At 46.7% G+C, this 72,089-nt stretch overlaps 1 protein-coding gene across 2 annotated transcripts; it reads right to left on the bottom strand.

The window, feature by feature from the left end:
• Window positions 1–12,290: 12,290 nt before the first annotated feature.
• Window positions 12,291–67,142, bottom strand: VEZF1 (vascular endothelial zinc finger 1). 2 transcript variants are annotated; one of them, XM_066572367.1, is made up of 7 exons: window positions 66,744–67,142; window positions 39,113–39,834; window positions 33,558–33,621; window positions 23,766–23,937; window positions 16,717–16,767; window positions 14,969–15,022; window positions 12,291–14,781 (listed from the first exon to the last, which is right to left on the bottom strand). In XM_066572367.1, the coding sequence occupies exons 1-7, from the start codon at window positions 66,774–66,776 to the stop codon at window positions 14,351–14,353; spliced, it is 1,527 nt and encodes a 508-aa protein (XP_066428464.1). In that variant the 5' UTR covers window positions 66,777–67,142; the 3' UTR covers window positions 12,291–14,350. The 2 variants fall into 2 exon arrangements, with proteins under 2 accessions (XP_066428464.1, XP_066428458.1); XM_066572361.1 differs by having other exon boundaries at window positions 23,751–23,937; window positions 66,744–67,141.
• Window positions 67,143–72,089: the final 4,947 nt, after the last annotated feature.

The raw sequence follows: 72,089 nt of genomic DNA, 5'->3' as shown, positions 1-72,089 counted from the left end.
CTCTGGAGAGATTCGCCCTTCCTCCGGAGAGACTCGCTCGGTTTCTGTAGAGACACGCCCGGCCCCTGGAGAGATTCGCCGGGCCTATGGAGAGACAAGCCCAGCCTCTGGAAAGACTCGCCCGGCCACTGGGGAGACTCGCCCGGCCTCTGGAGAGACTCTCCCGGCCCCTGTAGAGATTCGCCCGGCCTCTGTAGAGACTCGCCCGGCCTCTTTAGAGACTCGCCTGGCCTCTGGAGAGACTCGCCCCGCCTCTGGAAAGACTTGCCCAGCCACTGGGGAGACTCGCCCTGCTTCTGGATAGACCCGCCCGGCCCCTGGAGAGACTCGCCCATCCTCAGGAGAGTTTCGCCTGGCCCCTGGAGAGACTCGCCCGGCCCCTGGAGAGACTCGCCCGGCCCCTGGAGAGACTCGCTCGGCCTCTGGAGAGACTCGTCCGGCCTCTGGAGAGACTCGCCTGGCCCCTGGTGAGACTCGCCCGGCCCCTGGAGAGACTCGCCCGGCCCCTGGAGAGACTCGCCCGGCCCCTGGAGAGACTCGCCCGGCCTCTGGAGAGACTCGCCCGACCTCTGGATTGACTCGCCCGGCCTCAGGAGAGACTCGTCCGGCCTCTGGAGAGATTCGCCCGGCCCCTGGAGAGACTCGCCCGGCTCTGGAGAGACTCGCCTGGCCTCTGGAAAGACTCGACCGGCCACTGGGGAGATTTGCCCGGCCACTGGGGATACTCGCCCAGCCTCTGGAGAGACTCGCCTGTCCTCTTGAGAGACTTGCCCGGCCCCTGGAGAGACTCGCCCGGCCCCTGGTGAGACTCGCCCGGCCCCTGGTGAGACTCGCCCGACCCCTGGTGAGACTCGCCCAGCCCCTGGAGAGATTCGCTCGGCCTATGGAGAGACACGCCCAGCCTCTGGAGAGACTCGTCCGGCCTCTGGATTCACTCGCCCGGCCTCTGGAGAGATTCGCCCTTCCTCCGGAGAGACTCGCTCGGCCTCTGTAGAGACTCGCCCGGCCCCTGGAGAGATTCGCCGGGCCTATGGAGAGACAAGCCCAGCCTCTGGAAAGACTCGCCCGGCCACTGGGGAGACTCGCCCGGCCTCTGGAGAGACTCTCCCGGCCCCTGTAGAGATTCGCCCGGCCTCTGTAGAGACTCGCCCGGCCTCTTTAGAGACTCGCCTGGCCTCTGGAGAGACTCGCCCCGCCTCTGGAAAGACTTGCCCAGCCACTGGGGAGACTCGCCCTGCTTCTGGATAGACCCGCCCGGCCCCTGGAGAGACTCGCCCGTCCTCAGTAGAGTTTCGCCTGGCCCCTGGAGAGACTCGCCCTGCCTCTGGAGAGACTCGCCCGGCCCCTGGAGAGACTCGCTCGGCCTATGGAGAGACACGCCCAGCCTCTGGAGAGACTCGTCTGGCCTCTGGAGAGACTCGCCTGGCCCCTGGTGAGACTCGCCCGGCCCCTGGAGAGACACGCCCGGCCCCTGGTGAGACTCGCCCGGCCTCTGGAGAGATTCGCTCGGCCTATGGAGAGACACGCCCAGCCTCTGGAGAAATTCGCCCTTCCTCCGGAGAGACTCGCTCGGCCTCTGTAGAGACTCGCCCAGCCCCTGGGGAGACTCGCCCGGTCTCTGGAAAGACTCTCCCTTCCCCTGGAGAGACTCGCCCGGCCTCTGTAGAGACTCGCCCGGCCTCTTTAGAGACTCGCCCCGCCTCTGGAAAGACTCGCCAGGCCACTGGGGAGACTCGCCGTGCCTCTGGATAGACCCGCCCGGCCCCTGGAGAGACTCGCCCGTCCTCAGGAGAGTTTCGCCTGGCCCCTGGAGAGACTCGCCCTGCCTCTGCAGAGACTCGCCTGGCCCGTGTAGAGACTCGCCCGGCCCCTGGAGACACTCGCCCGGCCTCTGGAAAGACTCGCCCGGCCTCTGGATTGACTCGCCTGGCCTCTGGATTGACTCGCCCGGCCTCTGGATTGACTCGCCCGGCCTCTGGAGAGACTCGCCCGGCCCCTGGAGAGAGTCGCCCGGCCACTGGAGAGACTCGCCCGGCCCCTGGAGAGACTCGCCCGGCCTCTGGAGAGACTCGACCGACCTCTGGAGAGACTCACCCAGGCTGTGGAGAGACTCGCTCGGCCTCTGTAGAGACTGGCCCGGCCTCTGGAGAGACTCGCCCGGCCTCTGGATTGACTCGCCCGGCCTCTGGATTGACTCGTCCGGCCTCTGGATTGACTCGTCCGGCCTCTGGATTGACTCGTCCGGCCTCTGGAGAGATTCGCCCGGCCCCTGGAGAGATTCGCCCGGCCCCTGGAGAGACTCGCCCGGCCTCTGGAGAGATTCGCCCTGCCTCTGGAGAGACTCGCCCGACCTCTGTAGAGACTCACCCAGGCTGTGGAGAGACTCGCCCGGCCTCTGTAGAGACTCGCCCGGCCCCTGGCGAGAATCGCCCAGCCTCTGTAGAGATTCGCCCGGCCTCTGGAGAGACTCGCCCGGCCTCCGAAGAGACTCGCCCGGCCCCTGAAGAGACTCGCCTGGCCCCTGGTGACACTCGCCCGGCCTCTTTAGACACTCGCCAGGCCTCTGCAGAGACTCGCCTGGCCTCTGGAGAGACTCGCCTGGCCTCTGAAAAGACTCGACCGGCCACTGGGGAGATTTGCCCGGCCACTGGGGATACTCGCCCGGCCTCTGGAAAGACTCGTCCGGCCTCTAGAGAGATTCGCCCGTCCTCTTGAGAGACTTGCCCGGCCTCTGAAGAGACTCGCCTGGCCCCTGGAGAGACTCGCCTGGCCCCTGGAGAGACTCGCCTGGCCCCTGGAGAGACTCGCCCGGCCCCTGGTGAGACTCGCCCGGCCCCTGGAGAGACTCGCCCGACCTCTGGATTGACTCGCCCGGCCTCTGGAGAGACTCGTCCGGCCTCTGGAGAGACTCGTCCGGCCTCTGGAGAGATTCGCCCGGCCCCTGGAGAGACTCGCCCGGCTCTGGAGAGACTCGCCTGGCCTCTGGAAAGACTCGACCGGCCACTGGGGAGATTTGCCCGGCCACTGGGGATACTCGCCCAGCCTCTGGAGAAACTCGCCTGTCCTCTTGAGAGACTCGCCCGGCCTCTGAAGAGACTCGCCCGGCCCCTGGAGAGACTCACCTGGCCCCTGGAGAGACTCGGCCAGCCCCTGGTGAGACTCGCCCGACCCCTGGTGAGACTCGCCCGACCCCTGGAGAGATTCGCTCGGCCTATGGAGAGACACGCCCCGCCTCTGGAGAGACTCGTCCGGCCTCTGGATTCACTCGCCCGGCCTCTGGAGAGATTCGCCCTTCCTCCGGAGAGACTCGCTCGGTTTCTGTAGAGACACGCCCGGCCCCTGGAGAGATTCGCCTGGCCTATGGAGAGACAAGCCCAGCCTCTGGAAAGACTCGCCCGGCCACTGGGGAGACTCGCCCGGCCTCTGGAGAGACTCTCCCGGCCCTTGTAGAGATTCGCCCGGCCTCTGTAGAGACTCGCCCGGCCTCTTTAGAGACTCGCCTGGCCTCTGGAGAGACTCGCCCCGTCTCTGGAAAGACTTGCCCAGCCACTGGGGAGACTCGCCCTGCTTCTGGATAGACCCGCCCGGCCCCTGGAGAGACTCGCCCATCCTCAGGAGAGTTTCGCCTGGCCCCTGGAGAGACTCGCCCGGCCCCTGGAGAGACTCGCTCGGCCTATGGAGAGACACGCCCAGCCTCAGGAGAGTTTCGTCCGGCCTCTGGAGAGACTCGCCTGGCCCCTGGTGAGACTCGCCCGGCCCCTGGAGAGACTCGCCCGGCCCCTGGTGAGACTCGCCCGGCCTCTGGAGAGATTCGCTCGGCCTATGGAGAGACACGCCCAGCCTCTGGAGAAATTCGCCCGTCCTCTTGAGAGACTCGCCCGGCTCCTGGACAGACTCGCCTGGCCCCTGGTGAGACTCTACAGAGGCCGAGCGAGTCTCTCCGGAGTAAGGGCGAATTTGTTTCCTTGGTGTCTTTTTCTAGACATGCATCTTCAACTGATTAACTAAACATGCAGGGTTTTGGCTACACAAGTGGCTGCAACACCGGTTCTAAGCAGACCAGAAGCCTACTCCCAAGTCTTTTTAAGAAGGCTTTCAGCCTTATGATCCATCGGATCTTTTAGGTGTGCCACATCCTCAAATGGAAGGGCCACCTTGGCCACCTGTACATCAACTTTTGGAACAGTATCCTAATCTGTACAAATCTCATCAGTAAAGCGATAACACACCTCTTAATGCCCCTATAGCTGGCTCAAGCATCAGGCTTTTTCCACTCCTCCCTGATCATTTTTTGTATATTATGAACAGAGAAGGTGGATCTCTGCTGCTCCCCATGGCCCCTGCAAACCTCATCCTGAATGGGCCTGGGCTTCTCCATATTAAGTGTGTCGCTAATGCCCTTAATAAGTTAGTCTATGTCCTCTGAACTAAATAAGAACTTTCTATATTCCTCCTCATCTGAAAAATCCCTAGTCGCACCCTCCTGATCGACCTCTGACACTATTTAAAAAAAAAAAAAAAAAAAAAAAAAAAACTTTCCTCAGAGTTAGAATCTACCCCTCTGCTACAAGGTCTCTTAGCTGCCCGGGTAGAAGGTGTAGAGGAGGGAGCTGCGCCATGAGAGGCCAAAGCAGAGCGGACTTCATCCCTCACCAACATCTTAATAGCCTCAATAAAGACTGCTGATTCCTCTTTAACCAGCTGAGCTATACAGATTTTGCAGACTCTACAGGGGCTTCAGACACTGGAGCACTCATCCTAGGTAAAGTAGTACTGCAGTCTTACAAGGATTGAACAAACTGCAGCAATCCTGAGGTGCTTCTGACTTCTCTTGGTTCCTTTTTGAATTTGCCGGCATGCAGAGCCTGAAAAATCTTCTCAAAATTCGGGGGTCGTGTTCTAGGGCAGATGCTGAAATTTTCGAGCCAGGCTAGAAAATCTTTGGTCACCGCATACGGTGGGGGGAGCTCAAAAACGTCTGCATCCCCTCTGTATGCGGCGACCGTATGAAAGCAGCAAGGGTGGCGCTAAGGCTCGGGGGAGGGGGGAGTCTATACTCACCTCCCGTGGCGTGACATCATTGAATGGGTGCGATTGGTTAACGCAGTGCTGACTTTCATTGGCTGACACCGCGCTGAGTTAGCCGATCAAAAAAAAAACACGGGTTCAGCGTGAGAATTATTCGGTCACCCAGGGCTGAGAAGTAAAGTGGAACGACTTAAAAAGGCTTGGATTTCATAACCACCTGGCTGTAGTAACTGCTAGAAGGAAAGCTACTTTGAGCGCAAGACATCTCAGGGACATCTCATTGAGGGCTTCAAAAGCCTGCCAAGACTAAATTAAAATCCCAGAGTAGAAAAAGTGAATAGACTCTCTGCCGACTCTTAAATAAGGCTAAAAAAAATATTTGGACCAAAAAAGCCGCAAGTGGCCACAACCTGAAACTTTAGTGCACTGACCCTCAAACCTTTTTTCCAAAACTGACTGGAGGAAGTTTAATAGTGCATTCCATTTGGCCTGTTGTGAAAGATCCTGATTTAACTCCTAAATGTAAACTTAATGCAACAGGACGTAAACCTACATCCTGTGAATGGTATAAGATTAGAAGTGACCCCATGTCATCACGCAGTGGGAGCCATCTGTAAATGATAGCTGGCCTCTTGCTGCAACGGCAGTGATCGATGTTCTCTTCAATTCTCGCTCTTAACCCCTTACATGTCGGAATAAAATGTACATCACTGAATGTAAATGATTTCACAAAGGGAGCGCACTCCCTCTGTGACACCATCTGCACTCCGCAATATAATCACAGAGGGCCAGTGGGTTACAATGGCAAAAAGACGCTGGAGACTGGTGTCCAGGCCTGCATTGCCTATGATCGCTATTGTGAGCGATAAGGTTATGTCCTACATAAGTGCTGCAATGCATTACCATAGTAATTAGAGCTTACAGGGATAAAATTAGTGTAATAAAACAACCCCCCTTTCTTTGCACATTTCCTGGTTTGTATAAAAAAAAAAATTTAAACTCCTCGCATATATGGCATTATCGTATTTGTAATGACGTGTAAAATAAATTAAAACACACCAATTGTCCTGCACGGCTTATTTTTTTTTATTTTGCCTACCAAAAAATGCAATAAAAATTATGAAAAAAGCTGTGTGCACCCCAAAATGGTACCATAAAAATCAAGCCATCACAGAGCTTCGTCCCATTCTCATACAGGATCCAGTTTGACAGCCATTTCAACTACCTCATTTTGCTGCCTAAAGGTTGAGTGAAAGATCCGAAAACAAAAGGGATTATCAGACCCAGTGATTTGGACTTTAACAGCTATAAGCAGACTATGGCAAAAGTTTATGCAAGAATATGTATTACCTTTCTTTTCCTTTCTAAATACAGATGGGATCTTTCTGATTGGCCTGGCATTCCCACAATCCTGGAATTTTGGCAGTTTGGTCTACAGAAAGCCTAAAAGGAAAAAAAAAACCAAAACACTACTCTAAAGATCCAGCTGCCAGCCCTCTGTGCTCTAGGGACATGGATTTAAACTTTGATTTAAGCCTGGTCAGTTTATTTAACCCCTTAAGGACCAGGTTGTTTTGTACCTTAAGGACCAGACACTTTTTAGGGATTTTACCCATGTGGCGATTTTACTGCTCCATTTTTTTTCCTTTAGCTACCAAAATTATTTTTGCTGCGTTTTTTTTCCCGTGACATATTGGACTATTTTTTTTATATCTTTTTCACTGACTTTTTTTTCCGTTTTTTAGTTTTATTGGGGGTAAAATGCTAAAAAAAATGATTTTTTTAACATTTATAGTTTTTTAAAAAATTATTTTTATATTTACACTAAAATAAAGTAAGGAAATGGGTTCCTCTATTTATTTCGGACGTTTTGATATATAGTATGTATGGTTTTGGTTTACAGGGCGCATACGGCGACGGTTTTTGTTGGCGTCTGCTTTGTGTTATTCTCTTTCTTATGTATGTATTGTTGTTTTATTCTGTTATTTTGTTTTACTGATGTATGTAATTGTGTTTTTTACTATCTGTGTCCCCCATGACGTCATATAAGACCTCTGGGGGACACTCACTTTTTTTTTTTTTTTTAATTTATTTGACATTTTCCCACTGTAGCTGGGCAGTCCATAGGACCCTCAGTTACAGGGGAAAGCAACCCCTGTGGTGACATTAGTCACCTGCAGAGCTGCCAGGGTCTAAGTCTGACCCTCCAGCTCTGCAGTAGCAGGGAATCCCGGGAGGTCACATGACCCCCCGAGGCTCCCGTAGTGAAAGAACTTCTTACTTTCACTTTGCCCCGACAGTGCTCATTGAGCACTGTACATCGGGGAAGCAGAAGGCAGGAAGGGTTAAAAACCCCTCCTGCCTTCTGCTCCAGGGTATCAGCTGTCACTAACAGCTGATAACCTGTTCCTGCCTCTGACTGATTGCAGAGGCAGGAGACTTAGAGCACCGCTGTATTTTTACGATCGGTGGTCCTCAAAGCCCAGCACCAGCCGCCGTATATATACAGTGGCTGGTCCTTAATGGGTTAAAGAATCCAGCAAGTTGGCAGCATCTTACCATTCTACTGTGCCATCTCGGTCTTCTCTGCCCCATTTGAGCCCATCTCGGAGATCCCTCTCAAGACTACTCACCAAACTACATTTTTTGCAGTGGCTATGGTTGGAAGAGTTGAAGAGCTTCAGGCCCTCTCATACAAGGTGCCTTATCTCACAATCTATGAGGACACAATTAACCAGTTTTTCTCCCTAAAGTGGTGTCAAAAGTTCCACTGCCAGCAAGAACTCGTTACCTTCTTTCTTTTATATAAGGAAAAGAAAATCCATAATCTTCATGTCCATAGATGTGTTTTGTTCCGCAGTGAAAACTATATCCTGGGTGGACATACCCCAATACCTCATTTCTAGCTCAACATATACTATAAATATCAAACCAACAGCTTCTTTGGTAATCAGGTGCGAAGGGAACTTGTCACATTGAACATGCAGACTCAACTGCTAGTAACATTTTATACAGCAGGAGAAGCAGAGTAGATTAATAGCTTTGTGGAAAAGACCCAGGTAGAGATGAGCGAACGTACTCGGATAAGCACTACTCGTCCGAGTAATGTGCCTTATCCGAGTACCGCTGTACTCGTCTTGAAAGATTCGGGACGCGCTGCGGAGCGGGGAGCTGCAGGGCAGAGCGGGGAGGAACGGAGGGGAGATCTTTCTCTCCTTCTCTCCCGCCCGCTCTGCCCCGCTCCCCGCTGCGACTCACCTGTCAGCAGCGGAGCGCCCCGAATCTTTCAAGACGAGTACAGCGGTACTCGGATAAGGCACATTACTCGGACGAGTAGTGCTTATCCGAGTACGTTCGCTCATCTCTAGACCCAGGATAACTTGTCATTTAATTAATTTAAAAAGGGATTTTGTCAGCTCAAACAAGCTGTTCATACTGCAGGCATCATGTTGGAGTAGGAGGAGCTGAGCAGATATATAGTTTTATAGGGAAAGATTTAGTAAAACTTGTGTTTTGTTTATATCTCTGCTTACTCTGCGCTTAACAGTCCAGTGGCAGTCCTATCAGTGACTGGCAGCTACCCCTCTATGTACAGTCATTCACAGTTAGCTGTCAAGCACTAATAGGACCGCCCATTGGACTGTTCAGCTCAGAGTAAGCAGAGATATAAACAAAACATAAGTTTTACTGAAGCTTTCCCCATAAAACTATTTATCAATCTGCTCACCTCAGCCTGCTCTATAACATCATGCCTGCAGTGTGGACAGCATGTTTGTTTGACCTGACAGATTCCCTTTAAATCCCTGCTCACTGTGGGTTAAAGTCTTCTGTGGGTGTTGTTTTCCCCTCAGTGACTGACAGGTAAGTCTGTATTAAAAGGATTAAAATCACACAAAGGGAATCAAACAGAAAAAACATGCAGTGCGGGCGTTGACTGTTAGGGAAGCCCAGGGTGTCAGTGCCATTGTGGTGTACCTTTGGGGCTCAGGGCAGCCTGCTGGTTTCAAATATGGCGACAATAGCAGCTTACAGTCTTTCATGGTGCACTACACGTTTTATGTGGTCTGACATCTTGTGTTTGACATTCTTGTGTAGGAATTAACACTAAGCAACCACTCCCCTAAAGAGGGTCGTGAGTGGTTGTCTCATCAGCGTCCTCACATGTGTACTCTGCATGTTTCAGGGATATCTGTTATATGCCTGGCCTCCTGTATCAGTGAGTATGTGGCCACTTTCTGTGATTTTTTTTTTTGTATACAAACCATTAAAGCAAGACCCCCCACTTAACTATTAAATCTAGAATAATCAGTAGTTTAAATAAGGGTGTATTCACATAGTAACCTACATTAAGAGACAACATTACACTTACATGTAACTCTCATGGAATGCGATAGTGATGCGTATTTTTAATGCTCCCATAGAAACTAATGAGAGATTCTTCAAAGATCACCCAAAAATTGCAGCGATTTTTCTGACTCGGGCTATCGGTGTAAATTAACTCATTCAAAAACTTGGATTCTTTTTCCATGGGAGTTCTGACCATCACAGAATTAGGCAGAACTTTAAATAAAAATAACTTGTGTGAATACACCCTAGAACACTATCGTTTCCAAGAAAGAAAAATAAATTCAACTTGCTCAGATCCTAACATACTGTTCAAACTGGATAGCATTTTCAAGGCAACAGGCTAACTTAAGCTTTAACCCCTTCCTGCTCCAGGGCGTAAGTTTATGTCCTGGCAGCAGGGTACTTCCCGCAACAGGGCATAAACTTACGTCCAGGGGATAGCACTATCCCAGCGCGCTCCCTCTGTGACGTCACCGGGCTCTCGCGATATAATCGCAGAGAGCCCGGCTGGTTGCCATGGCAACAGGACGCCAGACACTGGCGTCCTGTATTGCCATAGCCTGTGATCGCTGTGTAAGCGATAAGGCATGGCAGGGCAGTAGCAAGTGCCCCAGAGGGACACAACTTGTGTAAAAAAAGAAAAATGTAAAAAAAAGTTAAAAAACCCCTTTTTTTCTCATTTTGCCTCCCTAAAAACGAAATAAAAGTGATCAAAAAAGGGTATGCACCCCAAAAAACAAGCCCTCACAGAGCTCCATACACAGAAAAATAAAAAAAGTTACAGGACTTTGCAGATTTCCAAAAAAGGGTTTTTATTGCAGAAAAGTGGAAAAACCTAAAAAAAGAGAATTTTGGTATCGTTGTAACCGTACCCCCCCCCCCCCCCCCCCCCCCGCAGAAAAAAATGGATTGTGATATTTATGCTGCATGATTAACACTGTAAAAAAAAAATCTATGGCAGAATTGATGTGTTTTCTCTCCCTGCTATCATAAAAAAAAAAAAAAAAAAAAAAGTTTTACAATATAGTCTATGTACCCAAAAATGGCACCATCAAAAACTACAGTTCGCCACGCAAAAAACAAGCCCTTATACGGCCGCGTTGACGGAAAAATAAAAAAGTTATGACTTTGGAGAAGAAAACCCGCCAAAAATCGTTGCATCCTTAAGTCCGAAATATGCCATGTCTTTAAGGGGTTAAAGGGAACCTGTTGTGTCGGTACGCCACCATAAACTAATATAAGGTGCTGTTCCTCTAGGTGACAGGAAGCAGGGAGGAATGTAATTTTTACACTCGCCTGCTCCCAGCTGGTAAAGATCTCATTAGGCACGAAGGTATGACTCTCCTCTCAGTGATGTGCATGCTCTCCCATACAAGCCTTTAGGAAAGCGCACGTATGTCAGAATAATCATACCTTTGTGCCAATCTTCACCAGTGGGCACGGTGGGAAGTGAGGAGTGGGCGAGTATAAAAATTACATCCCTTGACTTCTCGCCACCTACAGGACAGTACCACAATTCATTTTGCTGTTTCGATGAGACAGGTTCCCTTTAAAACTTCTGATATAATCTATGGCCATTTTTAACTTCTACCTTTATTAGTAGAAAGTGGCATCTTCACTTCCAGGAGCCTGTACGCTCTCTGTAAGGGCCTGTTCCCACATGACATAAAAGATGCAGATTTAAATTCCATACAGAAAATTTGCAGTATTCACAGTACAAGCTAAGGGGATGTGATTTTTAACATTTCATACACGTAGGGGGGAAAAAACACATCCGTAGTAGAATCTATATATGTGTCATATTTCAAATATGCAGCCTATCAATTGTTTTCTGAGGATTTCAACCTTAAGGCCGCCTGCACACGAGCGGGTCGGATCCGGCAGCGAGAATTCTCGCCGCGGGACCCGACCCGAGAGCCTGCAGTGACGAGCGCGTACTCTCCCGCACCTGGCGGCCCCAGCTCTTTCATGTGCCGGCTGCCGCGCAGCCGGCGCATGCGCAGACCGGAGCCAGCGGACGGTTGAGTGCGTGCCCCGCACAAAAATAGGACATGTCGCGGTTTGTTTGCCGCGCGAGATTTCGCGCGGCCAAACCGCGGCCGTCTGCATAGGAGTGCGTATGGAATGCACTCCTATGCAAACTTTCAGTGGCGGAAATCCCGCCGCGGGATTTCCGCCCGTGTGCAGGCGGCCTTACTATGCAAAAACTGAAAGATGTGGCAAATCTGCAGCATATCTGCACTGAAAACCACAGGAAAAACTGAACGCTTTAGTAAGGTTTTTGCAGCTGCAGATTTGACATGTGGTAACATACCTTGAATGTTCAAAAATGTCACCTGCAATAATACTGTTAGTAAGAAGGACAATGTTGTTGCTTGTGTCCGTGAAGCTGCATGACATGCAGTGAGAGACGACTTATTAACTCAATGCAAAGAGAGCAGCATTATGAGCTGTTTGGGTAGAAAGAAACATTGAAATATGGAAAAACCTTACACCAGAAATAAGCTGGCCACGTGTAAAGGAAAATAATACATTTAGGCACACCATTGCAAGTTTTACTGTATTTTTTGCATTGACTGCAATGGGCAATTAGTGTAATTCATTATTTTCCATTTCCCTGCGCAAATAGGAAAATAGAGCATTTTGGGTTTTTTTGCGCAAATGAAAAATACACACAAAATACGTGCAAGAGAACAAACCCATTAAAATCAATGGGTTCTATTCACTGCGTATTGCGCGTACAACAACGCCCGTGTGACACAGGCCTTAATGCAGTAATCTATGAAAGGGGATGAGAAAAAAAGTCCCATGTCAATCTAAGGAGGGATGACAACGTTTTCTTAAAATATATTTTTCATCACGTTTTTTTTTTTTAAACAAGGAATTCAGTACCATAAAGATTGCTGAAGAGAACATTCTCTACATTTTGTTTATTGAGACAAACTAATTAAAAAGGCACAAACATGGGGCATATGTTTACATGGACGATATAACAAACATATACATTAAAAGTGTAGGAATGTGGCTGCTTTCTGCTAAACAGAAAGTACCTAAGCTTTCGTATATACAAAAGATGTACAGTTTATGTCCTACAGTACAAAAGATCAGTTATAAAATATTTTACACTGAATTCTATATATTGTATATGTCAAGCCCCTACACTGTCTGCATTTTTCTATCCAAAGTCTTCTCATGTGAGAAGTGTCCTCTTTTAAAGCATGCCATTTTTCTACTGCAATGGCTGAATAGGCCTTTATTTTTAGAATACTTGATCTACTTAATCCATTGATCCTATTATCTGCTAGCAAACTAACTTATGCTGCAGAAAATAGGTTGAAATGTATAAATAAAAGCTGCTCTCAATCTGATAAAAAAGTAAATGTAGAGTTTTGTTTTTTTAAGTATTGCTAAACTGAATGGCTGAAACAGTCTGCAACGCATTGCTTATAAAATGTGTTTGCTAGTATCTACAGCAATTTAAAGAATTTAATGCATATCTATAATGAAAAAAAAATTTGGTTCACAATGATGCTCTAAAAGCAGAATTCTTGTATTTGTTTGGTTTACTACAGTACAGGTAACATTTTGAATGAAAAATAAAGTAAAAAATAAACAATACAGCTGAGTAATGAATGGGGTGTCCGTTAAGTGTGTAATCTGACCAAAAAGCAAGTGCTACTGGGGACAAGCCTAAATAGGCAACATCCCACTGCTGCTTAAAGAATAGGAATACTAGCAAGAGCAAGGATTTGAATAATAAAAAAAAGCTAACATATTTACACATTGAGCACAGATTTCTACAACACACAAATTTCATAAAAGGAAGAGGGGGCGGGAGGGAGGCATGAAACAAAACAAAAACCACAAAATATATCTTGGCTTGTCTTTAGGGCTCACTACCTAGTTAGTGGTTAGAAAACAAACTGTATACAATTTTAATAGTAGACGACAGTTCTTTATCAACTTTCTGACCCATCAGCAATCCAAATATGCAAAGAACACCACATTCAGCTCTTGTGCTTCTATACCCATCAAGATTTCTTTTTTTTGAAAGGCATTCCCTTTGTTTGTTTCATGCTGGTTAATGTGCCGTTTACTGCCATTAATGACACAGTTTAAATCAGCAAGGCATGGTAATAATGCTTCAGAGGAGAACATCCTGAGGGAATATGATGTAACAGCCAGCTTCATGAAGTATACCAACTTAACCTTTTCATACTGTCTTTGCAAGTTGTAGACTGTGTTCTCTGCCAAAAATCTTGGTTTAAAGTAAATGAAATACTCCCCTCAGGATATACATTTAAACAATAATTTACATTCCAAATGCTGAAGATCCAGAAAGCAAAAAAAGGACAAGCTTTGTGATATTTTTTTCCCCGTTTTCTTAAGTGTTTGTGAATAATCCCACGCATTAGTATGCAGTCACTCAATGCAAGACAGACCAGATTTCTGTGTGCGAATTTCCATCTTCCTATGGAACACCATTTAAAAGCTTGATTCATCATTGTGAAATGCAGATTGACATGAAGATACTTAGCAGTTTTTTTTTTCATTTACGTGGAATATTGGCAGTTAAGAAACACGAAAATGCCTGAACGGACATCACAAAAAATGGTAGTGATTTAAAAAAATAAAATATAATAATAATAATAATAATGTATCCAATTAATTGGCATACGAATGAAGAAAATGAAATACCTTGCTAGTGTTATTAAAATCATTAATAATCAGGTAAAATGCTAATACCATTTTATTAAAATATGTCAAAAAACAGTCTTCTAGGCTATATTCAGTCTTCAATTATGGTTTATCCCTCTCCTCCATTAGTGGATGTGGTCCAGAACAAAATTCTCAAATACTAAAAATGACCAATGAAACTGTATCTTCTCCTTTTCTCAAAAATAAGTTGCTTGTAGAGAACTACAAAACAACTCCATAATACTGTTGTAAACTCGTGTATAAATCCATTTTTCCTTTACCAAGGGGATGTAGAAGGTAGAGCTTGGGACAAGAATGGCATACTCTCCACTGGTCTCATAGCTATATTTAGTGGGGCAGCTAAAGTCATAGGTGTTGGGAGATTCATAGGGCTTGTTATAGTGACTGGGTGTGCTATATTAACTGGAGCAGTGACTGACGTAGGCAAATTAACTGGTGATGTCAAGGATAAAGGCGAAGTCATTGAAATTGGTGTAGTTATGGTCACTGGATGACCCAAATTCATTGATGACGTGATGTTAACAGGACTCGAGACATTGACAGGACTCCTCATACTCATGGCTGCAGCCACGGTTACTGGGTTGGTCAGGGTTCCTGATGCTGCCATAGAAGATGTAATATTGAAGGGAGAAGTGAGGGTGACAGATGTCTGAGGTGTAGTAGAAGTTTGGCACATGTTACCTGTATCTGGAAGAACAAAATAAAGGTCATCTACAGTTTAGAAGAGGCAAAGACTATCAAGACCAGTAAACAATTAGCTTACTGATTACATGCATTCTATTTTAAGAAAGCAACAAGCCCTTTGACTGTAATATAACTTTACAGTGTCATTTGTATTGCTTCTATATCAACTGGTATGAAGACATAAAATCACCTATTGAAAAGGTCCTATGATTCTGATCCACAGCACAAAAGAGAGAGTCTGAAGCTGAAATAAGAGGAAAAGTAATTTATCAAAGTCCCAACATGAGGCGTCCTTATACATTTAAATGACACAAACTTTTCATAACATAATATTTTAATTTGTGGTACATCAGCACTGTTAGAAGGTTTCTAGAACTTGCAACATATAATGTTAAGCAACACAGTTTAGCAAAACAAAAAAACAGGTCATGCACTATAAGCAGACTATACATGCAAAGACTAAGGCTACCTACACACAGATAAGCTCGGTATCTGGCCGTGAAACTCAATATCGCGCATGCCAACGTGCAATTTACCCACGGATGCAAGGCTTTATTCTGATAAAACCGCCTCCCATCACTTAAATCAAGTAGCGATCTTCTGGCGCGGTTTTCAATGGGAAACCTTGCATCGCATGTTGTTAGACTATACAAGCCTTGTAACAATGACTGGGAATTAAAAGCAGAGCAGGTTTGTATCTAGTCTTAACTTTGGCTTGAAGGAATGCTGCCTTCCAATAGGTGGCACTGTGGAGGTATTATTCCATCTCCCTTATCTGCATTTTACCCAGAGGAGCATGACTCACTGATTGCATTATCAGTCTGTTTTTTCACTTTTGGGATTGTTTGGCAGCTCACCTGACAGATTGATTTGTGTAAATTGAAATTGCAGCGATTTCTGCAACGCATGTGTGAGGGAGGCCTAAGGGTGCTTTTAGACTGGACAATTCTCGTTGGCACAAGCGAGCAAGCCAGCTTGCTCTCGTGTTGCCTATTTAGACACGCAGATTCATCGTTGAGAATCTTTAAGTATCGTTCAGGGTTTCACATTCGCAATGAGAAATCCTGAACGATCAGGGTTTAAACTGACAGGAGGTGAACGAGCTGACGATGGTTTTTATGCCTGCATATAATAGACAAGTGAGAAGCACACGAGTCTCGTTCGCTCGCGGTTAGACTTAATGATTATCATTCACTTTTGCTCATTTGAAGTATTTTTTAAACACTAATTGTTCAGTCTAAGGGTGCGGGCAGACGAGCGCATAAACGGCGCATTTTTGCGACCAAACGTATATACGTGACCATCTGAGGCAATGGTTTCGAATGTATTCGTTCACATGGGCGATTTTACGGCGCGTAAAAACGGCAATTCGAAAAAAAACGGAACATATGCGACCGAAATACGCGCCAACACATATTCGATCGCCGAAAAGACCGTTTGCAAAGTAGGAACAAACGAAAATACGCTTTCTAGCTCTGGTCGTGATCGGTGAAAAACAATCGCTCGGGCGATTATACGTTGCGCTCGTGCGAACGTAAATACGCCTACGCTCGTCTGCCCGCACCCTAAGAGCATCTTAAAACCTAGAATGCCAATTTGTGTTAATTGCTTAATTTAGTCAGCAACTTCAGTGAGCAAAATTACTTCATGAGGCCACCTCTATAGCCACTAAAAGCACATTGGGACCAAGTTATCCTTTTATAGCAAAGGAAAAACATTTTTAAGTAATATATTGTGAATACATTAACATTTCTTTTAGTATGTGCAAAGTCATTTAAAGAGAAATATTTTTTTCTGTTAGATTGTTATTGAATCTCTGTACTCCACTGAAAACTGGCTATATCCCCCTGCGTATGTATGGTCTATGCGGCAGAGTGTTGCCATGTTTCTTATTAAATCAAAATACTTTTGAAACATAAAAGATAAACATTGAAATACCTTCATATTTGATTCTACAATGAACTGGAGTCTGAAGTTCATGAAGTTGTCCTATGAAAAGGAGAAAAATATAACGTTACACTCCTGAGAAGAGACTAAAACAATTAAAATTTCTTAAAATATGCTAAAACAATTCTATGTTGTGCATCCAGCATTTATCAGCTATAAGAGGTTTTCCAGTGAAAAACTATTGATGACCTATCATCAGGATAGCTCATCAATACCCTGTTTCCTTGACAATAAGACAGGGGCTTATATTAATTTTTGTTCCAAAAGATTTTTCTTTCTATTTATAGCTGCCTGGACAGTATTTACATTGACTTTTTTATTAAGTGTAACTAGGGCTTAATTTTACAGTAGGGCTCATATAGTTCAAGCATCCTCAAAATTCCTGAAAAATGCTAGGGCTTATTTTTGGGTGGCTCTTATTTTCAGGGAGGTAATCACGGTTTCCACTCCGATCTCTGTGTATTTCTTTGCGCGGATCTCCTATGTAGTGGCTGGCGCTTGTAACTGCAGGCACAGCTCTCACTAAAATCATTGAGAGTTGTGTTTGCAGTTACAAGTGCCAGCCACTACACAGAGGTCGGCATGGAGACTTCCGCTCCGACCTCTGTATTATTGCGGCGCTGACAGCATGTGCCTGCTCAGCTGATCGGTCGGGGCCCTGAGCAGCAGACTCTGGCCAATCAACTATTGATGACCTATCCTGATGATAAGTCATCAATAGCATTTCACTGAAAAAACCCTTAAGTCAAAAAGCAGAGAGAAATTAGGTATCCAACAGTAGGAACATAAGGTCAAGATTTCACAGTAACTTAGTCTCCTGCAAGTCAAAGCATTACCACAAAAAATTGGGAATAGATTTATGAAACGGTCTTAAAGAAACACTTAGTTGCCCATGGTAACCAATCAGAACTCCGCTTTCATTTTAGCACAGAAGAAAACAAAACAGCTGAGCTCCAATTGGTTGCTAGGGGCAACTAAGGCCCCCCTTTTGTTTTTTTGGACAGTTTCAGAAAACTTTCTAGGCAATTAGAAAATAGCTACAGAAATTCTACCATGCTACACAATCTAAATTACCAATAGCGATCTTTTTCTGAATCTTACATTGAAACCCACTAAAACTTGAATTGCTAGTAAGCTTGATCTTTGCATCATTGTTGAAGACTATATTATTTAATCATCTCATAGACACAGATTCTCTAACATAAATTATGTATTTTGTCCGAGCAGTAACTCGGAGTGTGGAAAGAGTGCTGCTCCTCTCATGGTCAGGATGTCACGTCCTGTCCTGAGCAGGAAGTGTAGAAGCGCAGTGCTCCCATTGATCTCAAAAGGAGTGAAGCCAGCACTACGCCCTGCTTCCTCTGAGCATTGATTACAACGTCTGGCCTGGTGCAAAGTGGTCAACACTCGTCCATCAACTACTGAGGACCTATTCAGGAAATAGTTCAGCAGTTAAAAAAGAGAAATTATTAGACCTCTTTATTCTAGGCTGAAACTATTACGTAAGCCAAAAACCAATTACCTTGTACATATTTGGCATTATTACACTAATGAAAGTTAAATTATAATTTAACGCATTAGATTTGTTTTTTCAATTTTTCCTCAAATATTCATTCTATATTACCAAATCGGAGGAAAAAATATAGCTTAATTTTAATCAAAATTTAGGCACTAATAAAGGCTTTATACCATCAAAAACAAACATTTTTGGAAACTATGGGCCCTTTTACACTGAATGACTGAGTGCCCAACAAATGTCCCAGTGATAATTGATCCTGTGTTTTCCTCCATTAATAAATAAGGGATGCATGTCTACAGTGGCTGATCGTCATTTGATGTTTACACCTGCAGAAACTGAATGACAAAATAATTATTGTTTGCCATTTAATTACTGCAGGCATTTATATGGCTGATCATCGTTGATTCTCACTGGATGATCGGGCCGTGTAAAAGGGCCCTCTGAAACAAACAATATTTATCTAGAATTAGAATGCATTAATTCAAAAACACATTAAAAACCATTGCTGCTCAAAGGGTTAAACTATTACTCAGGCCAGCTAGTTTGTTCCTTAACTGCCTAGGAAAACAAGCAGCCAAGGTTGTAAATTTTCTATATTTGTGCCAGAGAAATGCTGGAATCTGACAGAAAGCAGCTCAAACGGAGACCTTATCGGTCTCAGTTTCAGCAATGAAAGCTTATGATTAGAGATGAGCGAACCTACTCGGCCACGCCCCTTTTTTGCCCGAGCGCCACGATTTTCGAGTACTTCCGTACTCGGGCGAAAAGATTCGGGGGGGCGCCGTGGGTGAGTGGGGGGTTGCAGCGGGGAGTGGGGGGGGGGGGAGAGAGAGGGCTCCCCCCTGTTCCCCGCTGCTACCCCCCGCATCTTTTCACCCAAGTATGGAAGTACTCAAAAAATCACGGTGCTCGATCGAGTAATTACTCGAAACGAGTATATTCGCTCATCTCTACTTATGACGCAGGCTCAGGGATTCAGATTGAACGAAGCGTAAACGGTCTCTTGGATGGTCAACCAATCCTACCAAAATTAGTGTTTTCAGTTTGCTTTAACCCTTTAAGTACATTGCCTATTTTGATCTTAAAGGGGTGGTCTCGCGAAACCAAGTGGGGTTATACACTTCCGTATGGCCATATTAATGCACTTTGTAATGTACATCGTGCATTAAATATGAGCCATACAGAAGTTATTCCACTTACCTGCTCCGTTGCTAGCGTCCTCGTCTCCATGGTTCCGTCTAAATTCGCTGGCGGCTTGCTTTTTTAGACGCGCTTGCGCAGTCTGGTCTTCTGCTCTGAGCACGAGCCGCTTCAGTGTGTTAGCCGCTACAGCTCTTCTGCGCATGCGCAGAAGAGCTGTAACCTCTCGGGAGCGCGCTGGAGCGGCCATTCTGCTACCATCCTCTGTTAGGCCTCATGTCCACGGGGAAAATCGGGCCCGCTACGGATTCTACATGTAGAATCCGTAGCGGGTCCCTCCTGCCCCGCGGACATGAGCGCTGAAAATACGAATAAATAAGAATTTACCTATCCGTAGCGGGTGGCGAAGCTCTGCTCTTCCTCACGGCCGGATCTTCTTTTTCGGCCGGCGGATGAATTCCTGACGCCGGCGGCACGTCGCCGGCACGTCGTCGACGTGCCGCGCGCATGCGCCGGGCACATCCGCCGAGCCGAAGCAAGGGAGATGCGGCCGTGAGGAAGAGAAGAGCTTCCCGGCCCGCTGCGGGTGAGTAAATGCTTTTAATTCCTATTTTAGGTCTCCCGCGGATCCGGACGGCTTCCATAGGCTTCAATAGAAGCCCGCGGGAGCCGTCCCCGCGGGAGACCCGCACGGAAATGGAGCATGGTCCAGATTTTTTCATGCTCCATTTTTTTTAAAATCCCTTTTATTGACGATCCGCGGGTATTTATGTACCCGCGGGTGGTCAATGCATCCCTATGGGGTGCGGATCCGCGTGCAGGTAATCCGCTGCGGATCCTAAATCATATTTTCCCCGTGGACATGAGCCCTTAGAGGAAGGTGCAGAGCCGCCCAGCCGAGAAGCCCAGCCCAGCCGAGCGGAGACGAGAAGCCCAGCCGAGAAGCCCTGCCTAGAAGCCGCCCATGTAAGTGAGGGGTCGGGGGTGATGTGTTAGCCTACCGCCCTGCCCCGTAGCCTACCGCCCTGCCCCGTAGCCTACCGCCCTGCCCCTGAGCCCACCGCCGTGCGCCGTGCCCCGGAGCCCACCGCCGTGCCCCGGAGCCCGCCGCCGTGCCCCGGAGCCCGCCGCCGTGCCCCCGATGCTGCCGCCGTGCTGCCCGAGCCTGCCGCCGTGCTGCCCGAGCCTGCCGCCGTGCCCCCGAGCCTGCCGCCGTGCCCCCGATGCTGCCGCCGTGCTGCCCAAGCCTGCCGCCGTGCCCCCGATGCTGCCGCCGTGCCCCCCGAGCCTGCCGCCGTGCCCCCGAGCCTGCCGCCATGCCCCCGAGCCTGCCATGCCCCCGATGCTGCCGCCGTGCCCCCGATGCTGCCGCCGTGCCCCCGATGCTGCCGCTGTGCCCCCGAGCCTGCCGCCATGCCCCCGCCGCCGTGCCTCCGGAGCCAGCCGCCGGGGCCAATACATACACACACACACACACACACACACACACACACATATACAAACACGTGTGGGTATATATATATATATATATATATATGTGTATATATATATATATAATGTGTGTGTATATATACACTCACGAATACGCGTATGCGTATACTCGTACACACGTATACTATATATATATATATATCTCTATATATCTATATATAGATATATAGAGATATATATATATATAAAAGATGTGTACACGCATATATACACACACACATTTATATATATATATATATATATAATGTGTGTGTGTATATACACTCACGAATACGCGTATGCGTATACTCATACACACGTATACTATATATATCTATCTATATATATATATAGATATATATATATATATATAAAATGTGTACACGCATATATACACACACACATATATATTTAGGTGAAAAAACTATTTCATCTAAAACAGTGGAAAGTGAATTGCAGGGAGGCATTACAGTACCTTCTGCTGAGAATTCAGCACTGGACAGCTCCCTGCTATTACGAAGCCTGGGTTACTTGTGCAGGGGGAAAGGATCAGCACTGGACAGCTCCCTGCTAATACGAAGCGTGACCAGCGTCTCGGGAGCGAGCACGTCGGGCTGAAGCAAGCGCAGGGAGAAGAAGCGGCGGCCATCTTTGGGAAACTTTTTATAAGTTCATGAAACGCCAGAACTGTAAGTAGGAACCGGCTTTAAAAGCCATTTACATTGGCACTTAGTAATGTATGCTGAAGAAGGGGGACTGGGCAAAAAAAATATTTCACTGCTGCCTCGAGACATCTCCTTTAAGGCCATAACGATTTTTGGCGGATTTTCATCTCCATTTTTCAAAAGGTGAGAGATAACGCATCAATTCTAGCATAGATTTTTCAGTTGTTTTTTTTTTTTTTTTTACAGCGTTAATCATGCAGCATAACTGACTCAATACTTTTTTTCTGCCGGTCGGTACGATTACAACGATGCCAAAATTCTTTTTTTTTTTTTTTTTTTTTTAAGGTTTTCCCACAATGAAAACCATTTTTTTGGAAAAAAATTTTTTTCTAAATAGCTGCATTCAAAGTCCTATAACTTTTTTATTTTTCCACACAGAGATCTGTGAGGGCTTTTTTTTAAAGACTAGCTGTAGTTTTTATTGGTACCATTTTGGGGTACATAAGGCTTTTTTTGATCACTTTTATTGCATTTTTTTGGAAGGCAAAATGCTAAAAGTTAGCATTTTAGTTCTTTTTTTCTTAGCGTTTTTTAAACGCCTTTTTGCCGTGCAGGATTAAAAAAGTGTTCAACTTATTGTTCGCATCGTTATAGACATAATGATACCAAATATGCAGAATGCTTTTTTATGCTAATATGAGAAAAATAACACAAAAAAAAGTTTTTCTTTTTTGTTTTTTTTTTAACACCATTTGTGTCCCTGTGGGGGACTTACATCATAGCACCGATGATGGCTCTGATAAGGCATTGTAGGACCTCTCTCCTGCAATGCCTTAGCGCTTGTTACAGCGATGATAGGCACAGGCAATACAGGATGCCGAACTCCGCGGTATCGCGAGTGTCCGATGACGGCACAGAGGGCGCGCTCCCTCTGTGAACCTTTCCCTTACCGTGATCTACATAGATCGTGGCAGGGAAGGGGTTAACAGCGGGGGATCGCTGCTCTGATGCACCCCCGCTGTTACATGGGGAGCCCAGCTATCAGTGACAGCAAGCACCTGCTGCCGGATAGCACTAGATCTCTTATGATCCCGTGCTATCCACAAGACATAAGTGTACGCCCTGTTGTGAGAAGTGCCCTGCTGCCAGGACGTAAACTTACTTCCTGGAGTGGGAAGGGGTTAAAGGGGTATGAAAAGCCAAGATGGGAAAACCCAGCGCTGCATCTCTGACCACCTGCTGAAACTGCTGAATGCTTCAGCCCAGCACCATTTCTGTAGCTCTCATTGAGGTGAATGAGACCTGTGGAAACAGTGTAGTGCAGTGTGCTTTAATGAGAGCTACAGAAATAGTGCTGGACTGAAGCATTTGGCTGTTTTTATAGGCTCTGGCGAATGGGGTCGCATCTCTGCTATGAAAAGATGAGGTCTGAATACCCCTTTAAACTAATGTGTAGATATAGCTTAAAGAGACTGCCACAATCATTTTGCACTCCTCACTGAGGCAGCAAAAGTTAGTGACAGACCCACTGATTTCAGTAATATGTCTGCTGTGTGGATCTGTGCAATAGTTTTGGAGAAAATTGTATTTTATCAGTAGTATCCCATGCATAGAGGACTACTAGAAGTAGTCCTGGATATTCACGAGCTGCAGGCTAGCTGCACCCACCCCACCCTCCAGCCAATAATTGACTGCTGTATACTCACTACTGTGCATAGTGAGAGAGCTGTCAATCACTGGCTGGAGGGCGGGGTGGGTGCAGCTAGCCTGCAGCTCGTGAATATCCAGGACTACTTCTGTGTCTGGCTGCTACTAATAAAAGGCAAGTTTCTGTAAAACTGCCGCATAAATACATACAGAAGACAGATCACTGCAATCAGTGTGACAGACATTGTCTTATGGTGCTCTCAGTGAGGGCTGCAAAATCATGGTGACAGATTCCCTTTAAAGGTTGCTGTTTAAAGGGGCCGAAAATTTTACTAACAATGGCAACATTTATCACAAGTAAATTGCATCATCCATCTGAAAGTGGCTCTGTCGCCTTAAAATGCTGCTGTAAAGTTTCTGCAAAGCAATAGCAGCATTATAGTTGAGCCAGCTTATGATTCCTCCGTATTCATGAGTGATGGCTGCCTCTAAACATTTATGGTGCATAATAAGCCACTTAAATTATTAGAAAACAAATCCAGTAAATTATTATATCCCATGGTATAAATAAAAAAAGTCTTTACCTTGAAACTTTTTACCTTGCTTACAAGTATTACAATTAATACTTTGACTTTGGCCATGTGTCTTTAGGTGACTAGTGATGTAGGCTGGACTAAGCAGCTTGCCACATACATTGCATGAAACCTTTCCTTCATGGCGCACCATGTGTGTCCTCAGCCTGTCCTTTGTGGCAAAGGCAGCAGTACAAGTCTGGAACAAAAACAGATAAAATGCATTTGAAATGTAAAAAAAAAAAAAAGGCAAGAAATATTGTTGCATTAAAAACAGGTTATTGAAATAACCCCTTTCCAGTTGTGTTACGTGCATGTACTTCACACGTCAAGCGAGTGTATGGAGCGGAAACCACACGATCTGTGGCAGGTGTCCGCTGTTTTTTCAGCAGACACTCACATGCAAAAGCTGAAGCTGAAAACATCGATAATGGTTGTTTAAATATAGTTGTCAATAGCAACAGTGATATCTAAGCCATTAGAAGTAAAGGGTTCCCTCTGTAATCCTATAGCACCCCACCCAATCAGACTGGCAAGGTGTTATTACAGCAGCTGGAGACCTAGTGAAGGCCCCAGGTCTGCCATCTTAGTACATCTATTATACCCTGACAAGACACAGGGCAGCGTGCAATATGCTAGTGCTGACAGAGCAATACAGAAGTGCTGCAGTGTATCGATCACACAGTCAAGTCTCCTCGTGTCGTACAAAAAAAAAACAAAAAACTTCAACCTTAATAAAAAGTTTTAAAAATAAATCAAACCCCCACAAATATTAAAAGTTCAAAAAATAAATTTCCCATTAAGCATATTAAAAAAACATCAATGCAAAAGTACAGTAGTAGGTATTGCTGTGACAATACTATTAAATCATCATGTTATTAATAACAAATTATGTGCATTGTAGAAAAATAAGGAATGCCAGAATTGCTGTTTTGGTCAACTCAAAATAAAAATAAATATAAATCAAAAGTGTTGTATGTGCTCCAAAATGGTAGAAATACAAACTACAACTCACCTTGCAAACAAGCAAGCCCTCAAACAGCTCTATCAATTAATATTTACAGTTAAGGACCTGTCACACAGGACAGAATATTCTGCACAGCATTGAGAAATATGCCCTCCTACGGATTTTGGTGCAGAATCCTGCTGGCAATTCCGTATCAAAATCCACAGTTAGTGCAGAGTTTGGTGCGGAATGAAGACCGGCATATTCCACAACACTGTTGCTGAATATTTTGTCCCCTGTGAAAAGTTCCTTATGTGTACTAGAACATGTCTGAGAATTTTTTTTAGTAGCCAAAAGAAAGTTCATTTTATTTTAATATGTAATATATAAAGTATATACTCGAGTATTAACCGACCCTAGTATAAGCCGAGAGAATAAGTTTCACCACAAAAAAACTGGGAAAACTTATTGACTTGCGTATAAGCTGAGCTATACTCGAGTATGTACTAGGTAAAAAAAAACCCTCCATACTCACCTCCCAGCCGGCGTCTGTGTGACAAGCAGCTTGAATTCTCCCCGCTGTCATCCCCCGCCATCCTCTTTGCTTGGCTCTGTCAATGCTGTGTAAGTGTCAGAACCGGCAACTCTCGGGGCCTCCGTGCCCGCACCACCGGTCCGGCCACCCGGGGTACAGGAGCGCGGCGCAGAGGTACCCCGGTTCTTGTGATCTCCCCGGGCCGCTGTAATACTGGTCGCCGCCGGGTTGCTAGGGAGGCAGCTGGTGCTTCTAGTCGCTTGACTACCAGGCTGGCTTCCCTAGTAACTGTCTGTGCAGTGAGACTGGGGGCGTGCCCCCAGCACCGCCCTGATTAGCCCTGCTGCTGTCAGGCTCCCCGCCCCAATCAGCTTCTGGGGCGGGAGCGCTGACAGCATTTAAATAGGTGTGTTTTCCTCTCAGGCCTTGCCAGTGTTAGTTTGGTTCTCCAGCTGCACCCGCGTTTATCCTGACTGCTCTTGTGACCTCGGCTTTTCTGACACCTGCTTTTGGACTTGACTACGTTTTTGCCTGACCCCTCCGTACTGCGTACCCTCTTGTTGCCTACCCGGATTGTCTGACCATTCTACCGTTGCTTGTCTCAGTGTCTGTTTGTCTCCCGTGTCCCGCTTCCCTAGTGAGGGTAGGGACCGTCGCCCAGTTGTCGCCCTGGGGGTTAGCCCAGGGGGGCAAGTAGGCAGGGACAGGGGTTGCGGGATATCTCAGGGAACCCCATATCCCGGACACTGTCCTGACAGTAACACTGGCCGAACTAAGGTCAGACCCTTGCATCCGCCCGGCAACTTTGAGCCCCTCGATGGAGGCCGTGGCGGCTGTAGCGAACCAGGTCCAGGTCCTTACGACCCTTGCCCAGGACCTAACAGCCCGCTTGCAGCCACGGGAACAAGTGGCAGCTGCAGGCCCCATGCAGCCCTCGTCCGCTCCAGGAACGATGTCAGAACCTCGAGCCACGCTTCCGGATTGCTTCTCCGGAGAGAGAGATCAGTTTTTTGCATTTAGAGAGAGCTGCAAGCTCTACTTTGATCTCCGCCCCCACTCCTCTGGTACTGAATACCAGAAAGTGGGAATCGTAATTACCCGCCTGAGGGGAGAGCCCCAAAATTGGGCTTTCTCGCTACCAGCTGGCTCTCCAGCCCGACTATCCCTTGACGCCTTTTTTTCCGCCCTGGGTCAAATTTATGACGAACCCGACCGGGCGGGCTACGCAGTCTCCAAACTTCTGGCCCTGCGCCAGGGTTGTAAGATGGCGGAGGACTACTGTTCCCAATTCCGTCAACATTGTACGGAATCCCGGTGGAACGATGCCGCCCTAAAAGACTTATTTTTGACCGGTCTGTCTGAGGGTCTCAAGGACCTACTTGTGGCCCACCCAGAGCCTAGAACCCTGGAGCAAGCCATGTCGCTGGCTATTCGAGCCGACCGACGTTTGAGGGCCAGACACGCCGCTCGGACCACCCCACTCCCCACGTCTACTTCTTCGACTGACCCGACCTTTTACCCTCCCACCACCGAGGCCATAGAGCTGGGAGCCGTGAACCCCGAGCAACGACGGGAACACCGCCTGAAGAAGAACCTCTGCTTCTACTGTGGGGAGCCGGGTCACCGCATTGCTACCTGCGCTAAGAAGCCACGGCAGGAAGAACTCCCGCTCCTAGGCAGTTGTCGGGGGGACTGTCTAGGAGCCCAGGTACTCCCTGTGTTGTCCAAAATGTTAGTGCCTTGCACCCTAGAATTTCATGCTTTCCACCGTACTGGGCAAGCCTTTGTTGATTCGGGGGCTGCGGCTAATTTCGTTAACTTTAATTTCGTTGCTCAACTGTCCGGGGTTTTGTTACGTTTAGAAACTCCGATTCTGGTTTCAGGAGTGGACTCCACTCCTTTGCAAGCAGGGGTGGTTAATCTGGTGACCCCTGAAGTAAGGTTTACTATAGGAGCCTTACACGTGGAAACCTGCACCTTTCTAGTGATGAGAGATTTGTCTGTGGACGTCGTCCTAGGCCTCCCCTGGCTCCGGGAGCACAACCCGGTAGTAAATTGGGACACGTTGGAACTGGTAAAGTGGGGTCCCCGCTGTGCCAATCACCTTTGTGCGGTGAAGGTGGGAATCTCCACCTGCGAGGGGAGCCCCCTACCAGAATACCTCTCCGAGTTTTCTGACGTGTTCTCCAAACAATTATCTGAAGCTCTGCCCCCTCATAGGGAATGGGACTGTAAAATAGACTTGATTCCTGGGGCCAAACTTCCCAAGGGCCGCATTTATAACGTTACGGTTCCAGAGAGAGAATCCATGAGGGACTACATCCAGGACAGCCTGGCCAAGGGGCACATCCGGCCCTCAGAATCCCCGGTGGGTGCCGGGTTTTTCTTCGTTGAGAAGAAGGATGGGGGTCTCCGGCCCTGTATTGACTATAGAGAGCTAAATAAAATCACAGTCCGAAACCAGTATGCTCTTCCACTCATTCCTGACCTCCTCAACCAGGTCGCTGGTGCCCGATGGTTTTCTAAACTTGATCTCAGGGGAGCATACAACCTCATCCGCATTCGGGAGGGGGATGAGTGGAAAACCGCCTTCAATACGCCCCTCGGGCATTTTGAATACCTAGTTATGCCTTTTGGATTGTGTAACGCCCCCGCCATTTTTCAGGGGTACATGAACTCAGTGTTTCAGGATATCATGGGGGTGTTCGTGGTTGTATATCTAGATGACATTTTGATTTTTTCCTCCGACTTGCCGAGTCACCATACTCACGTTCAGACTGTGCTAGCTCGACTCAGACATAACAAGCTGTTTGCTAAACTCGAGAAATGTGTTTTCGGGGTACAAAAGATATCATTTTTGGGGTATATCATCACGCCATGCGACTTCCAGATGGATCCTGAAAAGGTGAAGGCCATCACGGAGTGGGCCCAGCCAGGGTCGTTGAAAGCCCTTCAACGCTTCCTCGGCTTCGCCAACTACTATCGCAAATTCATTAAAGACTTCTCCGTGGTGGCTAAACCTCTAACGGACCTCACCAGAAAGGGGGCAGATGTGAGGACCTGGTCTTCTGAGGCTCTGAGGGCCTTCAATACCCTAAAGGCGGCGTTCTCGTCTGCACCTGTCCTAGTACAACCGGATCTGTCCAGTCCTTTTGTGGTGGAGGTAGATGCCTCTGAGTTTGGTGTGGGAGCGGTACTGTCCCAAGGTCCCTCCACTCTCACCAACCTTAGACCGTGTGCCTATTTTTCTAGGAAGTTTTCGTCCACCGAACGGAACTATGATATAGGCAACCGGGAATTGCTGGCGATTAAGTGGGCTTTCGAAGAGTGGAGGCATTTTTTGGAAGGAGCCCATCACCAGATTACTGTACTCACTGACCATAAAAACCTCACTTATCTAGATTCCGCTAAGAGGTTAAATGCTCGGCAAGCCCGCTGGGCCTTGTTTTTCTCTCGGTTCAATTTTGTTGTTACCTATAGACCCGGTTCTAAGAATGTCAAGGCTGATGCCCTGTCTAGGAGTTTTGGTTCTCCGGAACCTTCCGAGCCGGAACCTGAGAGCATTCTCTCCCCTGGGGTGGTCCTCGCTGCTGTCTCCTCCGACCTTTCACCTCTCATTCACGCCGCTCAACAATCTGCTCCTGAAGCCCTTCCGGAAGGCAAATTATTTGTCCCGTTGTCACTGAGATTGAAAGTGTTAGAGGAGACACATGCTTCAGTCCTAGCTGGACACCCCGGTATCAGGGGTACTCTGGAGTTAGCGGCCAGACTCTATTGGTGGCCGCACATGGCCAAGGATGTACGGGTATTTGTGTCCGCGTGCCCGGTTTGCGCAAGGGGGAAGAACCTCAGGAGACGTCCTGAGGGGCCTCTTCTGCCCTTGCCCATTCCGTCCAGGCCATGGTCCCATTTGTCCATGGATTTTATTACTGATCTGCCATCCTCGCTGGGGAATACGGTCATTTGGGTAATAGTTGACCGTTTCTCCAAAATGTCTCATTTTGTTCCACTTGGCAAGTTGCCTAACGCCAAACTTTTGTCTGAGATGTTCATCAAGGAGATTGTTCGGTTACATGGGATCCCCGAGGATATTGTGTCTGATAGAGGGGTTCAGTTCGTCGCTCGCTTCTGGCGAGCCTTCTGTAAAAATCTAAACGTTAATTTGTCCTTTTCCTCCGCTTTCCATCCCGAGAGTAACGGACAAACGGAACGGATGAACCAAGAACTTATCCAGTATCTGCGACTGTTTGTCTCTGATAACCAGCATCAGTGGGCCAACTACTTACCTCTCGCCGAATTTGCTATTAACAACCATGGTAACTCGTCGACCCAACTGTCACCTTTTTTTTGTAACTATGGGTTCCATCCCCGGTTCTCGCTTTCTACTCCTTTGGTCTCGAACAATCCGGCCGCCGACATATCCGCCGAAGAACTGTGCACAGTTTGGGCCCAGGTTCGTAAGAACCTTCAGGGTTCCCAAGAGAAACTGCGTAAATACGCAAATAAAAGACGTACTATCTCTGCACCTTTTGTGGTCGGGGAGCAGGTTTTATTATCATCTAAGAACCTGAGACTTAAGGTTCCCTCCCTGAAACTTGCTCCTCGGTTCATTGGCCCATTTACGGTTTCTCAGGTTATCAACCCGGTGTCATATAAGTTGGCACTTCCTGACCCCTGGAAGGTCCACAAGGTTTTTCACAAGAACTTGCTTAAGAAGTATGTGACTCCAGTTCTCCCCACCCAGAACCCGCCTCCTCCCTCTCTGGTACAGGGGGAACTGGAGTATGAAGTAGAAAGGCTTGTGGATGCCCGACGGGTTAGAGGTGGGCTGCAGTACCTGGTCCACTGGAGAGGATTTGGCCCTGAGGATAGGACGTGGGTCCCTGCCAGGGACGTTCATGCGCCACGCCTAGTCCAGGCATTCCACAGGGCTTTCCCGCTTAAGCCCGCACCTGGCCATGGGGGTCCGGTGTACCCCCGTAGAAGGGGGGGTACTGTCAGAACCGGCAACTCTCGGGGCCTCCGTGCCCGCACCACCGGTCCGGCCACCCGGGGTACAGGAGCGCGGCGCAGAGGTACCCCGGTTCTTGTGATCTCCCCGGGCCGCTGTAATACTGGTCGCCGCCGGGTTGCTAGGGAGGCAGCTGGTGCTTCTAGTCGCTTGACTACCAGGCTGGCTTCCCTAGTAACTGTCTGTGCAGTGAGACTGGGGGCGTGCCCCCAGCACCGCCCTGATTAGCCCTGCTGCTGTCAGGCTCCCCGCCCCAATCAGCTTCTGGGGCGGGAGCGCTGACAGCATTTAAATAGGTGTGTTTTCCTCTCAGGCCTTGCCAGTGTTAGTTTGGTTCTCCAGCTGCACCCGCGTTTATCCTGACTGCTCTTGTGACCTCGGCTTTTCTGACACCTGCTTTTGGACTTGACTACGTTTTTGCCTGACCCCTCCGTACTGCGTACCCTCTTGTTGCCTACCCGGATTGTCTGACCATTCTACCGTTGCTTGTCTCAGTGTCTGTTTGTCTCCCGTGTCCCGCTTCCCTAGTGAGGGTAGGGACCGTCGCCCAGTTGTCGCCCTGGGGGTTAGCCCAGGGGGGCAAGTAGGCAGGGACAGGGGTTGCGGGATATCTCAGGGAACCCCATATCCCGGACACTGTCCTGACAGTAAGTAAGTGCTGTGATTGGATTGAGCGCCAGCCAATCACAGCTGGCGCTCGATCCAATCACAGCACTTACTTACACAGCATTGACGGCAGGGGATTTGAAAGCCGAGCAGGGAGATGACAGCGGGGAGAATTCTAAAGCAGCTTGATTGGCTATGAATGATCAAGCACCGGCTGTGATTGACTGACGCCCAAACCAATCAGAGCTCTTACTTACATAGCGCTGACGGCGGGGGATGACAAAGCCGAGCAAAGAGGACGGCGGGGAATGACCATGGAGAGAATTCAAGCAGCCTGCCACACCACCGCCGAAGACAGACGCTGGCTGGGAGGGGAGTATGAAGCGTTTTTTTTTTAAGCCTTCCCTGACTCGAGTATAAGCCGAGAGGGGCTTTTTCGGCACAAAAAAAATGTGCTGAAAAACTAGGCTTATACTCGAGTATATACAGTATATAAGAAATCCCTCACAAACTGACTGGTGTCGCAGAAGCGTGAAATTCGGCACGAGCATTCTTTAGGGTCCTGAATAGGAAAAGTAAGGGGGGGTCACAACTCAATTATTCAATGCTAATTGCAAAAGTAAGTGCACTCCTATGTAATGTAACTTCCTGCTATCGTACAAGCATGAAATTTGGCAAAACAATCTAACTGACCTCGGTGTAGATATATTGAGGAGAATCTACCTCACCTCTATGTGTTTTTATACTGAGAACAATTTAACTGACCTCTATGTGCATACACTGAAAGGCTGGATTCACACAAACGTATATCGGCTCGGTTTTCACGCCGAGCCGATATACTGTGTCCTCCTCTGCAGGGGGGGGGGGGGGGGGGATGGAAGAGCCAGAAGCAGGAACTGAGGTCCCGCCCTCTCTCTGTCTCCTCTCCACCCCCTCTGCACTATTTGCAAGGAAAGAAGGTGGGACGGGGGCGGGGCTAAGTTTCGAGAATTAGCCCCCGCCCCACCTCTCCCCATTGCAAATAGTGCAGAGGGGCAGAGAGGGGGCCGGAGCTCAGAGCACTGCTCCTGGCTCTTCCAGGCTCCCCCCCTGCAGAGAGAGACGACGTATATCGGCTGGGCGTGAAAACCCAGCCGATATACGTTCGTCTGAATCCAGCCAAAGACTGTAAAGTACAAAAGGGAAGGCCATGGACTTCAGGGATGCAGCATGCCTTTAGGGCAAAGAAAGGGCTCCAACCTTCAGCCTGGGGTTAAGTTTGAATAAACGGGGTCTTACCTTTAAGGGTAAAAAGTGAGGAGAATGGGAGGGGCGGCACATTCTGCAGTGGGACATCAGTACATGCACTCTGAGGAGAATCTAACGCTCCTCAATGTTTATAATATTTTATTCCTTGGTTCTTCTGAAGTAACCATGACTTCCTGAAAATTTTGCGTACGAACAACAGGTAAACACCTGTACCAAATTAACTTAGGCAAAGCTGAGTATATCATCTAGTCCAACATAAATTGATAGAAGAAAGAAGGGTGGAACGACTTCTGCAAAAGGGTTTTGTTGTTTCCATGTAGAGAACAAACATAAGCCGCTGTCGGCCCTCTGCTTACCAGCTGTATAAACAGGGCAGTATTTTCACTTAAAGAAATAGAAAACTGTGGGTTTAGGGTACAACACTTCTAGCTAAGAAAGTTATTACAAACTAGGGAATTACTCGATTCTCCTTTATTAATTTTACTGAAAATAGCCAGCCATCACATGTTTCGTGGACACAGCCCCTTCTTCAGATATGGCTGATAAATGCATCTGGCGTTTCTCCAGTGTGAACACATCAAAAACGCTGAATGTATTTAACATGGTAGTCATTTTAGGTTAACTTGTTATTTTAAGCACACAGTGAACATTCTAAAAATCAAAACAAAAACTGTTCCAAAAAGTTTTTTTCCCATTCCATCGAACCAATTTGTGTGGTTTTCAATACATTATATAAAATAAATTGTGCAAGAAATAAATCTTAACATGGAAAAGAATCGCATGCCGCAGTTTTCCGTGATGAACCTATCATAATGATAGGTTCATCGCGGTGACTTTAAATTATCTCCCGCGGTGGAAATCTGCTCGCAAGAATCCACCCCACCCGTTGACAGGCCACCTTATGCTCCTCTAATAGCTTGTGTGTGTTTCATTCTTATAACATACTTTCAATAAAATGTTTTTGTTTTACCATTATAAATCAAGTTTGAAGTACATCTCCTCTGAAGTTCACTGCCTGCTAAGCAATCAACTTCTCTAGCAACAAGAATTTTGCACCGCTTTTTAGCTGTGGGGGAGGTGCCGTCTTCACAGGCTCAGCTCCCTGCATTCACACAGCTCTTGGACCTGCAATCAGTGTGTACACAATTGCTGCCTCTCCAGATGTTGTGTTCAACTATCTGCTATGTGCACTTATCTTTATGTTGTAGGCATTGCATGTGTCTCCAGATTGCTGCAGGCAGAGTAGCATAAATCCCATTGGAATTATCTTTTTAGCCGCTTTACTAGCTCTCATGTATTTGTATGATTACAGCATACATAGATAATTCTAGGTTGTGAGCATACAAACACACAAGGCCTAGTAAACCAAAATGCAAAGACTTTAAAAAAAGAACAAAAAGAACAAAATACCTGAAAGGGAACCACATTGCAGAACATTACAGTTTGATAAAATTACACATCACGTTCTCTTACTTGGCATTTGAAGGGTCTTTCCGTAGAATGAACATGCTTCACATGACAACTTAAATGGTCTGGTCTGTCAGAGGGGGAAAAAAAAAAAAGATATTATACATGTATACAACTCCTTCAAAATATACCCATAAAGCACCTGCACTTCCCAGGAGCTTTTCAGAATAAGCTGCTATGTGTACATGAGGACCGCCACTATCTATGGCCATTAAGACTTGTATCCTGCATTTTTCATCAGCATTCCCCTCAGCAGGCTGCATCTCTAATTTTCAGGATGCTCACACAAGACTTCTATGGGCAGTTTAAGTCATCCTCTATCACTTCCTGTGTTCTGTCTTGATGTCTGTTACTAGTGACAGACTTTAGTGGACAACAGTCAGTGGAAAGCAAATTAGAAGAGAACTTGTGTAGCTAATTTTTTAAAGGGATTTTTCAACACAAAAATGTAATTTTAGGTAAATAACGCAATTGGCATTTTTGCTATGTATCACATTGGTTAGGATTAAGGATGAGCGAGTATACTCGCTAAGGCACTAGTCGTCCGAGTAATGTGCTTTAGCCGAGTATCTCCCTGCTCGTCCATAAAGATTCGGGGACCGCTGCGGCTGACAGGTGACTCGCGGCGGGGAGCAGGGGAGAGCGGGCGGGAGAGAGAGATCTCCCCTCCGTTCCTCCCCGCTCCGCAGCGGTCCCCGAATCTTTAAGGACGAGCAGAGAGATACTCGTCTAAAGCACATTACTCGGACGAGTAGTGCTTTAGCGAGTATACTCGCTCATCCTTAGTTATGATATAAGCACAAGTTGTCTCAAAAGACAATGACCATTTAACCCCTTAGTGACCAAGCTTTTTTAAGTTTTTCCATTTTTGTTTTTTCTCCCCCCCTCCCCCCTTTAAAAAGTTGTAACTCCTTTATTTATTCAATGACATGAGGGCTTGTTTTTTGCAGGATAAGTTGTTTTTTCTCAATGATACTATTTAATGTACCGTATGATGTACTGAAAAACTTTTTAAAAATTCTAAGCGGAAAGAAATGGAGAGAAAAAAAATGAAATTCCGCCACCTTTCGGTGCGTCTTGCTTTTACGGCACACAAACTGCAACAAAAGAGCGCACTTCTGCCGTTTTTTTTCCTTCCTTCTGACGACATTTATTGTGCGAGGTAAATAATGCGTTACTTTGATAGATCGGACTTTTACGGATGCAGCAATACTGAATATGTAATTTTTTTATTATTTAGATTCTTTTTATGACAAAACTGGCAAAAGGGGGGTTTATTTTACACTTTCATTACTTTTTGTTTATTTTTTAATAATTAGTAAAACTTTATTGTTCTTATTTTTAGGGTTTTTTTTAGTCTCCAGAGGGGAAAACAACTTGCGATGCTTTGATCACTCCTGCAGTATGATGTAATGCAACAGCATTACATCATACTGCGATCGAGCAGGCAGTCTAGCAAGCCACCCAATGGGCACAGCTTGATAGGAATTCTGCCATGACAGCCCCGATGCCTTTCAGAAGGCCTTCGGCTGCCGTGAAACCTGCACTGCTCCCTGCGATCTCATCATGGCAGGGGGGCGAATGTTCAGGGCATTTAAAAGGTTAAATCTCCGATGAGCTGTTGCCGCCGGGTTTCGGCTGTAAGAAACAGCTGGCACCCAAAATGTATGAAGGGAGGTCGCCCCGCAATCTCCCTTCATTCACACCCTGCATCTGCAGGACATAAAAACTAAGGGATTAAAAGTAACCTGTCACTTGCTTCCCTGTAAGTACTGTTGTAATTAACTAAAGCAAAAGCTTTTACAACACAAATCCAACTGTGAAGAAATGTAGTGAAGGGGATGTAAAATAACCTCTCTAATTTAGTTTTGTAAGGCAACCTTTTCACAAGTGTGTAGAGGTTAGTAATTTGCATCAATACTTGTAATCCAAATCGAGGAATAGGTCCAAAACATAGAAGAGGTGCAATTCTTTCAATTACACTTTTTTCTGTTCATGCTCCACTCCTGGTTTTGGCTTACAAATACTGACCCTAGCACACAAGTATGAAAATAGTCTAACATGTAGGCAAGTTCAAAGCACGTCCACAGAACTGTTCTCTTTAAATATACTGTATGCAAGCATATCAGGTTACTGAGCAACAATAACAGCAAAATAATTCAGTAGCCACTTTATCAGGCTAATGTCATATATAGACAGTAGCAGAATACTGTAGGGTCACATTCACACCGGTGAGTGCGCGAGAAACTCTGCCCGATATTGCACTTGCCAATGTGTGTTTTTCACACCGTTTCTAATATGGAGTGCAAAGCATGGCAAGAATTATCCCCGCTTCTATAATGGCACAGATTCCTATGTGGGTAAAGGCTATTTTAGACAGGCTCATATAGGGCAAGAACATTCATCTCCCCGATCATCTGCCTGTGTGAATGCACACACAATCTGCTGTTGAACTAGCAAACCTGACTAACAGTGTCTTTTATGCAGCTAGAAGAAGAAAAAAAAAGTCATCGCTGTCAGCAGCACATCTCCCCATGTAATTCTGAATTGGCCTGTGTGAATGCCGGTTAAAGAGCCCAGAAACGTTGATTGGTACTCATTATATTTGTTGCAGGTGGTGGTGCTGCTACACAGATTCAGGATGACAAGTTTTTTTGTAAGAAAAAAAATGAGACTGAACTGTAAAAATTAACCTAGTTAGCACTTCATGGGAGGGTTTTTCATACTTTAAACACTGCATATTCAATGCACAGTAGGTGCAAACGGACACCTGTCATACACTTGTCGCATAAAATCTCTTGCTAGCACATAGTACCACTACTGAAACTGCCTTGTTCCCTGTCACAAAGTGTTACACATCACATCAACCAAAGTCAAAGTTTCCCATAAGCAGTCATAATTCCTACATCACTATGACCCCCCCACCCCCACTCCACCCCATTCTTGGGAAAATACTCCCCAGTAAGTATCCATTTCTGAGATTATAGAAAAAAAGCCCAGATGGAAATTAACGGTCATGAAAAAAAACATACTAACCTTTAAAAAATAAAGAAAAACAACAGTCCTCCAGTCTGGCTCCAGAGACTCCTGCACCCACTCATCATTCACATGACCACAGAAGCCTGTAATTGGCCTCCGTGTTCATGTTTGCATACGTGATCGCTGTAGGAGCTTCCAGGATCAGACCAGCAGGGCTGGACCTGAGGGACATTTAAAGTAAAAAAAAATCCTCACCTATCTAAAAACAGAATAGGATAGAATGCAAGTATAAAAATTACCCCTAAAGGCCCTTTTAGACAAGACGAAAGAACGGGAGCTAGTAGTGCTGGCTCGCTTACAGAGTGGCCGGCGGCTGCAGGAGATTTCTCTCCTCGCTTTCCCCTGCCCCTCTCTATTAACATAACATAGTGGCTGAATAGCTGCTATTTACACTGAACGATGAGCGATCAGCTCATCGTCCATCATTTATACAGCATAAACAATGGACGATAAGCTGATCGCTCAGTGCAAATAGCAGCAATTCAGTACTGAACGCCTGCTATGTTAAGTCAATGGAGAGGGGCAGGGGAGAGAGGGGAGAGAAATCTCCTGCAGCCGCCGGCCACTCTGTAAGCGAGCCAGCACTACTAGCTCCCGTGCAGGAACACTGGAGCGAGGACACACAGGGACGAGTGTCTGGCATAGTTTGCCCAACATTCGTCCTGTCTAAATGGACCCATAGAATGTAGTGCCGTTCTCCTATGAGCCCATTATTTTACTTCATGGGGGTCAACTTAGGTGACAGAGTCCCTATAAATCCTTTTCAGCCTTACATACTATACTATGTTTCTAACAGAGCTCTGCCCGCAAGGCTTTATTTATACAGCCATGTTATAAGACTGCATGAGAATTTTATATTTCAGGCCAAAAACATTAGATACCATTAGGGGGAATACAGAAAAGAGTCTGCCATAAAAGATGTTTTTGTAGACAAACCATTTTTTGAGAAGCACCAGTTACTAAGGGATTATATACAAGGGCCAGAAGTGAGCTATGTAGTAAAAAGTGTGACAAAAACAGCAGGTATTTTCACAACGTAACATAAAAAAAATGTTGCTTTGTTGTTTTTACAAGTTTCACAAAATCCCATTGACAATTCACACAAAAACAAAATCTGCTGTATGTTCCTGATGTAACACTAGCAGATTCTGGTACAGGTTTCAGGCCATCATCAGGCATTCAGGATTGCTCCCAAGGTGTAAATCAGCTACATTTAGGAGCTATAAAATTAGTTTTAGCAAACATTTTGCAGATTATACATGACTGAATAAACTCCATTCTCCAGCAGAGAGTCAAATTTGACACGGTTTGGTGGATATTATAATACTTGGTTTGGGTAAAAAACAATTGTTCAGCACTTATTTTAAGGGAACAGGAGATCTCTATAAGGGCTCATATCTACGGGCGGGTTTGAATTCCACGATCCGCGTGGGGCACCCGCGCGGATGATCGGGAGTTCAAAACGCCCATAGTTTGCCCTAAACTTCTATGGGCAGCCAACCCCCGCTTCCTGTAAACTGTTTTGGTGTCCATTATTAGAGACAAACTTGACAGGATAAAAAGCAGTGGATAGCACGTTATAAACAAGTGTGAGCCCGAGTGGCTAGCACCATACTATGATTTTTCAGCATAAAAACATAATTTATGGAAACCAAACGATTTGCACTTTTGATAGTAATCACATTGGCTATGACGTGAACAGAAGTTTGTTCAAATTACATGCACATTCATTGTGTAAAAAAAAAAAAGATATTTAAATTTTTTTTTTTTTTTTTAAAGTCTGAGGAAAAAAAAAAAAAAGAAACATAGCCTTAGGGCTCATGCCCACAAGTGTCACAGGATACGCCCACAGGAATACCACAATTAAAAACAAAAGAGTGCCTGCTATATTAAGGGAGACCCCCCCATCGGAGTAAATTCACGGCAGATAGAACATGCCACAATTTATTTCCCGCTGTGGAAATCCGCTGTAGAATTCCGAATGTGAGAATTGGCAGGCAGAAAGCTATTAAAACCTAATGGCTGCGGAATTCACACACGGGGAAACGCAGTAGAAATCCGTACGTGGGCATTCACTCTTAGGCCTAATGTCCACGGGCGGATTAAAATCTGCACGGGTAATCCACAGTTCAAACCGCCTTTAGAGAAGCATGGAGCATCTGCACTTCACTTAACACCTGCGGATTTGATTTTAAATGATTTGCGGATCACGCACAGATGTGGCTTAGGATCCGCTAATGCATTTACATACATTTATGGATTCACTGCGGACTTGTAGGGTAAAACCAATAAGGGAGGTGGGGAAAAGGCTGAGAGGTGGGGTTGTGAATTTTTTTTTCTCGGAGGTAAAAAAAAAAATAAAAAAATGCAATCTGCGATCTCCCGCGAGTAATAAAAAAAAAAAAAATCCTTTAACGACGACTCGGAGTGAATCCGTTGCAGTATCCGCATGAAAAATCCCCACCTGCCGTTGACATGAGGCCATAATACTAAAAAGAAATGAATAAGAAGTCAGATCGTACCTTGAAAAACCTTTCCCACAAACACTACATGTATAGGGCTTAGTAATCCCTCCTTCATGAGATCGGACATGATAGGTCATTCGGTCCTTTCTTTTGAAGCGCTGATTGCATACCGGGCACTCAAAGGGTTTCTCATCTGAATGTGACAACTTGTGTCTATTTAAATGATAAACATCCCTGAAGGCCTTCCCGCACATTTCACAGGCATGGTTTTTCTTAACAGGTTTGCTAGGCTTCTTCACTGGCTGAGGGATCGGCATGGTTGGGATGCTTGTGCTGGCACTAGGAATTGTAGTTGAAGATGATGTTGTAACAGTCGACAATATGCCTGCAATGGTGGAAACCAAGGATGTTCTGCTATTGTCTCCAGCAATAGTAGATATAAGTGGCACGACCGCAGCAGTCTGTGTTTTCTTTGGCCGTGACACCAGCTTAATACCTGTGTGGCAGGACTCATGGCGTCTCAAGTGATAACTGTCCCTAAAGGCTTTGCTGCAATATGTACAAATAAAGGAAGTTTTGGATTTTTCCTTTTTTATTACAACGGGATCTTTTAAAGGTTCTGATGAAGGCTGTGGTTGAGGTTTCTGTGTTATTGGTATAGGTAGCATAGGCTTTTGATCAGGTGGTTCAACTGGGGCTCCCAAAAGCGGCAGCAGGCTATTTTGGGCAGCTTGCTGCTGATGATGGTGATGATGATGATGGTGTGAAGCTTCATGAGCCTGAAACAAAATGAAAAGGAAAACTGTAAAACTAAAAACTTTACCACTTGGCGCACTGATTTTCATCATATTGCAAAAACAGCAGCTTACCATCAGGATAAATTTATACATTTCATATACAGTTTTATTAATATTACTGAAATACATAACGAAGATAAAGTTTAGTCATTGACAGATTAAGACCGGACTCACATGAGCGCCATTTCATTGCGTATTATGCGCACCTAATATGCGGTGAATTGAGTCGATGAAAGTACATTGATTTTCATTAATCCATTTACACTTGCGTGCGTTTATTGCGTATTATACGCATGTAAAAAAAGACCGCAGCATGATCTATTTTACAGTGTATTACGCACAATATACCCCTATTCTGTGTAGGTGTGCAACACTGTAAATATGCAATTACATTAGTTATCTGTAGCGTTTATATGCAACGTCGTCAAGCGACAGAGCAGGAAATTGACAACGTGCGAGAGATACGCTGTCAAGAAAGGCCGTAGCATAGGCTTGCTAGGCCATGGGAAAGGGTTGATGGGGATGTGGGAAGGAAGGGGTTAACAAAGGATAGAAGAGGGGAGACAGTGAAGGGGTGGGGGTGGGGGAGAGCTACAAAGTGCAGGAGGGGTGAAGCTGGGGGCAGAGTTGGAGAAAAGTGCAGGGAAGTGACAGTCTGAAGGCAGGAGAAAAGAAGAGAGGACACAGCAAGGAGAAGAGTTAAGTCACACCCTAGAAGAGGATATAGTGTAAAGGGTAATATTGGTGAACTTTAGGGTTCAGAAAAACAGGAAGGGATACGTTGCATTGTCATGGCAGTGGCGGATTGGGGTGGGGGGGGGGGGGTGGAGTCCTTAGAATTGACATAAAAGTGGTTGGGGGGGGGGGTATGGCTAAAGGTATCTGTCTTTATTCGGACAGTGGGGTTGAAGACTTGGTGCGGATAAATGTGGAAGGCTACAGCTGGGAACGACTGAGTTATATGCGAGTCATCCGCAGTCAAAACAAAAGCGCTGCTATATGCGGCAATACACTGGTTCAGGCAGCGGTAAAACGCTGCATTACACACAGCGTTTTACCACTTGCTGGTGTAAGCACAGTCTAACACAGGGACTGCAACTGAGGTTGAAAAGTCTGCTCAATAAGATACCGTATATACCGGCGTATAAGACGACTTTTGAACCCCGAAAAATCTGCTCTGCAGTCGGGGGTCGTCTTATGCGCCGGTAATACAAAAAAAAAAAAATCATTACTCACCTCCCCCGGCGTTCTGTCGCGCTCCGGCAGGATGTCGCTCGCTCCTCGTCCCCGGCGCAGCATTGCTTTCTGAATGCGGGGCTTGAAATCCCCGCTTCCAGGAAGCTAATACACACGCTGTCAGCCGGCACAGCTATTCAATGACAGCATTGAATGGCTGTGATTGGCTGAAGGCGCACGTTGCTTCAGCCAATCACACCCATTCAATGATGTCATTGAATAGTGTGATTGGCTGAAGCCACGTGCGCCTTCAGCCAATCACAGCCATTCTGTAACTGGCTGACGGCGTGTGTATTAGCTTTCTGGAGGCGGGGATTTCAAGCCCCGCATTCAGAAAGCAATGCTGCGCCGGGGACGAGGAGCGAGCGACATCCTGCCGGAGCGCGACAGAACGCCGGGGGAGGTGAGTACAGATTTTTTTTTTCTCCACTGTAATACCGGCGTATAAGGTGACAGTTGGGGGGTCGTCTTATACGCCCCGTCGCCTTATACGCCGGTATATACGGTATGTCCATAGAATATTACCTACAGAAAGGACAAAACAAGTAATACAGCCTTACTAAACTGCAGATCACAAGATCAGCTCATGGGGACCACATTTTTTTCCAGGGACATACAAGAGTATTTCTATTACGAGGGGGTGCTGATAAGTCTTTGGCTTTGTGTTCTTTTTCTGTTTTCATGGTAACGAATGTTACATCACATGAAAACCTTATGTGTTTAATATATGTTCTCAAAATGTTGCGTTTGTAGCTTATGGCAACAGTGATCTAGGCATGCGCGAAAACAAAATGGTGGAGTCTAAGGGGATATTCACAGCAAATGAGAGCAGAGGAGTGATAAAATTCTTGTTTCTGCAAGGAAAGTCCGCAAAGGATATTCATGGTGATATGTCGCAGACATTGGGGGAGCAATGCCCTTCATATTCTACAGTTAAGAACTGGGTTGCCAAATTTACAGCGGGCCACTTCAGCACCAATGATGAGGAACATCCTGGACGACCGAGAGAGGTTGTTGTTCCGGAGATCATCGATGCTGTGCACAACCTCATACTGGAGAATCGGCGAATTTCAGCTAAAGGAATAGCAGACATCATGGGGATTTTTCGTGAACGTGTTTGTGTTATTACCCATGAACATTTGAACATGAAGAAGCTATCCGCAAAGTGGGTCCCCAAATGTTTGACAACAGATCAGAAAAGCATGCGAGTGAAAACTTCCCATTTGTCAGCGTTTCCGGACCGATAAGAACTTCCTGGATCGACTGGTCACTATGGATGAGACCTGGATTTATTTGTATGACCTTAAAACCAAGGAGCAGTCAAAAGTGTCGAGGCACAGTGGTTCTCCTCACCCAAAGAAGTTCCGGGTGCAAAAATCAGCCACTAAGGTGATAGCGTCTGTGTTCTGGGATAAGGAGGGCATGCTGCTAGTGGACTACCTTCAAAATGGTTCCACCATCAATGCAAGGTATTACATTGAACTTTTGGACCAATTGAAGGCAGTTCTGAATGCCAAAAGGAGCGGCAAGCTGTCCAAAGAAATCTTGTTCCTGCAAGACAACGCCTCCGCTCACACTGCACAAGCAACCACGGCAAAACTGGTGGAGCTAGGCTTCCAGATGGTTGACCACCCACCTTGTTCACCAGATCTAGCTTCCTCTGACTATCATCTGTTTCCAAACCTGAAGAAACACCTCAAAGGTACCACATTTCACACCATTTCTGATGCCATGGCTGCTACGGATGACTGGTTTGAGGCACAACTGAAATCTTTCTTTTTGCACGGCTTACTGAACTTGGACTACTGCTGTAAGAAGTGCGTTGACATCAGTGGAGGGTATGTGGAATAAATGTAAAGTTTCATCTTCCTATCACCTTTCTTTCTGGGTAAAGCAAAAGACCTATCAGCAGCCCCTCATACACAGATATTACTGCTCACAAACTCTAGCCATAGGCCCCCTGAACACGGGCAGAAATTCCGCGGCAGGATTTCCGCCTTTAGACGCTGCCATAGGATTGCTTTAGAAAACTCAATCCTAGCCAGTCGCAATTTGTGCGCGTGAAATCACACACAGAAAACAAATCGGGGCATGTTCTATTTCTATGCAAGTCTCGCAGAGCCCCGCACAGAAATGTCTGCAGTGACAGGCCAGCTCCTCTCTGCGCATGCGCGGGCTGGCCGGCAGCCGGTACAAAGCGCAGAGAGAAGACGCTGGGAGCGGGCGAGCCACAAACCTCTGCAAGGGCCCAGGACCGCTTCTCGCAGCGGGATCCGACTGGGCCGTCTGCAGGTGGCCATAGTGAAAGCCAAATTGAAGGGGGCTACCACCAACAGCCACACCGACAGGCCACAGCAGCTGCCATGTGCTAACTAGGCAGGCTGTCGCTCATACATGCAAGGAAGGAAGGAAGAAGGACTACACAATCCACTGCAGGAACCCTGGACTGAGAGGTGAGGGGCTTAGACATGCCGAAAGCACTTATGAACAGTGTATGTGAATTGTGTTAAGACTCAAGTGAACTTCTTATTTAAACATTTTTGTTAAAAGGGTTCTGTCATCGGGGAAAAAAAAACAAAACAATACTTACTTATTCCTCCCCAGGCAGTCTTCTTCCCACATCTAATCCTGACTCCTCTTCTTCCTGTGACGTTGCGTACATTCTCAGCATTCTGCTTCCTGCAGGACAGTGTACTCTATTTCATGAGTGACGTAGCGTTCACTGCTTAACAGGGGAATGCCGAATCCTATGCCATGCTATTGCCACAACTGCACATGTGCAGTGTCTCGCAGCAATAGTATATGAACACTCACAGCAAGAGTCTCAGCAATAGTTCGCCATAAGATTTGGCGTTCCCGGCTGGACAGTAAATGCTACGTCACTAGTGACTGGGCATATACTGACCTGCAGGAAGCAAACTGCCGGCAATGTACGTTATTTAGATCCAGCCGGCTCGAGGTGACATGACCCGGGGGACTGGAAGAGCCAGGAGAAGATGCGGTAAGAAGGCTGCCTGGGGAGGAATTGACAAACATTGATTTTTTTTTTCTCTAACAGAACCCATTTAGGGCCATTACCCACAGCCGGATTTCTGCCGCTGAAATGCGCGGCGTTGTCCCACAGCTATTAGGTTCTATTGAACCTAACAGCTCAATGTTCACGCTGTGGAATTCCACCGCGTGAAAGAAAACGTGGCATGCTCTATTTGCCACGGGAATACGCACAGGCCAGCTTCTATTGTAATCAATGGAAGCCGGCCGTCACGCTATACTTCTGCTGTAGCACAGCGGATGTATCACATAAATACGCGTCCCCGCCCACCACCGGACGTGTCATCTTTTTTCTCCATTTTATTTGTTTCTAAGTTAAACCCTTAGTGACAAAGCCTGTTTGCGCCTTAATGACCAGGCCAAATTTTGTATATCTGACATATGTCGCTTTAACATGGAATAACTCTGTAAAGGTTTTGCATATCTAAGTGATTCCGACATTGTTTTAGGTAGTAAAAATAGTCTGAAGGAATTTGTGTATATTTATTAAAAATGCCAAAGTTGGGAAAATTTTCAATTGTAATATATGAGCAAAATATGAGCAAAAATACTGTACAAATTTTTAATAAGCTATACATTTCCAATCTGTGTTCTTTATTCTGGACACACATTTAAAAAGCTCTCTTTTTTAACCACTTAGGAGATGTACAAATTTAAAATGGATTATCAACATTTTGAGGAACACTTTGTTTTCCTACACCAAGCCAAGATTGCAAAGGCTCATAGGTGTCAGAATGATAGATACCCCTCCAAATCACCCCAATTTAAAAACTACATCCCTTAATGTATTCACTGAGGGTTGTCATGAGTATTTTGACTGAACAGTTTTTTTTTCAGGAGTTAATGCAATTTAGAGGAGAAAAAATAAAATTTCATATTTTTACAAATAAATTATTTTAAAGGCAGTTTTTTTTTCTTGAGTGCACATGAAAATGAGAATTTACACCCCAAAATGGACAGCCCTGTTTGTTCCGTGTTCAGAAACATACCCATTGTGGCCCTAATATTATGTCTGTATGCACAACAGGGCCAAAACCGAAAAGAGCAGCCGGTGGCTTTCAGAACACAGATTTTGCTTGAAGGCGTTTTAGGCCCCATTGCCCGCTTGTAGAGCCCTTGAGCAGCTAAAATGATGGAGAACCCATATAAATAACCCCATTTTGAAAATTAATTCCTCTAAGGGTGTACTGTGTATGTTGACCCCACAGTTTTTGAATGAATCTAAGCAAAGCAGAAAGAAATAATTACGATTTTCATTGTGTCATTTTAGAAAGTTTTTTTGTACCGCACATACATGAATGAAGACTTGCGCCCCAATCTACTTCTAGAACAAATAGCTGGATTTCAGGGCACAACCGAATAAATTCTAGGCCCCATTGCCGTCTTGCGCAGAAAAAAAAAATTGACTCCCATCCCCATTTTTTGCCATTCCCTAAAAGTAATAATGTAAACTGTGTTGATTGTCCAAAGACAAGGGTAATTACGGAGGCCTGGTTGGGATGGGCACATGGGGCATTTTTGGGGGGTATTTCTTGACCTCAGTGGCAGGGACGGGGTGTAAAAAGTGGCGCTCTGGGAGGCTTCGTAAGCTTGCTGAGGTTCGGCTGTCTCAAACAGAACGCACTCAACAAGCTGCTCCTGGAACTGCAGTAAGGCGAGCGTTTCCAGGGCTTCTTATAAATTACATATTATAGGTAGCGATCTGAATAATGTCGGGCTCACACAGCCGTATGTGGACTCCACTTGCAGAGGCCTGCAGCAGATCCCAGCTTTGAGCCTGGCTGTGGATCTGCATACGGCCGTATACGGCCGTGTACTGCGCATAACTGCATACTCATACAGGCCTTTGTTTATATTTCCCACGCCGGCGGTTAGCGATGATGCAGGTACCTGCAGCCCATATACAATGTAGTTGAGTATGGGCAGCGGGTATATCTGCGACCATAGAGCACAATGGGCGTTATGTTGCAGATATCCGCGGTAAAATAGAACATGCTCCATTCTGTTTTCTGCGAGTGATTACATAATTTCGACCCGCTAATTTGAGCGGAATTGTGCAATCCAATACATTTGATTGATCTGCATATTACCGCAGATCAAACGGATGCAGAATTCACAATTCCTATCCGCTCATGTGAGACCGGCCTAAGGTAGATTGCTACCTTTTTATTACGTGACCGGGGACCGCTCAATGAGGCCACCGGTCACTGCTCCTGGCCCTCGGTGACTGCTGGTCGCCGGGAGCAGGGAGATTTTAATTTTCCTGGGCTCCCCGGCTCCTGCGCATGTCTCCGGCATTTCGCTGGCGGGCGCATGTGCAGAAGCCAGAAAGTTCCATGGAGGATGATCGCATCATGGTTCAAATGCGGAGGCCTCTGGTAAGATGTTTTATCTCCTCTCACTGATTGCATTGGTGAGGGGAGATGATACTTCAACTTTTAAAAAAAACTTAGGTGATCGCCTTTATTCAATGGATAACAGCGATCACTTGACCAGTAACCGCATACCGCAGCCCCCCCCCCCCCCCCCCCCCCACGACATCTCCAAGCTCTTAACTACCTTTGGTAGCCAGGAGCAGGGAGATTTAATCCTTGACTTTTGCACGAGTCCGCTATTATGTTGATGGGCACATGCGCCAAAGCCGGGGTAAGGTCCGCAGAGAAAGATCCCATCGGGGAACAAATCTGGGGACCTTAGGTATGCAATTTCATCTCCCCTCACGAATACGATACGCAAGGGAAGATAAAACTAACTTTTGACACTTTTTAACTTTCCATGATCACAGTTATCTGATGGATAACTGTGATCATGTGACCGGCAACCACATACATGAGGGGAGGTGAAACGTTAACTTTTTTTTCACTTTTCCGTGATCACAGTTATCCCTTTGTCACCGCAGTCCCCAGTGACATCTCCTGAAGTTAGCCGGGAGTCAGGATATTTCAAATTTGCCAGCGTCAGGTCCTGGAGGACTAGATCACCACGGGACAGCACGGAGGACCGGGGTGAGTAATCTCAGCTGGCCCGCCGGAGCCGATCCATGAGGGCAGCTGAATTTTTAACTTTAAAACTTTTTTGCAATCAACGCTATCCCGCAGCCCCGGATCACAGCTCCATGTTGACAGTTACCTCCGGGCACCTACAGCATGGAGCTGTCACGTCCACAGCCCACGTGGCGTTAATCTCCGCAGAAAGCATGTTTTTACGTCCCCGGGGGTTAAAGCCCACTTAGGCAGGATGTAAAAACACTATGGGCTGGTCACAAAGATATTTATGAATATTTAGCTCTGGTACAATTGCCAACTTTGATGATCAGAGAGCGATGTTAGAGGCTCCTTTGACACTCAATGAGTTAAGGGAAGAAGTAGCAACACTTCCTACTGAAAATACACCTAGGTTGGATGGACTTCCAAATTAAGGCCCTTTTAGAGGATTTTCGCTAAAAAAAAATACATAAATCGCTCAAAGCCATCTTTCGAGCGATAATCGTTGTGTCTAACTGCACTGACATTGTGAAGTTTTCGTTAAGCCATCACTGATCTTTCAGCATGCTGAAAGATCAGTTATCAGGGATTCACAGCGGAACACAGCAGATACTATTGTTTCAGCTGTATCCCGATCCCTGATGACAGGCGGGGTATGAAGAACAGACCTGTCTAGCTGTGTTCTCCATATCCGGCTCTAAGCGCTCGGCTGTATAACAGCCAGGCACTCCGAGCAGAGAACAGCTGGATGCAGAAGACAAGCGGGTATTGAGGTGATAACATGTTTGGTGTGTGTGTGAAACTTTCAATCATGGAAATCTCAGGGTATTTCTGGATATTTTTTATAATAATTTTGCCATTTGAGATATTGTACAAAGGCTGATGGGATTTTTAGGGGGTGAGGGAGAGAGGTAAGAAGGTGAAGAAGAGATAGGGAGGAAAAAAATAAGTAAAAACACCAACACTTTTTTGTATGCGATTGCTCCCAGCAAGAGAAACTAAGTAATCTTGTAGATATGATACCTTTTAATGGTTAACAAAAATACATGATGTTATAGCGAGCTTTCCAACCTCTCAGGATTCTTCCTCAGACATGAATGTATGTATAAGGGTGACTACTAGGGATGAGCGAGTATACTCGCTAAGGCCCTACTCGCTCAAGTAATGTGCCTTAGCCGAGTATCTCCCTGCTCGTCCCTAAAGATTCGGGGGCCGCCGCAGCTGACAGGTGAGTTGCGGCGGGAAGCAGGGGAGAGCGAGATCTCCCCTCCGTTCCTCCCCGCTCTCCCCTGCAGCTCCCCGCCCGCACCCGAATCTTTCGGGACGAGCGGGGAGATACTCGGCTAAGGCACATTACTCGAGCGAGTAGTGCCTTAGCAAGTATACTCGCTCATCCCTAGTGACTACCCACCACAGTTTTTTTTCACTGCGAAATTCGCAGTGTTTTTTTTTTTCTGCAGGGGTCTATGGGACTTGTAATGTTAAAATTGCGATCACACAAAATCGCAATTTACGACGAAATTACATTACAAGTCCCATAGACCCCTGCAGGAAAAAAAAAAAGCTGCGAATTTCACAGTGAAAAAAACTGTAGTGGGTAGTCACCCTAATGGGGAGATTAATTCGCCTAAATGTAGTTCTGATTGTTGGGGTAATGCTATGTTTTATGTATATTAATTGCATTCAAAAATAGAATCAAATTAAAATGATCTGATTTAAAGAAAAAAAAAAAAAAAATTTCAGTTCATTCACTTTGCATTTTGTTAATTGACGAAAATAAACTATAAACACGTATATTTTTGAAAGCATTCTTACTGCATTTTTTTTCTCCTGTACTGGCCTACAACTTTTCGCAATATTAAATATATATAATTTTCAACACAAATATAAGTATAGTAGTTGATGCCCATGTATGACAATGCAGGAGTGTCTCTCTATTGCACATGATGGATGTCGAGGTAACAGCCTGGCATTTCAGAAGTCCAATGGAAAGGGCTCTAAATAGAAATATTTATATATTTTTTTCCCTTTTTCTTTGAAGAAGGGGGGAGGGGCACTAAAGAATTTTTATTTGAAATTAATTTAGTGAATTTCTTGTGATCAGTCCGACCATTCCGGTTATTGAGGGGATAAATAGTCTTATTTTTGTGTCTGTAGTATGACTAGATCATCTCAACTAAGCAAATAAAAACTAAATAAAATAAGTTTAGTTTAACACTGACAAAATTGCTTGTTCACTCGGGCAGTCAGTTTAACTCCTTAAAGGGGTTGTCCCGCAAAAGCAAGTGCAGTTAAACACTTCTGTATGGCCATATAAATGCACTTTGTAATATACATCGTGCATTAAAGGGGTTGTCCCGCGCCGAAACGGGCTTTTTTTTTTGCATAGGCCCCCCGTTCAGCGCAGGACAAACCCAAGGGATGTGTTGAAATTTAAAAAAAAAAAATTTCCTTAAAGGGGTTGTCTCGCGGCAGCAAGTGGGGTTCAGCACTTCTGTATGGCCATATTAATGCACTTTGTAATATACATCGTGCATTAAATATGAGCCATACAGAAGTTATTCACTTACCTGCTCCGTTGCTAGCGTCCCCGTCGCCATGGATCCGTCTAAATTCGCTGTCTTCTGGTGTTTTTAGACGCGCTTGTGCTGTGCGGTCTTCTGCCTGGTGAATGGGGCCACTCGTGCCGGAGAGCTGGTCACTGCGTCGTCATCGTAGCTCCGCCCCATCACGTGTGCCGATTCCAGCCAATCATGAGGCTGGAATCGGCAATGGAACGCACAGAGCCCATGGTGCATCCCTGGGAGAAGACCCGCGGTGCATCCCTGGGAGAAGACCCGCGGTGCATCCCTGGGAGAAGACCCGCGGTGCATCCCTGGGAGAAGACCCGCAGTGCATCCCTGGGAGAAAACCGCGATCCCTGGGAAAGGACCGGCGGCCATCTTAGGGAGAAGATTTTTATAACTCCATATTTCGTCGGATCGGTGAGTAGCAAGCGGTTTAAAAACCGCTTTAAATTGCCATTTTATGCCAGGGGGGTGACAGGGGGAATGGGCTAATGTAAAATTTTGATGTTTGCCGCGAGACAACCCCTTTAACCGAATCCCCGCTCTGCAACTTCTTCCTTCTTTTCCTCCAAGATGGCCGCCGGGATCTTCACCCATGAAGCACCGCGGGTCTTCTCCGATGGTGCACCGTGGGGTCCATTGCAGATTCCAGCCTCCTGATTGGCTGGAATCGGCACGCATGACGGGGCGGAGCTACGCGATGACGCGTAGAAGGGGGCGAAGCCAGAACGCCGCTCGTGCCCGGACCGACCAGAAGGGAGAAGACCCTTCTGCGCAAGCGCGTCTAATCGGGCGATTAGACGCTGAAATTAGACGGCACCATGGAAACGGGGACGCCAGCGCAGGGAAGGTGAGTATATAACTTCTGTATGGCTCATATTTAATGCACGATGTATATTACATAGTGCATTAATATGGCCATACAGAAGTGTATAACCCCACTTGCTTTCGCGGGACAACCCCTTTAAATATTGGCCATACAGAAGTTATTATTCCCCCCCCCCCGGTGTTGGCGTCCCCGTCTCCATGGCGCCGACCGAAGCCTTCTTCTGCCTCGATTAGACGCGCCTGCGCAGTCTGCCTCTCTGTCCCGTTAAATGGAGCCGCTCCAGCGTGCTCGCGCCGCACAGCTGGTCTGCGCAAGGCTTCGGTCGGCGCCCTGGGGGGGGCTGTAAGTATATAACTTCTGTATGGCCAATATTTAATGCACGATGTATATTACAAAGTGCATTTATATGGCCATACAGAATTGTTTAACTGCACTTGCTTTTGCGGGACAACCCCTTTAACGGCAGCAGTTAAGGGGCTTTATTTTGCAGTGTAGCTGAATGAAAAGCCAAGTGCGAGTCTCCCATGCCAGGGAGAGTGGATGCTTAGCAGTCAGATGACACCCTGGCACTTTCTCTAACATGGGGGACCAAAGAAACCTCCGATCCCTGGCAGCCCTTTCTACCTTGTGATCAGTCTGACCATAGCATTTAAGAGGCTGCCAGGAGAAGGCTCCCTCTGTCACCCATGAGACCCCCACAATCACCGATGGGTTGCTATGGCACCCAGAGGCTTGAATATAGCCTCAAGAGTCTGCCAGATACAGTGGCCTATGAAGCTGAACGTCGTAGGCTTTCTAATACACTACTATACTGAAAAACAGTAGTGTATTAGAAGAATGCTAAAAGATGCTGATAATCAAGTTCACTAGTGGAACAAAAATAAAACGCTAGCAAGGTAAAAAAATATATAGTATGTTTGTTTTGTTTTTTATACGCACCTTTCTCCCTATAGGCCCCCTGCACACGGGCGGAAATTCCACGGCGGGATTTCCCGCAGAATCTCCGCCCATGCCCGCCTGCATAGGATAGCATTACAATACGTAGTCCTATGCAGACGGCCACGATTTGTCGCGTAAAAACAAACTGCGGCATGTACTATTTACTATGTAAATATCAGTAAAGACCCGCCGACTCCGCTCTGTGCAAGCGCCGGTTGGGCGGCAGCCTGCACATCACAGAGCTTCGGAAACACCGGGAGCAGGAGAGCCGCAGGTCCCTGCAGGGGCACGGGTCCGAATCCCGCTGGGAGAATTCTCGCGGCGGGATCCAACCCAGTCTTCTGCAGGAGGCCTTACCATGTAAATAGAAAAAAAACCAAAAAAAAAACGTGGTATCTCTAGGTTTGTAATGACCCAGAGAAATAAAAGCTAGTACATTATTTAACCCCCACAGTGCACGTCATTGAAAAAAGAAATATATATATATATATATATATATATGGCGATAACTATTTTTGCCCGTCTTGTCTTACAAAGAACGTAATAAAAAAGGGATCAAAACGTTGTGTGGATCAACAAATGGTACTATTAAAAAGTACAACTCATCCCACATGCACCGTGTATAACACAGATTGCTGCGATACTTCCGCTGTGCCCTCAGCATGGAGTATCGTGGGACGGGCGGCTTTCATTTACTGCAATTCATTTCAATGGGGCTGCTCACACAAGCTGAAAACGCAGCGTCTTCAAAGATGCACTTTGACAGCGTTGCGTGTTCTATCTTTGGGCGTTTTCACCCTGGCAAGCTCTGATTGGCTGAGGCAGTCAATGAAGGGCTGTGATTGGTTCTCAGCACAGGCTCTATGCCCAATCACAGCAATGCTGGAGGTGGGGTCCCCAACCTGGCCTTTGGCAATAGATTTGTCAGTGCAGAGGAAGCCAGGAGCAGCGGCAGAGATCAGTGATAACAACCCGGACGGCAGCAGCTAGGCGAGTATTGATTTATTTATTTTTTTCTTTCAGCATTCTTTGGCTGCGTTTTCAGCTGAGCTGAAAGGCCTAATACTTTACTGTGGGTGACATTTTCATACACATTCCTGCTCTGAAAAGGAAGAGAATTATTTAAAATAAAAAGGTCACACTGAACATGTAACACGTCGGCATGCGCAGTGCACGCAGTCTCTCCGTTGTTTACAAAAATCGATAAAACTCTGCAGGTGACCTGCAGCATTTTGCACATTCATACCTGGACAGAACCCCTCAGTAAGTTTCGCCATAAGGATGCAATGATTTTTTTGGGATTCTCAAAAATCCATAATTTTTTTTCCTTCTGTGGACATGGCCATATGAGGCTTGTTTTCAATGTGGTGAACTGTAGTTTTTATTGGTACCATTTTGAGGTACATATAATGTGTTCTAATACTTAATTTTTTTTTGGAGTGCAGAGAGAAAAAAATGTGGGCTTTTTACGGCATTATCATACCGCAGAAGAGCGGACTCATACAACCGTACTGTAAAACGCTGCATAAAAATGTCAGCTTTTTACTGGCATGCGGAGATGCGGATCACTATGTTTACGATTGCATATGTCTGCACATGACAGTATCTCACGCACTGGCTTCCTAGTTTCTTTTCTTTTTCTTCAAACTTTCCTTTTATTGTCTCTTAGCCATGTTGCCTATATACAGTGTTTTTATACGCAACCATAGAGAATAGGGCTCTATCACGCATAAGACGTGGTAAAACAGAACATGCTTATACGCAAGGGTGAATAGATCAATGAAAATTCGATGTACCGTATATACCAGCGTATAAGACGACTTTTGAACCCCGAAAAATCTGCTCTGCAGTCGGGGGTCGTCTTATGCACCGGTAATACAAAAAAAAAAATGTAAAAAAATAAATCATTACTCACCTCCCCCCGCGTTCTGTCACGCTCCGGCAGGATGTCGCTCGCTCCTCGTCCCCGGCGCAGCATTGCTTTCTGAATGCGGGGCTTGAAATCCCCGCTTCCAGGAAGCTAATACACACGCCGTCAGCCGGTACAGCTATTCAATGACAGCATTGAATGGCTGTGATTGGCTGAAGGCGCACGTTGCTTCAGCCAATCACACCCATTCAATGATGTCATTGAATAGTGTGATTGGCTGAAGCCACGTGCGCCTTCAGCCAATCACAGCCATTCTGTAACTGGCTGACGGCGTGTGTATTAGCTTTCTGGAGGCGGGGATTTCAAGCCCCGCATTCAGAAAGCAATGCTGCGCCGGGGACGAGGAGCGAGCGACATCCTGCCGGAGCGCGACAGAACGCCGGGGGAGGTGAGTACAGATTTTTTTTTTCTCCACTGTAATACCGGCGTATAAGGTGACAGTTGGGGGGTCGTCTTATACGCCCCGTCGCCTTATACGCCGGTATATACGGTACTTTTATTGACTCAACCCATCACGTATTACGTGTGTGCAATATGCAGTTAAATTGCGCTCCCGTGAGCCCGGCCTAAATGACATAAATCGGGTTGGTATGATCACGATAACAAAAATTTTATTTTTGAACAATAAAAACACCTTCCTGTTTGTTTTTTTACATCACCGCATTTAAAGTCCCATAACTTTTTTATTCTTATATGAATGGAGCTCTGTGAAGGTTTGTTTTTTTGTGTGACGAGTTGTAGTTTTCATTGGTACAATTTTGGGGTATATATGGTTTGACTACTTTTATTGTATTTTTTTTTTGGAAGACAAAATGATGAAAATAGCCATTTTGCCTCCATATAGGGTTTTTTTTTCTTCTGTCCAGGTCGTAATAGGTAAGATAATACCAAGGATGTGGGGTTCTTATACAAAGAGTGGAAAGTGCACACAGAAGGGGATTTTGTTTTACATCCCTGTATGGGACAGGAATTTGAAAAACTCTGATTGCTATGATAATGCATTGCAGTACTTCTGTATTGCAATGCATCGTCGCTCACAATAGTGATCACAGGCCCGGACACCAGAGTTCTAGATCCAGTAGGCATGGCAACCCAACGACCCTGCATGATTACATAGCAGAGAGCCAATGATATCACACAGGGAGCTTTACATGCCACAATCAGCAGACACTCAACAAAATGCCACAAGCATGGGTCATGTGTGTGGAAAGTGGTCAGCGAAACAAAAACGGGAATTTTTCTTACCGATAATTCCCTTTCTTGAAGGCATCATGACAGCATACATCTGGAGGTTGCTCACCTGCTGACCTGATGGGACAGGAAGAGGCAGAACATAAAAGGCACCTCCCCTCCACCAAACACCAGTGCGTTCCAAATAACCACAGTGACAGTATACTTAACCAGGTGTGTTTTATTGGCACCACACACCTTAGACAAAGAAATCATAAGCATACACATAACCTCATGTGTTAAACAAACAAGGGTAACCGTGTCGGTAGGGGGGGGGAGGGGGAAAGCCCGTATGCTGTCATGATGCCTTCAAGAAAGGGAATTATCGGTAAGAAAAATTCCCGTTTTCCCTCCGACATCATGACAGCATACATCTGGAGGAATACCAAATAACTGGCATGGGCTTTTTTAGGGAGGGATTACTGCTTGAAGCACCTTCCTCCCGAAGGTTGCATCCTCACTAGATTTTAATGTCCAGCCTATAAGGTTTAATAAACGTATGACTAGAAGTCCATGTGGCTGAGTTACAAATCTGTTCGATTGAGGCGTGCGCTCTTTCTGCCCAGGAAAATGCCACCACCCGAGTAAAGTGGGCTTTCAAACCTTCTGGGGAATGCCCTGGCCTTGTAAGCCTCCTGGATGGCTCTTCTGAGCCACCTGGCTATTGAATCTCTAGAAGTAGCCTTCCCTTTGGCCTGCCCCTGAAACTGAACGAAAGTTTGTCAAACTTTCTGCAACTTTCCGTTGCCTCAAGGTACGCTAATGCAGCTCATTTAACGTCAAGATTATGGAGCCTCTGCTCCTTTTCGTTTTTAAAATTTAGACAAAGGCTGGAATGACTATTGGCTGGCCTCCATGGAAGTCTGACAAGACTTTGGGTTGGAGGGAAGGGTCTAAGGAGAATACGATCTCATCGGGGTGTATAGTCATATATGGGGCCCTTTGCGAAAGGGCCTGAATTTCACCCACGCACATAGCCGACATAACTGCCACAAGGTGGGCTACCTTGTACGTCAGCAAGGCGATGGATAGGTTTCTAATAGGTTCAAATGGGGAAAATCACAGAAGGCCTGAAGGACTATAGTCAGATCCCAGGGGGGGAACCATCAGCCTTATGAATCGATGCAGTCTACTCGCCCTTCTAGGAAATTTCCTGATCCCCTTGTGCTCAGCAAGCACGAGATCAAAGAATGCCCTCAAAGCCACTACTTGGGCTTTGAGGGAATCTGGACTCAACCCTTATCCGGGCCTGCCTGGACGAAATGTTAAATTTTTTACGAATGTCTGATTGGATGTCCTGACCCATCCATTCTGAGAATTTTTTCCCGACTTTGGAATAAATCTTTTCCATCGAGGGCATAAGGCTCTCGCAATTAGTGGAAACCCTATTAGATGATAGACCCTTTTCTAAGAATTTTACCCGTTCAAGATCCAGACTCTAAGCCTGAACTTGTGAACCTCCGGGTAGAGGAGAGGACCCTGCAGCAATAGGTCCAGTCTTGACGGAAGATGGAGAGGCTCTCCCACTGACAGATCTCAGGAGAGGAAACCAAGGTCTTTTGGGCCGATAAGGCGCTACTAACGTTACTGACAGCCTTGGCCGCAGTAATTTTTTTAGGAGTAGCGGAATCAGGGGTAAAGGGGAAAAAGCGTAAGCCAAGTCCCAAACCCAGGGGTGAGAGGGGGCGCCCGTGCCTAAGGCTTGTTTCTCCGAGTCTCGGGAAAAGAGAAGACGGCAATTGGTATTTGCGCTTAGATCCAGCTCAGACCCTTAGATAGCTGAAGCGTGGACCCCCAGTGTGACCTCAGAATAGTGAGGGGATCTGCCACCAGCAGGGAACCATCTACTGAGCTATGCCCCCTTTCAGATGGGGGATGATGATAATCCCGCGATTGTGCAGAAAGGCTACCATTTCAATCACCCCTTTGGAGAAGATCCGTGAAGCAGAGGAGATTCCAAAGGGAAGGCGCCATTCTCAGTGCAAATTTAGGAACTTTTTGCGAGTTGACATAACTGGGGATGTGATAATACTCATCCTTTATGTCAATCGTAGCCATAACGTTATCCCTACCAATCAGGGGGGTTGCGGTTCTGATAGTCTCCATCGGTGGGAGCCATCTGGTTGGGAACCAGAAAGAGAGGGGAGTAAAAACCCTTTCCCCCCATTCCGTCTTAGGGATGGGGATAACTGCACCGATATCCAGCACGATTTGTTCACCCTTAAGTAGAGCCTGCTCTAGGGTTGGTGCCGGGATGACGGTCGCGGTGGAACTGGAAGCCCGTACTTGGACCCAGGCCCACACAGTCCCCCGAGTTTAAAATGAATCTATTTGGAGGGCGGGGTTCTAGCTCAAATCTTGTACCCCTCCGTCACCAGGCCTGCGCTTGTGGGATCGATTCCTGTCATTAGGATCGTTTCCCAGCGTGTGGTAGGCACCGTCAGTAGCTATGTTTCTCCAACTAGTGCACAAGTGAACTAATCTTCTGCGGGCATGAAGATGCAGGTTGAGGGACAACAGTAAGAGCCTTACCGCTTCCTCCGGTCTTTCCATTCCCCACTTATGTTGTAGACGAGGGACATGGAATTAAGGCGCTTTTTGCGGGGTCTGATGACTAGCCGCCCCGAAAGGGTAGGGTACCCAACCTATTTTTGGAGGTTATGTCTCTTGACCACTACTTTACCCCTGAATGACGGCCGCAGTGGTGCCGGAAAGCCCGTCCTTGGACCCAGGCCCTCGCAGTCTCCGGTTAGCTCCCAGATGACGTACTTTCCACTGGGGCAACCGGGGCTGGCAGAAGAGATGCTCGTGTTGGATAGGGCTACCACGCGGGTTCCGAAGCGGACCGTAGAAGCTGACCTAGTCAAACCGCCATAGAGCGAGCCACCAAGGTGGCCACAATATTAGCTTTATAATGAAGCTGGACGTGGACCAAGCCTTACGCATGGTCATGTCTACTTTGTTGTCCATGGAGTCCTTTAAGTGGGACGTATCCTCAGATGGTAGTCCAGTTCTTTTAGTGTCAACATTTGGCGTCTCCTCAAGGATAGCCACTTCATTGTCTGCAAATAAAGGACACTCCTAAAATTCTTTTAGAAATTAACGGAGCTTGATCCATACAATTCCAATCATTAAAGGGGTTGTCCCGCGCCGAAACGGCTTTTTTTTTTTTTCACTAGGCCCCCCGTTCGGCGCGAGACACACAAGGGATGGGTTAAAAAAAAAAAAAAAAAGTTTAGTACTTACCCGAATCCCCGCTCTGCGGCGACTTCTTACTTCCCTTACCAAGATGGCCGCCGGGATCTTCACCCACAATGTACCGCGGGTCTTCTCCCATGGTGCACCGTGGGCTCTGTGCGGTCCATTGCCGATTCCAGCCTCCTGATTGGCTGGAATCGGCACACGTGACAGGGCGGAGCTACGCGATGATGCGTAGAAGGGGCGGAGCCAGAACGCCGCTCGTGCCGAGACCCAAGAGTAGGGAGAAGACCCTTCTGCGCAAGCGCGTCTAATCGGGAGATTAGACGCTGAAATTAGACGGCACCATGGAGACGGGGACGCCAGCAACGGAGCAGGTAAGTGAATAACTTCTGTATGGCTCATATTTAATGCACGATGTATATTACAAAGTGCATTAATATGGCCATACAAAAGTGCTTACCCCCACTTGCTTTCTCGGGACAACCCCTTTAAGGATCAATGGTTTAAGTGCTTTACAGGGAATGTAGATTTACGTTGTGGAAGCAGACTCGCAACATGACGTCCTGCACAGTGCAAGGTTTCTGTTAGCGTTTTTTCGAAAACGAGATATTTTTTCTCCCCCTGCGACACTTCCAAGATCTTTAAGATCTAATTCTTCTGCCATGTCAGAGTCGGACTCTAACACTGCCGGAGCAGACCCTCTTGTGGCCCCTAAGGGCCCTGGTTGGAGGTCCGAGAGGTAGGACTGTTTCTTCCCGGACAACTGACTGGATTTCAGACATGGGGGAAGATTTTTCTTCCTGCAGAATTTTCGCTGAGCAGGAAGCGCATAATGTTTTAGAATAGGAGTAGTCAAGTTTTGTAAGCATACAGGACGCTTTTTACTTCTCCTAGCCCCCCTAGGTTTTTGAGTATCCCTGTCGTACATGACAAGGGAGAGCTCTGTTAGTAAGGGAAGTATAGTGCAGGTGTCTGTAGGTTGGCCCACAGGACCACTTACAGTTTGGAGATTCTCTGGGTCCTCTCTTGGCCGACATGCTGCACTTGTGAGATCCATTCCTGTCCTTAGAATCGATTCCTAGCGTGAAAAGAAAAAACACCAGCCGCCTGGTGCAGGGGCTTTAAATTTTGAATCTGGCGCCAAGCCGCGCCCCTTTGTGTACTCCATCGAGGCCACGCCCTCTTGCGGAGTGTCTGGCGTCACACTCCTTGTGTTTCGCCCGCTACAGCCGGGACCCAGAGATGGCGGTCGCCGCCTGGTTGACGGCCGCGGTGGTGCCGGAAAGGCAGTCCTTGGACCCCGGCCCACGCAGTCCCCGATTCGCACCCAGATGAGGTACTTCCCACTGGGGCAAGCGGGGCTGCCAGAAGATGATATCTTAGAGATGGCGGCCGCCGCCTGAATGACGGCCGCAGTGGTTCCAGAAAGCCCGTCCTTGGACCCAGGCCCACGCAGTCCCTGGTTAGCTCCCAGATGAGGTACTTCCCACTTGGGCAACCGGGGCTGCCAGAAGAGATGCCGCCGCTCACCGGTAAGTCCTGGAACCTCCGGCATGGGACAGCATCGCTGGAGCTCTGCCGCTGCTGTCCTGGAGGGACAGGAAAAGCACTGGTGTTTGGTGGAGGGGAGGTGCCTTTTATGTTCTGCCTCTTCCTGTCCCATCAGGTCAGCAGGTGAGCAACCTCCAGATGTATGCTATCATGATGTCGGAGGGAAATGTGCATTATCTCAGTAGGACTGGAGCATCGAAATAAAACGTCACAGTTCGCTGCATCCGGCATCACACTGTAGTGTCTCCACGATCCACAGCGGAGGCCATTGCGCAGTGTACAGATTTGGATGCTCCATTATAGGCTATGACAGTTTCTCTATGATTCGGCAGACAACGTGGCAATTGGACCGATTGCCATACATCTTGTCAATGTGGATTTGTGGTGCCATGAGCAACAACAGCTGATCAACTCTAATACACAAGGTGCACATTGACAGTATGTCCTTACGTTTGTGACCAGATGCAGCCTGTCACTATCATATCTTCAGGGTGTACTCAAAACCATTTTCCAGCAGGACAAAATGTGGCCCTACACAGCAAATAAAAGGAAGCATGCTTTGCAAGGCGTCTAGCTGATTTGGGCAGCACGATCCCCACATCTCTATCCAATCGACAATCTGTGGGATGTCAAGTGAATGCTCTCCCATGGCCACACAACGAAGATGAACTGTAGAACATAGTCAACGGTACCCAAGGAGAGTGTTTGAGTGATTTAATTACTTCAACAGCATGTTAATGACAATCACCTAATATGTTGGACACACTACTTACTGATGATCCCATTTACTGGGCCACAGGAGATACGTAATTGTTTGAAATTCGAACAGATTGTTCAGAACTTAATTCTCTGTTAATTCTCATCTCATCATGGTGTGGCATTTTATCTGCAAGGCAGTGTATGAGTCTATATACACTGTAGTGACAAAGGTATTGGGGCATCCACTAATCTTGTGCTGTCAGGCAAAAGGGGATATGCAAGTCGGATGCATGAACCAATCAGTGCTATTGGATCTTCTAAATTGGAGGAATTGGTCTAAGCAGCAGCATATGGGAAAAAGACTTGGATATACTGAACCTGAGTCAACAGTGTGATGCAGCAGCAAAAAAAGCAAACACAATGCTGGGATGTATTGAGAAGCATAGAGGCTAGATCACGTGAGGCAATTATCCCCCTCTACTCTTCCTCGGTCAGACCTCATCTGGAATACTGTGTCCAATTCTGGACATCACAATTTTAAAAAAAATAAAAAAATTATATATCACATATACACACAAACGCACATATACACAATCTGTAGTAAGTTTAGGGAAGAGTTAGGGCTCCTGCACACTTGCGTTTTTCTTGCGCATTTTTTTCACGCGATTGTCAGTGGGACACAAATGCATCGTACAAAAATTGAAAAGCACCAACTTGTTATGCGTTTTTTACATTAGAAAGTCCCATTGACAATCGCGTGAAAAAAAACACGTAAGAAAAATGCAAGTGTGCAGGAGCCCCCCTTACCACGATGGTGAGTGGTCTGCAAATAATGTCCCATGAGGAACAGTTAAAGGATCTAAGAAGGTTTAGCTAGCAAAAACGAAGGCTAAAAGGAGACTTATTAGCTGTCTACAAATATCTGGGGGGCTGTCACAGTGCAGAGGGATCAGCCCTATTCTCATTTGCACAAGGAAAGACTAGAAGGAATGAGATGAAACTGAAAGGAAAGAAACACAGATATTATAGAAAACTTTCGGACAGTGAGGGTGATCAATGAGTGGAACAGGTTACCACAGGAGGTGGTGAATTCTCCTTCAATGGAAGGGTTCAAACAAAGCCTGGAAAAATATCTGTCTGGGATGATTTAGTGAATCCTGCACTGAGCAGGGGGTTGAAGCCGATGACCCTGGAGGTCCCTTCCAACTCTACCATTCTATGATTGTAAGTCCACTCTTGGCAATGTTTTTTGGGAAAAGTAAACAGTCTGGGGTGTGTGTAATGCAGCCACGTTTGGGGAGACCAAGTAAACTGACAGAACATGAAAAACAAAGTCTTGTATGAACTGTGAAGCCATCATGCACATTGTCTGCTGAAACACTCGTTCAGGAAATCTCACAGACTACTGGAACATCCATTATCAGAACCATCCATAGAGAATTGCATGCGGAGGATTACCATGGATGAGCGACTGCTCACAAGCCCAATATCACAGCAGTGAATGCACAGAGGCGCCTGCGATGGTGCTTAGAGCATAATTTTTGGACTGCAAAAGAGTGAAAGTGTTGTGGACAGCTGAATCACAGTACACCATATTCTGATTAGAGGACCACATTTGGGTTGCTGGGACAATGGTTTCTATGAGACTATCATCCCAACAGTGAAGTTTGGAGGAGGTTCTGTTATGGTGTGGGGGTGTTTCTGCTGGGAAAGACTAGGGTCATTGGTTACAGTAAAGTCTACCCTCCACGCCAGTAGGTATATAGAGACATTTTGGACAACGAAGCACTATCTACCCTGGGGCAATTCTTTGGTACAGCTCCGTGTCTCTAGCAAGATGACCGAGCACCACGTCATACAGAATGCAGTGTTGAGGATTGGTTTGAGGAGCAGAATGTCTGCAAACTTCATTGGGTGGCCCAAAATCAGGATTTCAATCCCATCAAGCATTTTTGGGACAAAATAAAACACTATATTCGAGCAAGCCCATCATCCCCCGCATCACAATTTTGAAGCGCTCCTCCAGGAATGGAGGGAAATCCCTCCACACATCAGAATTTGGTAGATATCAGCCTAAGAGGGTTACTGCAGTCATTGAAGCCAAAGGCAACCCTACACAGTATTGAAAAATGTAAATAACATCGAATTTCATCACTTATGCGTGTCCCAATACTTTTGTCAACATAGTGTATATTATATTGACAGGGTTAGTGAAATTAAACTTTCCCAGCTCAAAGGCCTCTGAAGGGCCTTTTGCTGCTCCAACTGAGATGAAATTTGGACAATGACCACTTCAAGATGACGCATTAGCCATTTAGAAAAAAATTTGAATAGGTGGCGTTGTAGCTATGGAAATAACGCAACAGATGTTCAATAAGCCCCCTTGGTTTTCAACAATGCTCTCCATTCGCAAAACCATGCTTCCACTGCTGAACACACCGACTCAGCTTTATTCACTCCAAAACACAGACACAGGCTGTCCTTCAGATCTGACACCAATGCAGGTTCATCACGGTACACTTGGTCTGCTACAGCACCACCTATTAATGACTATTTTTAAAAAAGTTAAGAAATTGCAAGTCACTTGAAGTGGTCGTTGTCTGAATTTGTCTCATTACAGCAGTAGAACACGCTCCAGATACCTTCACGTTGGTAGAAGTTTAATTTAGTTAACCCTGTGTATATGCAATATTTTATATTATTTATTTGACACACATACATACAGTCGAGTCACATTATGACCACCTTATTTCAACGTTGGCAATTTAGAGGCAATTTATCAAAGCTGCAAAAAGGGATGATTAGGGGCTTGACTTGACAGAATTGACAGCGACATTTAAAGGGTTAACAGCCTTTAAAGGGTTAATTGGCCGTGTTTGTTGCCCGCAGGTGTCAGCTGTAAGAAGCAGCTGACACCCATGATGTATGGAGGGAGGTTGAGCGACCTCCATACATGTCCTGCAGGTGCAGGATGTAAAAATACTGTAGGGCGGTCACTAAGGGATTAAATGGTAGAAATCACACTTGCACCCAAAAATAGGACATGCAGAGATTTTTCTATCTTGCAGCATCGCTGAGAGAAAAAATTGCTCATGTGAATAAACACATTGAAATCAATTAGTTATTTTCACATGCAAGTTCCCTCCACATCACTATCAGGCGGAACTCGTGCGTGAAAATCACCAGCCTTAGGCTGCCCGCAGACGGCCGGGTCGGATCCGGCTGCGAGAATTCTCGCAGCGGGACCTGACCTTCTGCAGAGAGCAGCGCAGGCACCTACCTCTCCCGCGGCCCCAGCTCTTTCATGTGCCGGCGCATGCCCAGAGCGTGGCCGGCGAGTGACGTTTCTGTGCCGGGCTGTGCGAGCCCTGCACAGAAATAGAGCATGCCGCGATTTGTTTGCCGCGCGAGATTTCGTGCGGCCGTCTGCATAAGATTGCGTTTGTTAACGCAATCCTATGGCAGCTTCCAGGGGCGGAAATTCCGCGGGAAATCCCGACGCAGAATTTCCTCCCGTCTGCAGGCGGCCTTACACCTATGAAAGTCTGATCACTTCCACAGTATGTGCAATACTGAACATATTAATGCCACTCACACACAACGTCAGCAAACGCTGAGATTTTACCACCGTTTTCAAATGCAGGTTAGTGTGTTCAACAGCGGTTTTAACCGCAACACATCATTCTGATGGGTGATGAGAGGTGTTAAAACGCAAGAAAATGGAGCAGACAGTGCCTGAAAATCGCAGCGTTAGAAAATGCCACGGTGGAGTGCAGGTCTGCAAGGCCCCATTGAAATCAGTGGTAGCGTTCTACCACAATTACTGCAGCGTTTAAAATTTTATGTAACTGTGCTAAAAAGCACATGTGTGAGAGTGGCCTAATAGGCTGACACTTAAGGCATGCCTGGGAGCTTTACTATGCTCCAGTGTGTCACGGCAACCTGCCGATCAAAGGATACTCCTCTCCCTCTGTTCAGCCTTTTAAATGCTGCCCTCAGCACTATGACATTTAAATGGTCAAATGGCTGGGTGTCAGCTATGTAACATCTGCTGCCTAGTGAGCTGCATACTAACCCTACACACACGCGATGTCACAAAGGGGTTAAATACTCAAGTATGCTGCCCTCTTACAGGGCTAGATCCCTCACCACCAATTATACCCACCTACTTTCTGGGAAAAAATGACATGTCATTCTTTTACGTTGACAGCTACATTTAAAGGGGGCTGTCTCAGATCTTTGTTTTCTATAAAACACAACAAATAGACATATACTCACCTCTCCCCGCTGTGTCCCGTGCCACCACTCCGGGTAGTCCGTGTGACTTCACGTTTACAGGCTGCTGCAGCCAATTAAATCCCGTAGACACGTGGGACTGCAGCCTGTAAACAAAGGAAGCAAGCAGCTCTCTGGGACACAGCAAGGAGTGGGAGAGGTGAGTAGATGCCCATTTGTTATTTTAATGCAGGAGGAACTGTGTTTTACTGAAAAGAATCTCAGACAACCCCTCTAACTTAAAGGGATCCTGTCACATCCTGTTAGGGTACGTAACAGGGAGCCAGGCGATGCATTTCTTATACTCCCTGGCTCCTACGATGCTGTGGCTGCTCCCTAAGATCACGCCGACACTGCAACTCCATCCTTTCACAGTGCCATGTGCGCGATTCAAACACATTGTTTTACTGTGGTTTTTAATGCACCCCATCATTGTGATGGGGTGTGTTAAAAAAAATCATTAAAGTGCACAAAATTAGAGCAGACAGATCTTGAAAATTGTAGCGTTAAAATGCCGCGTTAAAGCACAAGTCTGTGAAGCCCCATTGAAATCAATGGGAGTGTTGTCCCTGTGAAAAGCACAGAGTTCGAAAACGCCATGCTAATCGCGGTAAAAGCACCAGGATGAGAGTGACCTAAGAAATACCTCACCTGACTGTCATGTCCCCTAACAGCACGGTAACTTAGGCCTCATGTCCACGAGTGGATCGGATTCTGCATGCGGGAGCCCACAGCGGAATCCGACCCTGCCCGCAGCCGAGGACACTGCGGGTCTTTGCTCACCCGTCCGGGTCTTCATTTTCTTCCCTGCAGATGTGTGAAGTGCTAGCGCGCCTCACAGGCAGAGGGTTTTTTTGTTAAACTCCTGCTTTGCCGCTGAATCCACAGCCCGTCCGCAACTGAATTGTCAACAGGCCGTGGATTGGACAGCTTCCAGTAACTTGAATGGAAGCCGTCTGTGTGGTATCTGCACTGAAACGGAGCAGGCTGCAATCCCCCCCCCCCCCCCCCCCCCCCCCCCCCGGACCAATAGGTTCCGCAAATCAAATCCGCATGTATGCATATGGGTGGCTTGATTTGCGCATCACCTGCAAATCAGATCCGCCCGTGGACCCTGGGCCTAAGTGTAGTGTGCTGTGTGAACGTGACAGCTTCCCTTTAACCCCGAAGCCACTCTCATACACGCGCTTTTTACTGCAGTGTTTTGAATGCCGTGGTAATCGTGGTACAACGTGCCCACTGATTTCAATGGGGCCTTGCAGACCTGCACTCAAACGTGGCATTTTCTAATGTTGCGATCTTCGGGCGCCGTCTGCTCTATTTTGCCAGGTTTTCGACGGTGCGCACCTCATCCCCCATCACAATGATGGGGTCGGTAAAAACTGCTATTGGGCGCAGTAAACTGCATCTGGAAACTACGGTAAAATCACAGCAAAACGCTGTGATCACACAAACAAGTGTTTTGCGGCCGCTGTGTGCGAGTGGCCTGAGCCAACTACAGCAATTCCACGCTTTAAGTTTTGGGCCATCCAACAATATAGACAGGTGCCCCCCACCCTGCGGGCAGCGCCAGCGCAGCCATACCAGCCTCATGTGGGGCCTCAGTTTACTACTTTTGCACCATAAAAACACGGCAGCGGATTTGTTACGTTTACAGTTTAATCGGCAGCTGTCGCACCGCCACTAACCGGGCAGGAGCCCTGCTGCCGGTAAGTGCTCCCGGTAAGTGCTCCCGCCGCCGCCTGCACAATAGAGGACGAGCCTCTTCCGTCAGCTCCCCGCGCAGAGCGGCCATTGTCCGGAGCACAGCGCTCGGCCACGCAGCGTGGGGTGAGAAGCCGCCCGCAGCTGTGCCCTGCGGCGCGGTCACAATTCCCGCCTCTCTGCTAATAAAGTCAGCCGAAGCACCAGAAGGAGCCGCGGCCCGCCATAATCCGCGCTGGGGGAGGGGCGGTCGGGGCTCGGGATGACACAGCGCAAAGTACGGAGACACCGCCGGACACGTATGACAGGAGCGCCGGCCAGGGACTCGGCGCTATTAGCAGCGCTCTGTTCTACAGGGGTAGAATAACGGGCACTTGTCAGCGCGGAGCTGCAGACACACGGCGCTCCTTTGTCTGCCGCTGCTCCCCGCGTCCCGTTAGCCCACAGCAGGCCGCTCGGCGCCAGGCTCCTGCTCTGTGTGCGGGTGTGATGTCGCTGCGCGGCCGGGAGAGGAGGAGGATGTGGAAGAAGAAGGAGGAGGAGGTGGTGGTGAAGGAGGGGGGAAGTTTGCTCCCGGGTGTCCCCGCTTCCCGGGGAGGGGAGAGGAGGGAGGCGGCTGCTGTGCTTCGGGGGAGGAGGAGGTCACCGCTACCCTGCGCATCCCGGGCGCACATAGACCTGCTTTTCTCCCTTACCTGGAACAGGAAAGCCGTCCAGTTGGCCTCCATGGCGGTCGCGGGGAGCGGAGGAGGAGGAGAGCGCCTGCTGGAACACAAGAAAAAAAAAATAGGAAGGAGGCGAAAAAAAAAAAAAACAGCGTAGGCTCCTACATGAAACCTACAACAAAGCAGCTGAAAACATGGCAGCGCCGCACAACTTCCGGTAACCTCTGGGAGAGACCATTCCGAAGGAGGAGGGGGAATGGGGAGCGGGATAGCGCGTCTCCTGCACCCTGGGTCATTGGTAGGGGGGGGATGTGGGTGGAAACGAAGTCTTCCCCTCTGCCTCCCGCCTACTGGAGGCTGTGCACGAGACTAGCTGCTAATAATACTACTAGGGCAATAACTGTGATGAGCCGTTTATTGTACGGACAGCGGCGGCCGAGGAGGAGGGGGGGGAAGCCCCGTCACCTCCGGCACCGCCGTCCGTCCAAGACAAAAGCTGCTGCTGCTGCTCCTCTCCCGCGCTAGTATTATCAGGCTGCCATTTTCTAGCCGCCTATTGTTTTAATATGATCTCCGCCTCCTTCTCCTCCTCCCCGACATACCGTGCCCCGCGGGCAGCTCCTCTCACCCCGAGTCGGCTGTGGGTTATGTTAATGGGCGGAAGAGAAAGTGAGGAGGCGGCGAGACTCGCTGGTTGTGTGGAGCCATGCTGAGGGTTTCGGCCTCCTCCTGCGCTGCGGCTATAAGGGCTGCCCGATCCCGCCGCCGCTGCTGAGAACGGAGCTAGAAGTACATGACCGCAGAATGCGCCCGACTGCCACACCCGGCCGGCCGTGCGGTCATGGTAGTAGTATGTATGGCAGTCAGACCAGCCCGCAGTGCAGCACAGCAGCTGGTACCTGGTTCCCCCTGCATGCCTGCTGTCACCCGGCCTGCGATGACACGTAGCGCAGATACATGGAGATCCACCTGCTCCACATTCTACATACAGTCGTGTCCATTCACACTGGCGTGTTTGCGCCACGTAAGACATATTGAATATGTTGGAGTATTCATTTTGGCCGCTTTCACATGGGTAACAAAATCATGTGATAGCGTGAGAAAACGCATGTAGGTGAAGCTCATGCCTCCCAGTGGGTAACTAACAGTAATGTTTTCTCTGATGGTATCTTGCGAGGAAAAAATAAAAGTCGCAGCATGCTCTCTCGCCACGATTTGTGAGGTTTTTTTTGTCGCCCCCTTGTTTATCGCATCGCACAAACTTGCGATTTTCATGCAATGTGTTTTTAACATTAGAAAGTCCTATTGACTTTTGCAATAATTTTATCACAAGTGGCCGCCATGTGAGATTCTCACAAACAAAGTAGCTGTATCACTGAAAAATCGTGGGGGGGGGAAACAGATTTTGCGGCGAGAAAATCATAGCAAAATCGCTGTCGCCCGTATGAAAGAGGCCTTAACCCATTAGTGACGGCCCGATTGCCTTTTTACGTCCTAACTAAATCGGCTTTAATCCTAGAGGACATAAAAACATGCATCCTCTTTGGATTAAAGCCCTCCTGGCTGAGAACGGGACAGTTCCATGCTGTTGGTGCACGCAGGTAGCCGACAACATGGAGCTGTCATCCCGGGTTGCGGGGAGCGCCTTTCCTGTCCCCAGCAATGCGATCGGCGCTATCCAATGGATAGCGATACAGTGCAGAAAAAGTTAAAGATTCAGCTGTCCTGATAGATTGGATCCTTTAGGGCAGTTGAGCATACTCACCCGCCTTCTCCACGGTGAACTGGTCCTCTGGGACCCATCACTGCTCTTCTGCGCATACTCGCCAGACGTACGATGTCACGTGCATATGCAGAAGGCCGGGAGCCCTGGCAAATTTTAAATCTCCTTAAGGTAGCTGGGAACCAGACCTGTGATCACCGCTATCCAATTACACATTTCCGCTCACATTAGCAGGTTGGAATTACATAATCCACCTGCAGAAAATAGAACGCAGCATGTTCTATTTTACCGCGGATATCCGCAACACAGGGCCCATTGTGCTCCATGGTCACGGATATACCCGTAACTACATTGTATACGGGCTGCGGGTACGCGCATTATCGCTAAGCGACGGTGCGGGAAATACAAACAAAGGTGTACTGCGCATGACCGCCTGTGTGAATAGACAGTTATGCGCAGTACATTACGCGGCCGTACGCAGGGTCACAGCTGGGATCCACTGCGGGCCTCCACAAGCGGATTCCGCATCCGGCAGTGTGAGCCCGGCGTTATTCAGACCACTACCTGTAATACGTAATTTACAAGAAGCCCCTGGAACGCTTACCTTCCTGCAGTTCCAGGAGCAGCTTGTTGAGCGCCTTCTCTGTGAGACTGCTGCACCGCAGCAAGATTACAAAGCCTCACAGCGCCACTTTTTACACCCCATACCTGCCGCTGAGGTCACGAAATACCCCCCAAAAAAGCATGAGAGGAGGAGGGGGGATACCTGCTTTTATTGCCCCATGTACCCATCCCAACCAGCCTCCGTAATTATCGGTCTTCAGAAATACCACATAGTTAACATTATTAATTTTATCTAAGATTTGGAGAATGCCAAAAAGGGCGCGGAGGGGGAGGGGATTAATTTTAGGGAGTCAAATTTTTTCCTGCACAAGTGGGCAATGGGACTTGAATTTATTCAGTTGTGCCCTGAAATTTTACGGGTGTTCCCTCCATTATAGGCCTTAACATGGGCCCTGTAAGTAGATTAGGGCCACAATGGGTATGTTTCTGAACACGGGACAAACAGTGGTATCCATTTTAGGTTGAACGCCTTCATTCCTATGTACACTGTACAAAAAAACCTGTTTTTAATTTGACACAATTGCCAAAAAAATTAAAATCGTAATTTTTTCCTTCTGCTTTGCTTAGATTTATTCGAAAATTGTAGGGTAAAAATACTCAGTAGACCCTAGAGGAATTCGTTAAGGGGTCTAGTTTTCAAAATAGGATAATTTGTTGGGGTTCTCTGTTGTTTTGGCCGCTCGAGGGCTCTACAAGTGGGCAATGGGGCCTAAATCACCTTCATGCAAAATGTCTGTTCTGAAAGCCACCGACTGCTTTAATTTTGGGCCGCGTTGTGCATCCAGACATAAGATTAGGGCCACAATAGGTATGTCACTGAACAAAGGAGAAACAGGGGTATCCATTTTGGGGTGCAAGTCTTCATATGTGTGCTGTACAAAAAAAAAAAGGTGTGTTTAAAATGACAGAATTGCCAAAAAAAGAAACATAATTTTTTCCTCCTGCTTTGCTTAAATTCATTCAAAAACTGTGGTGTCAAAATGGGCAATACACCCCTAAATAAATTCAGTAAGGGGTCTAGTTTTCAAAATGGGGTAATTTGTGGGGTTCTCTATGGTTTTTGGCTGCTCAAGAGTTCTACAAGTGTGCAATGGGTCAAAAAAGGCGTTCAAGCAAAATTTCTGTTCTGAAAGCCACCGACTACTCCTTTCATTTTGTGCATCCAGACATAAGATTAGGGCCACAATGGGTATATTTCCGTAAACAGGACAAACGGGGGTATCCATTTTGGGGTGCAAGTCTTCATTCATATGTGTGCTATACAAAAAAAGCTGTTTTTAAAATGACAGAATTGCCAAAATAACGAAAATCACAATTTTTTCCTTTCGCTTTGCTTGAACTCATTCAAAAACTGTGGGGTCAAAATGGGCAGTACACCCCTAGATAAATTCGTTAAGGGATCTAGTTTTCAAAAGGGAGTCATTTGTGGGGGTTTTCCATAGTTTGGGCCGCTCAAGAGCTCTACAAGGATGCTATGGGGCCTAAAAGGCATTCAAACAAAATCTCTGTTCTGAAAGACACTGACTACTTTCATTTTGGGCCCCGTTGTGCATCCAGATATAAGATTAGGGCCACAATATGTATGTTTCTGAACACATGACAAACAGGGGTATCCATTTTGGGGTGTCTTCATTTTCATGGGCACTATAGGAAAAAAAATATGTCTTTAAAATGACATATTTGCAAAAATATGAAATTTTATTTTCTCTCCTCCAAATTGCATTAATTCCTGAAAAAAAAACAATGGGGTCAAAATACTCATGACACCCCTCAGTGAATACATTAAGGGTTGTCGTTTTTAAAATAGGGTCATTTGCGGGGGTATTTATCTTTCTGACACCTATGAGCCTTTGCTATCTTGGCTTGGTGTAGGAAAACAAAGTGTTCCTCAAAATGTTGAAAAGCAATGTTAAATTTGTAGGTCTCCTAAATGGTTAAAGAAAACACAGAAGTTTTTCAAATGTGCATTCAGAATAAAGTGAACAGCTGAAAATATATATCTTGGCAAAACTTTGTACAGTATGTTTGCACATATTTGAGATATTACTGTTGAAAAAATGATATATATTTTTTTTAATTTTCCAAATATTGGCACTTTTGATAAATATACACAAGTTCTATCGGTCTATTTTTACTATCTAAATGAAGTACAACATGTGGTCAAAAAAACATTGTCAGAATCACTTGGATATGCAAAGCCTTTACAGAGTTATGCTATGTTAAGTGACATGTCAGATTTCCAAAATGTGGCTCCGTCACTAAGGGGTTCAATTTAGAATCTGCAATAAGGTTACTGGGATTTCAGTTCTCTCCTGTGTCCAAAATAATTAACAATGATCATCAGAAAGGAAAAAAGGTATGGACTGTGTGAAGTCACCGCTGTTCTCTTTCTAACAAGCCCAGCCCAATCAGCAGGAAAAAAGAAAATATAATGTCCAGTCACGGTTGACCAACACACTAAGGCATGTGTGAATGGAAGAGTGAAAGTCCATTAACTTTTGTTGCCTCCATTCACCACGTGTTATGCACGGGAAATATGCGAGCGTAATAGGCAGTGACAATACAGTATTTGTGCAGTACATCAATGGGCCCCTCTGTGGTTTTTGTGTGCGCAAATTTGTCAATATATTTGTGCACACACACAGCAGAGTGGGCGTAAGCGGTTTTCAGTGACATAAATATGCAGCATATTTACGCAATTCAAAATGTGCTTAGACCCATGTGAATCAGCCCTAAAGCCAAACAGAAAAATTAAAAAGGGGTTGTGAACATTAAGCCTCCTCAATCCCCTGCTGATCCAGTCTAGATGCTCCAGTGGTCCCCTGCCAGTTGTTTACAGACTGCCTGCGATCAATAGCCTCAGCAGTCACCTGCCTCCCAAAAATGAAGTCGAAAGACAGAAAGGCCAAGCAGAGCCAAGATGCAGGTGTGAAAGCGCCCTTGCTTGTATTTTATTCATTTAAACCTCTGCTCATTCTAAGCTAAACAGTCAAAGGGGTGATCCTATCAGTAAATAACAATCTGTGTAC

The sequence above is a fragment of the Eleutherodactylus coqui genome, chromosome 1, assembly GCF_035609145.1.
Source record: "Eleutherodactylus coqui strain aEleCoq1 chromosome 1, aEleCoq1.hap1, whole genome shotgun sequence".
Classification (NCBI taxonomy): domain Eukaryota; kingdom Metazoa; phylum Chordata; class Amphibia; order Anura; family Eleutherodactylidae; genus Eleutherodactylus; species Eleutherodactylus coqui.
The sequence above is the reverse complement of the archived record's forward strand: the minus strand, read 5'-3'. Positions and strand labels throughout refer to the sequence as shown.

Coding starts and splice junctions, on each gene's coding strand:
- VEZF1 (XM_066572361.1), bottom strand. CDS start 66,776: ATGGAGGCCAACTGGACGGCTTTCCTGTTCCAG. Junction 33,622..39,112: donor TGTGGGAAAGGTTTTTCAAG/GTACGATCTGAC, acceptor CCCCTCTGACAG/ACCAGACCATTTAAGTTGTC. Junction 23,938..33,557: donor AAAGACCCTTCAAATGCCAA/GTAAGAGAACGT, acceptor TTTTTGTTCCAG/ACTTGTACTGCTGCCTTTGC.